At 32.1% G+C, this 72089-nt stretch overlaps 2 protein-coding genes across 6 annotated transcripts; one reads left to right on the forward strand and one right to left on the reverse strand.

The window, feature by feature from the left end:
- The first annotated feature begins 2831 nt into the window (after positions 1–2831).
- Positions 2832–13916, forward strand: LOC129221858 (membrane progestin receptor gamma-like). 3 transcript variants are annotated; one of them, XM_054856208.1, is made up of 3 exons: positions 2832–3001; positions 3771–3831; positions 7852–13916. In XM_054856208.1, the coding sequence occupies exons 1-3, from the start codon at positions 2938–2940 to the stop codon at positions 8870–8872; spliced, it is 1146 nt and encodes a 381-aa protein (XP_054712183.1). In that variant the 5' UTR covers positions 2832–2937; the 3' UTR covers positions 8873–13916. The 3 variants fall into 3 exon arrangements, with proteins under 3 accessions (XP_054712183.1, XP_054712184.1, XP_054712185.1); XM_054856209.1 differs by having other exon boundaries at positions 2874–3100; XM_054856210.1 differs by lacking the exon at positions 2832–3001 and adding an exon at positions 3500–3552.
- Positions 13917–15304: 1388 nt separating this feature from the next.
- On the reverse strand, positions 15305–44864 carry LOC129223411 (calcyclin-binding protein-like). Of its 3 annotated transcripts, none has more exons than XM_054858007.1 (7): positions 44728–44864; positions 44277–44478; positions 36713–36809; positions 30083–30182; positions 24469–24563; positions 19297–19454; positions 15305–15724 (listed from the first exon to the last, which is right to left on the reverse strand). In XM_054858007.1, the coding sequence occupies exons 1-6, from the start codon at positions 44737–44739 to the stop codon at positions 19301–19303; spliced, it is 660 nt and encodes a 219-aa protein (XP_054713982.1). In that variant the 5' UTR covers positions 44740–44864; the 3' UTR covers positions 15305–15724; positions 19297–19300. The 3 variants fall into 3 exon arrangements, with proteins under 3 accessions (XP_054713982.1, XP_054713981.1, XP_054713980.1); XM_054858006.1 differs by having other exon boundaries at positions 15305–17007; XM_054858005.1 differs by having other exon boundaries at positions 15305–17294.
- Positions 44865–72089: the final 27225 nt, after the last annotated feature.

A 72089-nucleotide genomic window follows, 5' to 3' on the forward strand; every position in this document is an offset into this window, starting at 1 on the left:
TTATTTATTTATGCCTTTGAAATTCTGAAATAACTGAATGCATCTATAAAATAACTTTTAAAAAAATCCCTAACCGTAAAGTCTGCATTGAATTTGATGCTCTTCTCAAGTTGAAAAATGCGTAAAAAAAAAAAAATTGTGCGGGTAAAATTTTGAAATATTGATAATTTCCTAGATGGCTTAACTCAAGGTCTTTTTTCTTTTGGAATTCAAATATTAGTTTTAGCCAGGTATTTGTGTAAAAGGAAAAATAAACAAAATTCTTAACGCTGTTAAAAACACAGAGCATTAATTATTATTTTTTTTACAAGCGCAGTATAAAACATAAGTAGATCGTTACACTCACTTTCTGCAAAGACAATTATTACGGAACAATCTCGACTTGCGCTGCTCGTTGCCTAGGTGATAACCTTGGCCTAAAAAAAAGTGGCACTTTTTTTTTCTCTTTGCCATGCAGAAAACTCTTTATTCGTAAATGTGTAGTGATGTCATCGAATAAGTAGAAATGCAACTTCTGGAGAAGATATTTGAAGAAACAAGACTTACACAAAATATCAGAATTTTTCATCAACAATATAATAAAAATGATGCAGTGTCGGATATAGGGGAGAAAGCCGGAGCCTTTGCACTGGGTGACAACTTCTGGAGGGCGACAAATTCATCCTATTCTGTGTTTTTCTCGTTGAAATTCAATACAAATGTTGGAAAAAAGTACGCAAAGGTGGCAGTTTAAGATTTGTCCCGGTTTGGGAAAATCGTAGATCCGGCGCTAGTGCCGAACTTTAAAAAAAAAATCGAGATAACCTGTACAAAGGGTAGGAAAAATTCTCCTCTGCGTTGGTGAAAAAGATAGTACTAGTAGTCCTAGTAGGTTCTGCTGTACATTATCATTTAGAGAACAAAATCAATGAGAGCCTACCTAGCATCTGAACTTCAAATGCGTTTTTCTTGAGAAATTAAAAAAAAAGGCCACTTACATCCCTTTGCTTTCGCAGCCATGTGCTTATGCCCAAGTTCAAGTTTATTTCATAAACTAGAAAGTCGCCCATCAAGGTATGACAGTTGGAAATTGCTTCTACATTTGAACGAAGCCATTGTCTGTTTGGTGATATTTTGATAGTTGAAATTGTAACCCTCACTCCAGTGGATTAACCCTACCCTAAACTCCAGTAGGTAGTATACATTGTTGACCATTTTTTCGTTTCTTCATTCCTCTGAAATGAGTCTTACCAATAAAACAGTTAAGTTACCGGATAGAGTTCAGCCTTGTCACGATAAAGCCTTTCCTTGCATGTTAAACATTCCCAAAACATAATATCAAATTATCATGCCGTGGCGCGAGTTTCAACGCGTTACTCGATCATTGGCTATTAAATATATATGAGGATTATCGAATACAAATAATTTATGAATTATATATTTTGATGTTATTGAAACATCGAAATTTTGATATTCGCCAAAACAAGTTATTGTTTAATTTAAATTTTTTTAACACCGCAAATTTCAATATTTTACTCAAAGGGTTAATATATAACCCTTCAAGGGTATTCAAAAACGTTAAAAAAAAGTTTAGAGAAGCACATATATTTAAATATTATTTATTAAGTTACTTTCTCTGTGATAATGCTAGCCGATTCCACTTTTTAATTGTTGCCACAACCAATGAAAAATAATAGTATTATTAAATTGGTTATGTTAATAAAGTTAGAAACTAATTTCGAGGCTAAAATTAAACAAGCATAGATTTTTATTTTGAGCATTTGAAACTTTTCAAATAATTCATTTTTTCGAAGCTTTCTTTCATTCAAGTCATCGGTTCAAAAGCGTTGTTAATAGTTTTTGTTTTTTACTATATACTTGTTCAACATTGTTTTTAAATTCGAGCATACAAACCAGTAATATTTTGAGCGGTAAATATGAGGTAGTTTCTCTGTCTTTAGGCATATTACCTTTATATTAAAACGAAAGTGAATATCTTTTCTTTTTTATTTTCATTTATTTATTATTCGTTTTACATTATTTTTTAGAAGAAGGATAAGTAACAGGTGAATATGTTTTAAATTTCAAAACATTAACCTTAAATAAACTTCAAAACGAAAAAGGTAAAAACGAAGGCTTAAAAATGTTTTTTTTTTCAATCTAAATACTATTTCTTTTAGCTAGTTTACACAAAAAAGTATGAAAAAAATAAGTATATATGATTTCTCGATAACAACACTTCAAGCAAAAAATGCATTTAATCTTAATATCTTTGTACATTAATTGTAAAGTAGTCAATAAGATTTAATTTCAAATTTGAGAGAAGAAATAGGAGGTATACAGCTTTGTACGAATAGCAATTTCTTTTCTGCCTATATTTCTTCTCTCAATTTTTAATTTAAATTTTATTAGCAGCTTTAGAATTAACCTAAAAAAGATGTTAAGATTAACTAATTTTTGAGCGTTGTTATTAAGAAATCATATATAGTAAAAAAGACGTATTTTATTTCATACTTCTTAGTGTGGATCAAGTTTATGGAAATGGATTTTAAAAAAAATATATATATTTACAATTTATTCACCAGTTTAGTCTCAAACGAGCTCGTCTAAAATTTTTGTTAGGGGAATGAATTATTTTTACTATGGCGTGCAGAAAGAAAAATCAAAAATATTTATTTAGAGTTTTGAAAAACGAGCACGAAAAAGATCATGAATGAAGCTCTCACGGGTTTTTCAATCCAGCAATAGATGGCGCTAAGGTCCATAAATATTAGCGGAGTGTGGGGGAAGGAATGTTTGGTTGAGCACGGAGCAAGCACATGCTCCGTTCATCAGCCTAGAAACAAGAGAAAGAGAGGAAGGATCCGAGGGCGAAATGCGGTGGAATTGGGTAGGGTTTAAGTTGGCGTTGTGAAGTTTTTTTTTTCTTCGTCAACGGGAAGAAAGACATATTCGAAAATGGATAGCAAAATTTCAATCCGAGTGAAAAAACTCATTCCAGCAGTCTTGGGAGCTTGGATTTGTAAGTGTTGAAGCAAGTATTAGCGGACCTCCCTTGTGTCTGTCCCCAAGTTTTTTGTGTGTGAATGCCAATGTAAATAAATCCAATGTGCTCTACAAGGTACTCCCATTTACATATTTCCTTGTAGTGTATACATAAGTTCTTTTGTTTTGTTTATCGTGTGTAGTGTTTTAATTTTCTCAGCCAATATGATATTTACTATGAAAATGTATTGTTTTGATTTTAAATATATAGTAGCGATTTAATTAAATGCAACATCTGGAGCACTTTTTTTTTTTTGCTTCAATCAGTTCAGTGTTTCATATGAATGATTTGAAGAAGAAAATCCGTCTGGAAATTCACGTGCAAGTCTAGTCTAGTCATTCTTGCAGACGAGTGGTTAGGAAACGTTAAGGAAACAATGTCCTTGCGCAATGTTTTCAAAATAACTTGCCCATGCGGAATACGATCAATGGGCGAGTCACTTCGGCTGTTCAGAAGTATGGATGACAACGGCGCGTTACGTTTTCTGTGTGGAGAAGGGATTTTAAAGACCCCACACAGCTTTGGCTGTAATTTTTATTCCCTATATCTTGATTTTTTTTAAATGAAAATTTGCTTTGTAATTTGATGAAATTTTTATAATTAAAAATATTAAGTTTTAGGATTTATTTTAAAGAAAACATCATAAAAATGAAATTTTGTTAAATGTCAGAGTGATAGTTATAAAAATGACTTTTGTGTGCATTATTAGTTTTTAATGCTTTTTGTATCTGATTTTTATTTTCAGATGTCCAAACAAAGTTTAATTTGTTTATATCAAAACTATGTTTAAATCCTGAAGCTAGAAAGTAAGTTTCTCTAGAGTTTTTGTTTACATTTTTATCAAAACATATTATTGCTCTGATACACTTTACAAATCATAAAAGGTTGTGATTTATAAAATTTGAACAAAAAATGAGTAAAAATGTTTCAATGTTATCTTATTGTGTTAACAAATAGCTGAATAAATTTTTATTTAGAAATGTTTATGAAATAATTATATTTTCAAAAGTTCTGAAAATTGCATTTTTATAGAAAAGTCCATACAAATATTAAACATTTGGTGATAAATTTTTCTCTAATTTATGAGTGAATATGTGTGTGCATAAAGTTTAGTTATTTTTACATTTTGTTAAGTCATTGTTCTCTACCTTATGCGTTAATTTTTTTACTATGTCGAAAATCAATGATGATTTTTTTTCATTATTAATTTTCCACAGTTAATTTATAAAAAATAAATAGTGTTTTTTTTGCATTTAGCCAGAAAGAAATATTTAAAGCTAAAGCTAGTTTATAGTTATTTTAAGTATTGAAAACTAAAAAAAGAGGAAAAATATCTGCTTTTTTTATGCTGTGAAAAATTTAATATGCATACATACAATACATATATTATTTTCATCATAATAGTCATTCTCTATTCAAAAACCTCTAAATTAAATCTTATGAAATGCAAATTGGCTATAGTGTTGTTCTATTGAGATATTGTAACTTTATATTTATAGTGCTGACAAGGTTAATTGATTGATGCTATAAATTTTACATCACTTTTTAAGGACCTTTAAATATAGTTAAAAAATTGTAAAGTGAAAGATTGCTTGCAAAAACTAGAATACATTTATATTTGAAAAAGGTTTGTAACACTTTAAGGTTCATTTTAGCATTTTCTTTTTTGAAGTTCTCTTGGGTATTTTTAAACTATTATAAATTTTAGCTGAAATATTAAATAATGGGTCAATTAAGGTACCTTTCACAAAAGTGTTCACAAAAAAAACCTTAATTTTGTGTCTAAATTTGTTCATATCATTTTATTTTTGTTTATCAATTGATTGTATTATCTGATACCTTCTCTGATTTGTGGCTATTGAGTTATTCAATTTTTTTTAAAAAACAAATGGAACTTTTCACACAATGATGGAAACACAGGAAAAAAAATGATAACAAATTCTGTACCTCAGAGCCAGAACAATGTTAGTCACATAATCACAACTTTAGAGGAGAGAGGAAAAACTTTTGACTGGCGCATGCAAAAGATTAGATACACGCTCTTTTAACACTGGTAAAGAATTATATTTTTTTAGAATCACTTTCAAATGCCTCGATACAGAATAGGATTCTACATACTAATTAACTGATAATCACCATATCTGAACTTACGTCAGTCTGGTTCAGAGGTAAAGAATTGTAGAAACATGTTTTAGGATTAAAACGAAATCCTTTTCAATGCAAAAGATATATAGATACTTTTGTAAATATCCTTTCTGTACCTTCTAGAAAAAAATCTGTTTACCCACTCAAAGGAAAATTTGTTGATTTAAATTGCAGGGTTTGTTGATTTAAATCAGGAATTAAAATCATGATTTAAATCAAGTGATTTTTTTAAAAATCAATTGATTTGAATCAAGTAGTTTTTTAAACAAAATCATTGATGTTGTTCTAAATTTAACCATACTGCATAATGTAATATTAAATTCAACTAGCAAAACTAAAACTACATTGAGTCCTCTTTCTCTGTGTGTAAAAGATTTTCAGACTCTTGCAACATTGCTTTTACTCCAAAATTAGAACAAAATAAAAATTTGCAGTTTTTCTTATACACCTTGATTAATATAGTTGAGAAAAGTAATTGTTCAGCATATAACAGAACAAAATCACATCTTATCTAAACATTATAATGTGTTTACAAATCTTAAAAAAATTATTGCATGTTTAGAAGAGTTATCCTAATTTTAAGAGTAAGCTGAATGGATCCATTAGTTTGGATTGCTTTATTATCAATGTTTTTTCCTTCATTCCAATTGATTTCATTTTAGAAATTATTTTGGCTCTAAGCTGATTAATTAACATGGAAAACCGCCAAAGAATTTTGCTTCCAAAAAGTATGAAAATTATGATTCTGGGAAATAGTGGTACAACTGTTTCCAAGAATTATAGTTGGAGGATTGGTGGTTGTAGCTGGAGAGAGGGGAAACTTTAAATTCAGTTTTAATCATTCATTTGTATTAAAACTGACCTACTTATACCTAAAATTAAAAAACAGCTATTGCCATCAAATGAAGATAGCTATTTGTTTTTTTATCTATACCTTTTAACAAATAAATACCTTTTTGTGCTTGAAAATTAAATGAATCAATTAACCAACGTTTTGCTTTCCTCGGATGACTTTTCATCTAAAAGCTCACACTTCTTTGCATTGAAAAAGGTGTTCCTTGTAACACCAAAACACATGTCTGCAGTAATTTGAAATTTTTGTGCATCAAAACATTGGTTAATTAATTCATTTAACTCCTTAGAATTATTTGAAATAGATAATTTTAAGGAGTTAAAAGTATCAAGTGCATTAAAAAAGAAATTAAGACTCTGTTTATCTATACATATAATAAAATAAGATTGTGTGTGTGTGTGGCGCGCATCCCGGGAAAACGGTAAGGCCTAGAAAGATGAAATTTTGTATACAGTTGTAGTTTTTGCTGAAGTTGTGCACCTCGGGCTTCGATTTTTGATATTTTAATTAGAAAAAAAGTTATTTAATGTTTTAAGCGTTTTTTTGCACTTTTTACCTCACAGACCCCGAACCAATCGCACCACACAAATATTTTTTGTACTATAGTGTAGGAAATTTAATTTTAAATAGGATGAATGAAAAAATTTTGAAGATAGAGGAATTTTTGTATTTTTTTCTGGGTTTAGTTTTTTTTTTGAAACCCATCCTGCAAAAAGTGTTGAGCCCTCAATTCCAAAATTTTAGTTGGTAATAGTAAAAACATTCCGCCCCCTTCAGAAGAAAAAAGTTTTTAAAAATACGCAAAAGTCTTTTTATTACAATTTTTTAAATGCAAAAGACGACGCGACCTGTAAGCATTGCCGGCCGAGTTCCGCACTTCCTAATCACGTGACCTAACTGAAATCGTTTGCTTTCTCTTCACTTTTTTTTTCAACGTTCAAAGATTTCATATCTTGATTTTCCCAACTTTTTTTTTTCTGGACGTTTTGCTATATTTATGGGTACTTAGAGCCTTTTTTTTGCGTGCAATTTTAAGTAAATAAATAAAGCCTGCGGTATTTTGCATGATTTTTGTAGGGATTGGTGGTTAGGTTTGGTAGATAGAGAGATGATATTGAGCAAAAAATGTTTTTTTTCTTATTTTTTTACATAGAAAAGGATTTTTAATTACTATCAGAGGTAGATATGCATGGATCGTATAGATAGAGAGAAAGAGGGCCTATATATGGACAAATATAGAGGTGGATACAGTAGATGGACAGTAAGAAATAGAGGAATTTCAACGGGGGATCAATGATCCCCCCCCCCCACACACAAACACACACCATGACTTTGAAAAAACAATGCTTTCACATAAAAGTGGAAGTGCTTTTTGTTATTTTCCGACAAAATTTGCATGAAGAGTCCCTTTGTGCCTCCCCCCCCTTTAAAATATTACAAAGGACATAACGGGAGATAGATCTAGAAAATACTTTATTCAACACAAAATTTATTTAAGCAGCCGCCGAAGAAGCCAACATTAGCGTAAAAAGCGAATGATAATATTGATATAGAGAAAAACATTGATTAATACCGTCGCTAAATTGTCTAATCAGCCGCCGAATGCGGTAACCCTGGCACAAAAAGGCGAATTGAGTAAAAAGGCGGACCAGCTGGTCGCCGCAGGCGGCTAGTTATGATATATTTATCACAAAAGAAGTAAAATAGTTCATGGTCTTAGTTTTTAAAAAATTATTTTTTTTTTCATTTCGTTTCTAATGCTCTGATACCTGTTAACTGAATGAAATTGCTTGTTTGTGTGATACTGACATCAATATTTTTTCGGTAGTTTTGTATTTCTCCAAACTTATCGTCAGAAAATGAGTCATATACTTCGAGCAACACCTGATATATCCTTATTTAAAGATGATGAAATACCTCCTCACTTACGAGAAGTTGCCATTCTCACAGGTTACCGTTCTCCTTCTAGTTCTGTAAAAGATTGTGCTCTAAGTGTGTTTGTAGCATCAAATGAAACACTAAACTTTTGGACACATTTTATTCCTACTTTTTATTTTATATACCAACTACTGACGTTTTGGGATATTTTAAAAGTCATCACAGACCCATACTACTGGCCATTTGTGATTTACATGTTTACAATATGTTTGTATCCTTTAATAAGTGCTTTAGCCCACACATTCTGCAGCACATCAGACATGGCTCGCCATGTGTGGTTTTTCCTCGACTACGGAGGTCTGAGCTTATACGGGTATGGAGCTGGAATTCTGATCAAGGCCTATGCTTTTCCTGAAGAACTACAAGACAGCATCTTTGGCATGTTTTTTATGGAAGTTTTGGTGTTTTTATGTATTACATGCTCAACATCAGCATGCTTCTCCCGCTTCCTGACAAGTTTATTTTGGATTAAGATATTCCGCCTCGGAGCATTTGCTTTGCCATGGGTGTGGGACAGCATACCTGTAATATATCGATTATCTCATAGCAAGGATCTACTTCCGGAAGCATCGGAGCACTACAGCTTGCAGTTTTTCTTCTCATTTTGCATTGGATTTTTTTATGCCTCTCATCTGCCTGAAAGACTTGCTCCTGGTAAGTTTGACTTTTTGGGCAACAGTCATCAATTGCTTCACATTTCAGGTATTTTAGCTACTCACCATCAAATGAGTGCTGCAATCATAGACATGAGTACAAGACGAGAGTTCATGCAATCTAAATATCCACTGCCTGAGTACTGGTCAGTTCATGTGTTTTTATTAGTACTTTTTAGTATATCAGTGACTATTGTAATTTTTATTCTGTGGGCAAGACATTATGAAAAAGCCCAAGAAGCGAAAAGACAAACTTAGTACTTTTCAATATTTTGTATTAAAAAACAATTGTAAATACATACAACACAGGGTTGCTGCTGAGTCTCATTCAACATATATTTTTTATGCTTCTACAATGACACAAGCGTATTATAAACCTGAGCTCTTTTAGGCAAAATGGTGTCCAAAATTTAAAATAGTTGTCGAATGTTTTTAACTTCATGAAAATATATATTGTACAAAGCATGTGATAAACTCTTCAAAATAATACAATAAATATTAAATTAAATGGGTAAATCATTAATTTGTTACAGTTTTAAGACTATTTGTAAGATTTTATCCATATGTAATTATTTTAATACTTCATTTATATCAATTAAAATTTTAATAAATATTAGGTAATGTTAGTAATATAGAATTTTAAAAGTGCCAAGTAGAAAATGAGTGCATCCAGTTGTAAAAGCAGTTTTTGGTATCCTGGAAAGAACTAAACATTGTTCTGGAAACACTTATTTTATATTTGATCTTTGATATACTCCCTACCAAAGTAAACTGATTACTTCCCTTTAATCATTTTTAGTACAATAACCCTCTTGTATTGCTTGGTTCTGTTGTGAGCCCCCTCCCCCTTTCTTTAATTTCCTTTTCACCACTTTACTTTCAAAATTTAGTTTTATTGGAATGAGTTGGAACATACAAAGTTAGCTGTGCATAAGATCAGACTGGCTGAACTACGGGCAACAATCCTCATATATATTATAGCCAAAATCACTGATCAAATAGTGCTCTGACGCCAACAACAATGAAACTTACGCCAAAACATGCGTGACTGCATTTTTTTCATTGTTGAATTACCAAAAATTCAGTAAGTTATTTATAATTTAATATATTTTGGCAATGCTTGACATGCAAGGGAAATGCTTTATTTTGACAAAGCTGAACTAGATCCCCAACTTAACTGTTTTACTGGTTTAGAATAGTGAAAAAATGAAGAAGTGGTTAATCCACTGGAGCCAGGGTTAAAATAACAACTATCAAAATATCAAACAGAAAATTGCTTTGTTCTAATCTAGAAGAATTTTTCACCCATCATTCCTTGACAGGTGATTTTCAAGTTATTAAATTAGAAAGGAAGAATTAAGTAGAAAGTTATTTAGGACCCAAGTTTACCTGTCCGGCAGAATATATGGGCTTCAACTTTTCAATTTTGGGGGATGATGGGTTAGCATGTCACTGGCAACCCCAAACATAACTAAATCTCTGTATATTCATGTATTTCACTGCAACATTATCAAGAACTTTTGTAGGGCCTGTTTTAAAACTAAAAACTGATCCTTTACCAAATTACTCAAAATACAGCATAATTTATCAGAAACAAATACTCAGATTTAATGTACAAATTTAGTTGTTATTTCCATGCAAGGAATTTTATAATTAGTAATAAAAATCCATAAAATAACAAATACATATGCAAGATAACACATGTTAAAAATACATATATTTTAAAAATCAAAATTGAGAAGGAAAAATGTGTATTTGTATTCCTTTACTCTTAGGGTATTGAACTTTTTGGTATGGAATTTTACATCTAGGTTCGAAAACTAGGGAATCAAAATGGAATACTTGGTTGCAACGTTAAACTAATGACCAATTATTTCTAATTATGATTATTAGGCTATTAAAATTTTTCCCCAACTTCATTTATATATATTCAAAGAATATTCAATATAGAAACATATACGCATGTGTGTATAAATTTCTGTAATTTGTATATATGTTATATATTTATGCACCTATTTTTTAATATATATTTCAGTACAAAGCAGTTTAAAATTATGTTGTGTTTTTATAAAATTTTGTTTGTTAATTCTGTATGTGTTTAATTTTCTTCGTTCAACAATTGTTATTTACTGTTACTTGTTGTTACAGCATTTGTTAAAATTATAGATAAAGATTTGTATCAATTTCAAACAAACTGGTGAAAGAGCTTTACCTGAAAAAAAGTAATATTATATCCTTGATTTTTTTTTTTTTGGTTTAAGGTTATAAGAGATTATATTTGAAGCACTTAATGTAAAATATATATATATATCTTATGAGTGAATGTAGTTAATTTGCTTTAACTATGTAACTACAATAAATTTTACTTAAAGCTATTTGTAAACCTTGATTATGTGCAGGAATATTTTTCCTTTCAAATTAACTATGAATCTAAAAGTCAAGAACTTTAGAAAAAGTAGTATAGTCTTGCTTTTTATTGGAAATTCCAAAATTTTAATAATTTACTTTGACCTAAAATGACTTATTTGCTGTTTTCCAATAAACATTCATGTATTTTCTTACTATATTATGTTTGTATTTTAGTGTTACTGAATGTTTTATAACTTTTTAAAATAAAAATGGAAGCATACTTGTTTTGTCAACATAGATGCTCAAAAAAGAAAACTTCCAAATATTGTGAAAAATTGTTATTAGTGAACTTATTTTCACTAATAACAGAAAAACAAATTACTAACATTTTTTTTTATCACAACAGATGTAGTTCGTTAACATTTTTTTAAAAGTAATATCTTTTTTAAATTGAAATAATATAAATAGAAAATGTTTTATCTGTTTAGGTCTTTTGTTGAAAGTAAATAAATGCATGTCTGCTTAACATCCTATATTTATCTTCATTTCGGACAATTATTAATTTAAATGAATAAAAATAAAGTAAAACATACCAAAAGCAATTTAATAAAATAAATGACTAATTTGTTTAATTTTTATCTGCAAAATTCTGTATATAATGATAATTTCTTTCCTGATATATGATATGGTAACCATAGGTAGATAATATAGACGTGCACGCTGTGCAAGAATACATCTGCTACAATGCAGGTACATTTGCCTTAGATATGTGCATTGCCGGATATTAAACATTGATTATTTTCAAAATAGGTAGACAAAGTAATGAAAAAGTTCACCTTTTGCTGCCATGGATACATGATTGAAAGCAAAGGCATTGTATAAATAAAAATTTTGCCTATTAACTGTTTATTTTTTTTCATAGCCGCAAATAGTTTTAGAGTGCAGTTATTACATATTTTTATCTTACTATGATGGTAACTGATAATAATGGTAAATTATGTTATGGATAAGGAATCACACTTTAACCCACACAAATACAAACCCAAATTGTTTAAATTATTATTACAAATTAGTTTATTCAAGTCTCACCAGCACCTTAATAAATAATTTTATGAAATTTGAAACTGAGATTTCTTGTCGACCTTGATTTTTATGCACATACAGTAAACGTGAGCTGAAATTTTATTGATTGAGCACAGTAGATTTTGCACAGTAACTATTGAAAATGCCTAATATTTGAAGTCTTAGAGTTACAATTTCAGAATAATGTTGAAATCCATTTTTTTTTCTTCTGTTTTTGGAAAAACTCAATGCAAGTTATAAGCTGATAACACGGTTCCCACAAACAAACACACATCCCAAAATATAACTTTTTTCTTTTTAAATTTTTTTCACATTAAGAAATTATAACTTTTAATTCAGTGGCTGATAAAAAAAATTCATGGTGCTTGCATTTTTATATTGTTTTGCATATTCGTTAGATGTAATGACTGCATGCAAGAAAGTAAAGGATACAATGTATAATTATATTACTTTCCAAAACAGTAAAAATGTCAGTTTTCTGCAAGTTTACTCGAAATGTCGTTCATATTTGAACAGATACCTCATTTTGCATAGCCCTTAATTTCATGAGTATTTTGAAATCAATGCCATGCTTATTTTTTCCTGATCTCTTACAAACTACTTATGTTTGTAATGCAAGTATCAGTATTTTTAAAACAGAAGTTTCCATGAAAAGTAAGTCCTGTTAAAGAATTTTATAAGTTACATTTAATTTTTGGTATCAATTCCTCCCATTTCAGAAAAATTTTAACGGCATATTAAAACCCAGGGATTTTTCATCCGCTGGTCTGGTGGAAGGGCTTCAGTCTGTGAAAAACTTGGACTAGTTCTCATATTATTTCCTGAAGGTTAGAAACACTGGAGTGCACTTTCATTTATAATCTGTTACATCTTGCTTTTCTATTTAGTGAAATGGTTTTAGCTATTTTTTACCACATTCTAATTTTTTAAAGGGTTTTTTCCCCCCTTACAGATAATTCAAGTAATTGTTTGTCCTTTTAAATATTGTAATTAAGTGATGATAAATGTTACTCATGACTCATTTTTGTAAGAAAACAATCCTGATCTGCAGAGGATGCAGATCAGGATTGTTTTCTGCTGATGCCAAAAAGAAAAAAGTAAGCTGAGAAATATTAACCAACTTATGCTTACCTATGCTTAATTTTTATTATTTAACCTTTTACTTAATGATCTTAACTATATTTATTTTTCGCCATTTTTTTTGGCAGAAAAAACTGTAGGAATGAAATGAAAAATGAAATAAAATAATAAAGTTAAATATAAGTTTTGTTTCTGGAACACGAGGAAATGATAATGTAAAAATGCTATTTAATCTCCCCTAAGTTTTTCTTAGAATTTTTAGAGATTCAAAATTAAAGACATAGTAGATAAATGGGAATAGTTATAAAGGTTTAAATCTTGATTGTTAAGTATAAGGAACATTGAAAAAGCAGTTCATTTTTTGAGAGATGTTTTAAAACATGTTTGTTACAGCAATTACTTCCTACGCAGGAAACCATTTTGTAATAAAAGTAATTTGGAATATGCATGTGCTTGCTAGTATGTATATATGTTTAATACTCAAAAGAATTTTAAAGTGTTTAAAAGAAAATAGATTAGCAGTTTATCAGTAACTATAAAATTGTGCCATATGAGCGAATGTCTTGCATTACCATAATTTGTTACCTTTCATATCATATTTTGAATTGTATTACATTTTTGATGTTTGATTAAAATTTTAACACAACTCCTTGGTAGGTTGTTTCTTTTCCCCGATTTTGACTTGTGTTACATATACAATTAAATCTAGTTTTAGAGAAGTACATTACGACGAAAATTTCATTTTAGAAAATAATCCTAAACTTAAATTACATGTAAAGGGTGTCCCAAAATTTGAATTTGCCGCCATTTTTGGAGTAAATTGTAGGCAACCCTGAAGATAGAACAATGTGGGAGAGTTTTGGGTTGAAAAATGAAGCGTAATATGATACGTGCTTTCATTACTGAACAATGTTTCAATAATAATGTAAGTTGAGGCTAGTAAAGCAGTAAAACTTACTGTTGCTTGATATCGCAACATGCCATATTTCTTTCTGCCGGAATTGGATGCTATTGAATGTAGCCAATATGTAGTTTTAACAAGACAGTGCCATACAGCCAGTAGGGATGTGCCGACAAAAGCTCTCTTTTGGAGCAATGTTGGGAGCAGGAAAATTGCAATTTTGGAGCAGCTTGCTGCATCAAAAATTTAAATTTTGCATCATTTTGGAACAACTATGTATATTTCATGCACAGAAACATGTGTGACATGATAAAACAATAAAAAGGAGATAAAGGATGCAACGCCATAACTTCAACTACTAACTGATGCTCTATTGGTTACATTTATTATTATTTATTTGTCTTAATATTTTAAACAGAAGACAAGTCATGTCCTGCTCTACATTTTCCTTACACTGGTTTAAATTTAGTTCACATATTTACTTAGCTCATCACATCACTAATTTTGTGCACATTTAAATTAGTGCTTTGATACCTATTTTTTAAAATTTGTTTGCTTTACGTACACATGTAAACGACATAAGATATCTTAATATATATATTTCTTCGGTGCAGACGTTTGTAGTCATAAATATGATAGATTTTAATCAATTTTTTTGTGTGTAATTAAGTTGATCCGAGAATGGTTTAGAGTCGCTATAGATCGAACCGGAAACATTTTTGTTAATTATTTATGTCTCTCAAATGATTAATATTTATTTTAAGCTATTCTTAGGAGAAAACTGAAATAAACTTATAATATTTATTGTATATTTTTATCCTTTGAGTATGGCTGAAGGAACAAACCATACAATCATAAAGATCTTTCAAGTACCCGAGAAAAAAGTTGATAAAACAACTGCTCAGTGGGCATTAGATAAATCAAGTTGTAATAAATATACGCATTCTAACACCAAGCACAGCTTAAAACATTTTCTATTTACTTATTTTTTTCAACAAAACGGTTCAAGAACTAGTTTATTAAAATTTTTCAATTTTTGAACGGGTCCTCTAGTATATACATAAAGCTCAAAAACACATTCAAATAGGTTAAAAAAAGAATGGTTCAATTTAAGAATTTTACCTTAACAAGTTATGAGTTTAAAAGAGCTTTTAATTAACATTTTTTTCTCTTTTTTGTTCCTTCTTTTGGCATGCGTAAGTTATTGACATACATTTGACCGGATATATATTTTTGGCATATATGTTATACACTAATTCTGAAGATCAAACCAAGGCAACATTAAAACCTTTTATTTTTAACCGTTTGATATTTACTTACAAAATTATGAAATTAAATTGAAACAAAAATGGTTTTGAGAAATGTCATAAGAAAAAGAATTTTAAAATACATGTAGAATAAATAAATAAATAAGACAGGCTAAGAATACAGAAAAAAATGCCTGAATCTGAGAACTTAAAATGTCTGCATATTCATTACCGGAGCATTACAATTAGTACAGATTTTTGCTATCTTATGTGTCTCCAACCAAAATTAGAGATCAATTTTCTGTCCTAAAATCTTAAGAAACCCAAAATTAAAAACTGGAGAACAATATTAATTTTTACAGATGGTATTAGCTTAAATTAATTTGGATGCAACTAGATTGACAATTTCGAGTGGGTGTGGCAAGAAGACAAATTACAAGTCCTCTTCTTCTAAAAACAAAAGATAAAAATGGTTGAAAATAATGGTCAACACAAAATTTTTCAATTCAAAGGAACAGAATCACATAATAAATTAAAACGATCAAGTTTTTCAAAAGTAAGTACAATCGCATTTTAAAATGCGCAAAAAATCGGAACTAAGTTAAAAAATTGTAAAAGCAAGCTCTAAGTGCATAAGCTTGGATGATAATCTGCAAATTCTGGCCAATATGCTCAAGAAACTGCTACATTACATGCAAAATCGTACTTTTGGCACAGGTTTGTCTGATTTTGGCGCAGAAAAGTTCATTTAGCGGTCTTCTGTAGCAGTTTGGCGCAGGATCGGAGATTGGCGCAGCTGGCACATCCCTGAGTGAAACAGTTAAATTACTGCATGAGACATTTGCTAGTCGTGTACTCTCTCGTTTTGATGATCAAAATAGGCACTTAAAAATTCCTTTTAAGGAATTTTTTGAAATCAAAGGTCTATGTCAACAAGCCCACAGTCTATCATATAGTATTTATTTTTAGAGAAGGATTTAACATTGTCACAATTTGAAATATGTTGACAGATTAATGCATCTATTTAAAAACTGAAATGCATTACTATTAAATAAAATATAATTTTAGAACAAATTACTTAAAGATGTCCATTAGTCACATATTCATCTTCGTATACATAAAGAACATCACCATAGTTATAAGTTCCTTTATATAGCTTCATTTTAACAGGAGAGAACTCTCCTGCTACTTAGCACACAAAAGGTCACTTGGGGGTGCCTGTATGACCCCATCTATTTGTTTGATTAATGATATTTATACTTGACAATGAACTTTTGTTAGAATTTTCAATTTGTAAAAAATATATTTTTACAAATACAAAATCATTTAGGAGACTTTAAAATTAATTCCAGAACATTTTTCAAGAAATACATAGTGTTCCTCAAAATAAGAAAACCCTAAAAAGAATGCATACACATTAAATTTCACATGCATTTGTCAGACATAATCAGAATTAACCTTGATGGTAAATATTTTACATTTAACTCAAGAGTTTTGGGTTTTTTGGATTTAGCCGCAGTTAAATTTGGCCTGAAATTGCATTTTTTCTTTTAGAGAATGAATGTGGTTTTTCAACAAATGAAAACTATTAACAGGTGCTTTAGAAAGAAAACATTTAGAAAGTAAGCTACTCATGTTCGGACTCAAATCAGTTGAATTGCACCATCGCAAATAGAAGATTTCAAGTGACTGTGGTAACTCAGGACCTGTTGGCGAGTTCTCCTGGGTTGAACCTTAAGTTTTTAAATAAAATTACAAATTAAATATGATGTAATTTAACTTTCAATAGAATACATCGCTAATAAGCGTTTCATTGATATTGTTGATTGAATTCTCGTTTCAAGGGCTCAATCCACATAAATTTCAAAATTAAACATAAATTTCTATTATTATTTATCAGTACAATTTTGAATTTAAGAGTAATAATAGTAAAATGAAATTCGCAACATAAGTTGTTTCAGGCCAAATCACAGCTCATGATTCAGCCAGGTCTGAGCTTCGGTGGAATGGCGGGTTCCATCTATAGAAATGACCATTAGCAAAAGAGTTTATAAACACTTAACTTTTTCATTTAAGAAATTTTATTAATCAAACAATTACAAAAAGGAAAAAAAAATATATATATATGCAATAACATTTTAAATGAAATACTGTTATTTGCATTAACAAATGTACTTTTAAAATGAAACTATTATACATATTTATATTGTTTCAGTTGCCTTTAAGAGCAGGATATTTATTTCCTGTAAAGACAATTTAGTTCTCTGCTTATGTAAATTTAAAATATAGAAGTACTATTTAACTTGTATACTTGAAATCAACAATAAACCAGATTCAGGTTCAACAAATGTTCATTGAGATTTTCAAATTTAAATTTTTTTTCCTAGCATATAATTTATTTTATAATCATATCTTAATATATAAAAATCTTCTGTGCATACGTTTGTCACCATAAGGCTTTTGAACGGCTGGAACGATTTTAATCAAATTTTTTGTATGTAACTACGTTGTGGCAAGCATGGTTTCGAAGCGCGATGGATCGAATCGGAAACGTTTTTGTTAATTAATTCAAAGATGGGATGGCAAATCTCCCAAATGATTAATATTTATTTTAACCTATTGTTGAGCAAAAACTGAAATAAATATTTAACCCGTTGCCAAAGGACAATAAGAAAGCCAGCTCTGCTTTTTACTTGAAAATTCATACTGTGATGTGTCAACTGAGAATATGTAAAACGTAGAGAGTGAAGCCTTCACTTCTTGAAAGCAACGATTTTAGCTCCAGTGATATATTTTAAAGTACTGCAAGGTTCACGCAAAACGTGTATTCTGTCATCGTAGTTGAAACATGTGACTGGATTCGTGCTTTAGGTTTTCCTAACCAAATGATCAGAAAGTACCGTACCTAGCAACATTTGTTTCTCGGCTGAAATCCATCTGAGTTTTGGCACCAATGTCAATTATACTTTAAAGATTATCTAACTAATCAGTACATTATTAAAGGAAAAGATGATGGAATTTAAAGATGAAACAAATTTTATTTTCTTCCAGATAAATATTAAAGTTCTGTACACAAAAGATCAGTGCAGTAGAAGATCTTTATCTTTGGTGAAAAGAACAAATTAGACAATATAGGAAGTTTTAAAAGTTTTCGTTCAAAAGATCGGACCGATAATCGGTCGGAGTTGGCTTCGCTCACTGATCGGCTGGATTACAGTAACGTGGTGGCTTGGCGACTTTGGCTATAAACAATAGAGTTGCGTGATCATTTGTTTGCATTTTAAAGCTACTGTTAATGCAATTTATTGTATTTTTTGTTTATTTGGCGAAATATTTCAAATTGCAAAGAACTGTTTTTCGTATTTAAAGAGATTTTAGTTGAAGAATGTTTATTTTACATCGGGAGGGGGAGGGATGAGTGATTTTTGCTTATTCAGACAGCTGTTTTTACCTTTATCATTTTTCTAAACGATATCCTTTCGATTGTTTTATTCTTTTTCATATGGGGATGTTGCAGCGGGATTTCCCATTTGTTCTAGATGGGTAGTTAGATTTTTACACTTAATATCTGAGGACGCTTTTTATCTTTTAAGTATGGCTGAAGGAACAAACCATCAAGTACGAAAGAAAAAATAGTTAATAAAAGAACTGCTCAGTGGATGTTAGATATATCAAGTTGTAATAAATATATGAATTCTGACACCATAGCAGCTTAAAACATTTTTTTTAACTTCTTTTTTTCAACAGAACGGTTCAAACAGTTTAAAGTTTATTGAAGTTTTTTAACTTTTCAATTTATAAAGTTTGAGCAGAACAACGTCTGTCGGGTCCTCTAGTTTTTAAATAAAATATACAGAGAATATTGCTAATAAACAAAAGAACTTCATATTATTTGAAAATTATAAAACATGTGAATGTTCTCACGTGAATTGATGACTTGGAGAAGAAACTATGCACTTAACTATTTATGTTTGTCCAAGAGCAGTTAATATAATGCAAAAAAATGAACATATATTATTTACATTTTCACATTGGTATATCATCTGTTTGTTTATCTCTGGCTTCAGTCCAAGCTTTTGCTATAGTTCGCTTCATTTCATCATCACCGTCTTCATACATCTGTTTCATTAAAGTCATAAGGCTTTGGCTTGGATCTTCATCTTTGTCCACTTTTGGTGACCTTATAGGAAAATGGGATATGAATTAAGATTCAAATATAAAACTTTACATACAGTAAATTATAATTCATGCATATACATTAAAAAAAAAAGGAAGTATGACCCTTATGCTCAATGTTAAAGCTGATTTTATATCTTACTAGCTGTACCCGACGTGGGTTGCTACGCCAACAAAAAAATACATCATTATACTGGTACAAAAAATACATCATTTTACTGATTTTCTTGACAATCGGTTGAACGGGGCAGAAGTTGCTACTCTGCAGTGCCACCTGGTGGCGAGTGGCTTCAATGAGCATATTATGCACCTTCTCCATGGAAAAATATATATATAGCAATTTTCATAATAATCGGTCAAGGTATCAAGTGAAGCCGCGACTATACTCAAATTTTGTACTCACACAGTTTGCAAGATCAATCAATCGCTAAAAATGTCAAATAGAAAAAGTTTTAAATCCCCCCGTTGCATGAAAAGCCATAAAACAATAAAAAAAGAATTTATTTGTTCAAACTCTAGAAAAATGACAACAGCTAACTTCTTATCAATGAGATCTTTCAAGCGAATTAATTTCTGCAGCCGACAATTTTATTCGTATTTATCCAATGGATTGTGACTTAAATTGGAATAAAAAAGGAATTATCGATCAGATTTTTTTCGAACTGATCGATAAACATTCCCAGTACCAAAAATAACAAACGATGAAAGTTTCAGCCAAATCTGCCGGGTAGTTTTTGAGTTCATGGATGACATACAAACATTCATTTTTATATTTATAAAGAGTCTAGAGAGTAACATCAAAGAAGAAAGACTAGGGAGTAAAAAAAAAAAAAAATAGCACATAGCCCCTGGCAATCATTTGAATTTTGACACATTTAAATTATGTTTTTTACAAACACAAATTGCGATACTTGTTAGGTTTCTGGTTTCTATAAATGAAAATGGTGAAGAAATTTACACCTGTCATATTATGACTGGTGATATCATTACAAAAAAAAAAAAAGGTAATTAGGATGCAGTAATAAAGATATAGTTATCACAGAGCTAGATACATCACCGCAGAGTTGCACGTTGTCCGATAATCTTAACACTAGAAAGACGGAGGGGCCTGTGTAGCCCCTCGCGTAGTTTGTTGTTTAATAACTCGGATAATATTTAACGGAACTTAATGGAATTTTCTGACTTTTCATTATATGACACTATTTGAATGCTTGTATAATCATTTAATCATTCGCCTCATAGTACTGTTAATATTTATCCTTATACCTAGAAAGATGGGAGGGGCCACAGTGGCCCCTAACCATTTTGACAATTAAAAAATTTATTTTTTTCCTTTCTCCTAATTGTTGTAGCATAAAAAAAAGCCATTCACTCTAGTTTAACCTGTGACTTCCTCTTTATGCAGCCGATTGGATATCCAAATGCTATAAACAGTACCGACTGCTTACCATCCTTACGGTGGCCATTGCTCATAGAAAGGAAAACTAATTCAACCTTTTGCCCAGTATAGAGAGAAAAACTAAAAATAATTAAGCACTAAGTTTTTATTTAGTCATGAAAGAAGGTGTATCAGGCATGTGGACTCCCTCAGGAAGAATTTTTAAAAGAATTCACTCCAGAAATGGGTAGGGGCCACACTGGCCCCTTCAGTCTTTCTAGGTATACAGAAAATGTCAGTCGTTTTAGTGTTAAAAGTTCATACTCTTTACTTCTAATTCGTTTTAAATTGATATTGATATTATTTATTTAGATTATAAAAGTTATTACCAGATAGTATTAATACCTGCGCTTTCGGTGGATGTATTTGCTGATGTGCGGATACATTTGCTGCGGGTACGCGCCTCGCGATAATCGTTCAAATTCTTACTCTTCACTTTTAATTTGTTGTAAACTGATATTAATTTGTAAAAATTATTAATAGATAGTATCTGCGCAAGCACAAAAGGTGCATATATTTGATGCTAGCAGATTTAGATAAAATGAAAAGCTCTTTGCGGACACAAATCCTAACTGGAAAATTTTCTGCAAATAATTATTTTGCCTAACTCACCCTTGAATAAAAAATTAAATTTATATTCAAATATGAAAGAGACAAAAAAAATGCTTTAAATCATTTAATTTGTTTTACAATAACATATAGTTTGCTTATTTTTCACCAACTGAAGAAAACTGCCAAAAACATTATTTGTTTTACACATGTGCTTTAAAAGGCTTTTGGAGAAAGGCTTTCACAGAAATAAACTCTGGGATTTTCTTAAAAATTTCCTTAAAATGAATTTTAAAAAAATAATTAAAATCAACATTAGCAGTTTGAAAAAAAATAAAATTCTACAGAGTCAAAAATTTTTTACGAACCCCGTTCGTGCATTCGTCTATATTATGCAAGACTGCTGCTGTGCGGATACATTCGTTGCGAGCATGCGCATTTTGCGATAATCATTCAAGTTCTCCTTCTTTACTTCTAATTTGTTTAAAATTAATATTGGTAATGTAAAATGTAGTAATCTTAGCTAGATAATATAGATGGACGCAGATACATTCGCTGCTGTAAGAAAATATTTGGTGCAGATATGCGCATCTCGCGATAATCACGAGTAATGTTCTAGTTCCCCACCTGTGCTTTTTTCCTTCTGTTAAAAAAATTACTAAAATGTGAATCTTCCCTTCGTTTTTCCTATTCATCAAGTGGTGATAACAGAGCAATTCTTTTCATGTGGCTTAGTTTTTTCCCCTCTTATTTTTGGCGCACATATCAAATCACAAAAGCACCTATGGCTTTAAAGCTTATCATATGGGGTCAGTAAGTTCACACTTGCCGTATTTTTGGAAGTTTGAATTTTGTGTGTTTTTTGAAGCTTTGTTATTTAAGTTCATTTGCAAGGTGTGTAAAGCATTTACCGCTAACTGAAGTTCGGATGCTTGAGTTTAGCCTTGCATTGAACTGAATAAAGAGAATTTTACACCACAAAAAATTTTCATTCCCAACCAACAAAATAGCAAAGACTTTTTACCAGATTGGCAAAGCTATCGTGCATTATTGGATTTTTTTTTTTTTTTTTTGCATTTTACAAGGTTAAAACAGCAAAAATAACTTTTTTTTTTGCCTAAAAATGAATTATTCAAAAAAAAAAAGTGCACAAAATATTGATTTTATCAACAAAATTCTGAAAACACTGACAAAAACCAACTGTGTTGAATAATACCGGCTGCTACTGACCAGTTTTATGCCATATGTAATAACATAAGTCAAGGTACTGAATATCATGTGCACTGTCATTCCCTTCTGCAGTACAAATTAATATAATAAATAATTGCTAAGTGTCACAGGGGGATTTAATTGGGATAAATAAATTCATTCAAAATAATATCGGCTGCTACTGACCAGTTTTATGCCATATGTAATAAGATAAGTCAAGGTACTGAATATCAAATGCACTGTCATTCCCTCCTGCATTTCAGATTAATATAATAAATAATTGCCAAGTGTCACAGGGGAGATTTAATTAGGATAAATAAAAAAGCAAATTTATGAGACATGTGAATCCAGTGCAATTAACTCCCAGCCATTCCCAGAGTAGAGTGGCATAGTAACTGCAGTTTACTCAGACTTTGTTATTGATACTCAAAGGAATTGTTACTCAGAGTGTTGTTGATTGCGCAGAAAGATGTCTATACAGTGGAGTCCCAACTAGCGCGAGGGATGCGTTCCAAGACTCCTTGCGTAAGTTGAAATTTCGCATTGTGGAAAATTGTATGCATACAAATTTTTTAAAGTGCACCAAATACTTTTAGGCACTTATAAACACCCCTCAAACTGCTCTAAAGCATTCCTTAACCATTACAGTTTCTTCCATAAAGAACTAAACTTTTACTGCATTTAAAAAATACAGACCTGTTATTCAACATGAAATACTTAAGATGCACAAAATGAATGATCAATGGGAATAAAAGATATAAAATAAAACAACAGGGTACCCACTGCATGCAGTAAAATTAAAATGATGCACAAAATAGTACTGTACAGTAGATACAGTAGCAATATTTAAGAGTTAAAAAATGAGGATACTAGTGATGATTTATGTTCCAAGATCAGATCGTTATTCCTATCTATTTTTAAATAAGCTTCACTTTTTAATTAACACATTTCAATTTGTGGCTACATCTCCTCTACCTGTCTTTTTTATCTTGATTAAGATCTCTACCAGATGTTATTAATCTACAATGCAAGAGCACGCGTAGCTTCCATTTTCATAATTTTTACTTTGCTAGACTGCTCTGCAAGCTTCAATATTGAAACTGTTCTAAACTTTTACGGACATCTTGTTGTTTTGACTTTTAATTGTACATATGGAAGAATCACTCATACTTATTGTCACGCTACCTTCGACGTTTTGTAATTGTTTAAAGCATATTGAGAATCTTAGCCTTTAAATTTTTTTATCAGAAACTTTCTTTTTCTTCACATTTTCAAACTTTAAATGAAGGTGGCACTATTATGGTTATTTGATGCACTAGACTAGTTTGGAGTGGGTACTTTGGCTGTCAGTGATGCTCAAAGGGACGTAATAACATTCACGAAATCAATATTTAGTAGCCAATAACAAAGCTGATACTTCCTTCTAAAAAATACATGTTGTGGGCGAAAAATTTGCGTTAGCTCTAAAATTTGTTACTTGTGAAAAATTCCGAGGTTATAGCCATTTAGAGTAAGTCGGATCGCATTGTAGTGGGAGTCGACTGTATATCTGCTCTATATAGATATCTTTCCTATAGATATCTTAATAGGAAAGATATCTACAGGAAATAGATATCTTTCCTATTTGATCATGAAGCTGTAACTGAAATACTAAACAACTTGGCAACCAAAAAGAGTAGATAGTACATTTCAATTTGAACATAGTCCCCAGGACTTGTTTAAGAAAAATGTTACAACATCTTATTTTAACTGGGGGGAAAAAAGGAACATTAAAGGAAACTGAACCCGACAGTATGAGGCATTATTTGTATAAAATACTTACTTAGGTTCTTTGGCCTTCTTTTCAGATTCAGTTACATAACCCCAGTGCTGGGCAGTTACTTTTCTCAAATACAGAACAACCATATCTGTCTTAACCTGTAAATACATTTAAATTCTTAGGTAAGGTGTTTAACTGCATTAAGAAATTACTCATGAAATTTAAAAACTTCAATAAATATTTTTGAAACTTAACTGGGAGGAAAAAAAAAACAAAGAAATATGGTACACATGACCAAGAACACACAGTGGCCCGGCCAATTGAGGGATTTCGAGATTAAAACCCCCCTTCGAACACAGCCCACCCTGTCACATTCATTTTCCTACCACAAACAAAGTAGAAAATCGTGCTTAAAATTTTCTAAATAAAAATAGCTAATGAAATGGGATGCAATCACAAATTGCTTTCCAATTCTAATAAATATTTTCATAGGCCCCCTTACAAGTATAAAAAGTCTAAAATAGTTTTAATAAATCGCAAAAAGGGATCATAGTACTCGGCCCATTCAGCATTGCAAATTTTTTTTAGTGAAACCAGGTGTTTTGAATTTTTTCGGGGACTAAATTCCTTTCTGATGCACTTTGGAAGAGCTCTATCTGAGTTAAAGGAAATAAATTCTGGGGACATAAACATCCCAAGCCTGTGTTCTATATAAGATATACTCTGTCCCAGTCCCAAGCTAAAAATTAAACTGGTAACATGAAATATTTTACTTTCGGGTCATTCCATAGTGACTAATCTAACATTTGCACCCGATTTTTAAACTCTTTTTACTTAAAACCGGGAGTAAAATTTTTTTTGGTTTAATATGCTGATTTAAAATGTCCAAGGTGACTATTTTACATTCCTAACAAGATATTGAAGCCAAATAATCACTGTTAGGTATTTTTTCACCAAAAAAAGGCATTGTGACTAACGTAACTGTTTTGCAACCCTGAGAAACAATGCTTATGTTACAAGACAATTTTTTCTGAAAGTTACACAGGCATTTAAAATTCGCTGATATATTTTTGAAAGGTAAACATTCTATTTCAAAAAATGTACTACAGATTTATTACAGCTGAATCTCTTTTGCCCCAGAAAGGTACTTTTACGAAAAACTGTGTGCGACTAACGTAACAATCGAATAACCAGCAATTCGCACATATAAAAAACTTTTTGTAATTAATCTCTTGCTCTTATATTACTTTTACACATTTTAGGAACTTTTTTATGTTGCATTATGGTTCTTTACTTTTTGTCTAACTTAGTATAAGAAATTCAGTGGAATCATTCAGTTCAATTAACTCAATTTAAATGTGCCCCCCCCCCCCCTCCCAAAAAAAAAACTACTTGAACTAACTGAATAACATCATTTTTCAAATAATTAAATCCTTAATATCTTTCTTCAAAAAATAAACTTTATACAAGTTGATTGATAGTTTCACCAAATTCTAGTATTCTGCCAGTATACTAGTTACCGTCATAAGAAACTCCGTTGCACTTTTCAAATGACTTATCTTTCTTTAAGGTTTACTGATTCAAACGAATAGTGTTATACATCCTGAATTAAAATGTAGTATTGAAAAAAAAATCCAAACATTTTTGCAGAATGCATTTTAATTCCAGATATCCCCGCAAATGTCAAAATTTCTAAATGATCATCCATGTATTTTCTGTAATATGCTGCTGCAGCGTTTACTGTCACTATATAATGTAACATCTTCAAATGTTTTCCAACAAGCTACCATTACTTCATTTTATTAATAAGTGGAGATATTTTTTAAAAAATAGAAACATTCTCCTTTGTTAAGATTGTCTTATTATTTTCTTAATTTTTTAGTTTGGATTCTTGTATTGAATGCATATTCAGCAGAGTACTTATCTTATTTTCTTACCCTTTTTTTTTTTTTGAAAAATAATAGCTCTCCTTTAAATTGGAAGGATTTCTTTTTAAGACCTTTAAAAAAGCCTTTTTTAAAGTAGGTAAACAGAAGGCCTACATTGTAACATTACTGGTATTTTTCACCCTTAATATTTTTAACCAATGTAGAATGTCTTTTTACTCAAAATGGCTCATGAAAATGTATATTAAACCATATTTCCATTTCTAAGAAAAAAAATTAAATTCATATCACAAGAACAGGAAGCCTGCTACACCAGATTTTCTTGATACAAAATTAACAAAATGTAAAATTAACAATTTTTTTTAGAGTTCATTCATTTAAACTTTTTTTTTCAATAAAATAACAGCGGACAATTTAGAAATGACTTAAATCAAACTCCTTAAATTTAATGTATTAAATAAAAACAAATAGTTTTTAACTATACAATAATCTCAAGCAAGGCAACAAGCATAATCGTGCATTAAGTACATATTCAATGTTGGAATGTTTCCAAAAATTAAATTATTTCACTATCTAAATATAGAAAAAAATTACCTAATTTAATGTAATATATCTTAAAATGGCTTTCAGCTGTCCAAAATGTTAAAATATTCACAAGATGCAAAAGGATTAGAAACAAGTGAGGTATGCTTTCGATGTCGGCATGTTTACAAAAAATAAATACAATTTATTACTTATTAAAATAAATGGCATCGAAGGAATACAATGCCATTTAAAATTGCTGTTGAGATTAAAGTCAAAGCAATGACAGTCAAAATAGTGCGATCAGGAGGAAAAAAGGGAAATTGAATGAAAACAAAGGAGAAAAATACGAGTTGAGTCTTGAAAAAGAGGGGAAAAAAGGAGAACTGCAACCAAGCTCTGAAAGTTGAAAGTAATAATTGTTTAATTTGAAAATCGGGAAATTGATACATCTTGAATGACTTATAGAGAAAGACTACGTCATCCGAAACTAAAAGCAGGAATAAAACTAATCAAGGTCCCAAAAGCCTGAAAAGTTCTGCATGCATAGCTGGCAACCAGCCAGAGAAAAAAATAAGAATACAACATGTAGACAAAAGAGTACCACTCGTCTCAATGAAGACTTTTGGTCAAGCCCTTTTTAATACTAGCTGCGTTGGCCGGCTTTGCCCGGTCTATTTTAAAATCAAAAATTGTGTCAAGTGACGTATATTCAACAATCAGGCATAAATAAAAGAAAAAAAACATCATGCAAAATTTCAACTCCAAACAATGACGACTGATATTAAAATACTTTTAAGAAATTAAAATAAAATGAGAAAGATGGATTTAAAAAGCGTCACTATGGAAACACAAAATAAAATAAGTTTCAGAGTTGAAAATGAGAAAGATAGAAATAATGGATTCAAAAAGCGTTACTGTGGAAACGCAAAATAAAATGGTTAAAAACTTGAATAGAGGACAGATTTTTGAACTTCATTTAATTCGCTTGTAACTTTTTTTCTAATGGAGATAGAGAATTAAACTTCCGACCATAGGTCGAGTTAGATCTGAAGTAAAAAGGGTAGCTCTTTTCAATGGTGTCAAAACGAAAACTGTAGGACAATTCCTTCACTTTTTATTGATGGATTTAATGAAGAAAGTATTGCCTAAATTTCAGCTAAGCCTAAACAAATTCGAGCTAAAAACGTAAATAACTCCTGCCGCAATTAAGTTAGAGCGTTGGAACAAATTGCGTAGAACGCGGAAAATTCTACCCTTTCCAACGATATGTAATATTACTAATTGCAAGTAATTTTTTACCCCCATATTCGGGAATTTATGTGAAAATTGGGCCTAAATTGGAATAAAAAAAGAACTATTCATCGAATATTTTTCGAACTGGTCTGCAAACCTTCTCAGAACTTAAAGGAACAAATTGTGAAAATTTCAGCGAAATCGGCCGGGTAGTTCTCGAGTTTTGCGAGTTCAAACAAACAGACGCTTTTTGGACACTTCATTTGATACTATGTAGAGATTAAAATAGGAAAAGCAATAAACAGCCTAACGAAAACAGAATATATGAAGTGAAGAACATTTCTTTCTTTTTAAGGTGCAAAAAAACTTCAGCATGTAGATTGAAAAGGTATAATGGCACAAAAAAAATGCTTGAAAGGGTTTTAAAAGTGACCAAATAGAATGAGTGCAGTTCAAGGGTAATTCGGGTATAAAAATAACACATTTTGAATTTTTAAATCCTGTAAAATAATTTTTTCTCTTTTTTTCTTGTTTCAGCTTCCCATTGTAACTTTCTAGAATAGTTTTCAATACATTCCAAGTTAGATTCATTTGTGTAAAAATGGCTAACATAAGCTTTACTATTCCCAAATTACCCTTCGAATAGAGAAATTCAGGTGTAGAGCAAAGCAGTTTTAATAACCATCTTACTTCATTTTATCAAGTAGGTATAATTGAAATTATGAGATAGAATAGTTTTTATGAGCATTAAGGTAACTTTAAGGCAGAAGATGACGTAAAAATCGCGCAAAATGACAACCTTTTATTGACAATAAGTTTGCGACATTTAGAAAAATTTGAAACCTTCTGTAGTAATCAGGAACAGGAAACATCAGAAATCTTTCATATTAATTTATTTGAAGTAATCACAGTCTGGGAAAATATAATTATCTTGCTCAAATAATGTAAAGGTAAAATATTAGGGTAAATGTAAAATATAATTACCTTTTCACTTGCTTAAAAATATGATACTATATGGATTTTGAGTATCCAGAGCAGTTATTTGCTTGCCTTACTCTTTGAATTTTTTTTTTTTTTGGATGGCTGAGAAATGTCATTAGCTATATTTTTATGCTTCTAAATAGTGTCTTGGCAGTTCTCTAAAAATGTCTTGGCAGTTTTAGTGGGTCTTTGTTTAGTGGTTTTTGTTGACATTGCTATTCTTAGAAAAGAACAATTTTAGTGTTACCAACACATTTTTAGAACATACACAAATGCCTATCTTTGTTGGTCTGAAATTATTACTTTTCACTCTAATAAAATCATGTATCCCCAAATTACTCCGTTATTGAGAATCATTAAGTGAAAACTATTAGAAATAAATGTTTCAATTCAATGACAAGAATAAATATATGTAATGTACCAGGTTAGTTAGCTGCACTATTCAGAACTAGTTGGCTTGCATTGCCATCTTCAGAAAACTACATTTATTTTTTGTCCATTTGAATAGAAATATTACAAACATTCTCAGTATAAACTCCTGGGCAACAATATTTATTACTGAATTTTTTTATGGTATGAAATTATTAGTTTTCAATTCATTGAATAAAATATAACTTATACTCAAATTAGACCGACAGAAACTTTTTTCCCTCAAAAAGGAGTTTATGGAAGAACCATTCATTGAACAAAAAATCTGTGGCAGTACCACTAAATGGTGGTACACTTGCCATGCACAGACCCCTGAACAATATCAGTCTGGTGCAAATACATTTAGCACTTTAAAGATTTACATTTACAAAAGCTTTATGCACCTCATATCCTAAAAATGTTGCACCTTTTTTTTTAATTCCAGGCCTAATAAACTAACAAAAATGTATTACGTGATTTTTTATTTCAAATATAGTACATTTACTCTTAGTACAGATAAAAGACACAATCAAAATCTTATTTTTATATAGCCCAACAGTCCCCCTATTTCAAGAAGGGAAGTTTAGCTTTATTTTCTCAGCAATTTCATATAGTTACTAATTTACAGATAAATGTGTACTTACTTTCGAATAACTCTCACTGGGAAGTATATCATTCAATAAATTCTTAATTTGAAAGACATTGTTTTTGCCTTCAGGAGCAAGAGCTTGCAACTCGACTGATCTACAAGAAGAAATGAGATTAAATACTGAACTAAAGATGGGAACATTCAGAAAAAAAAAGTTAATTTTGGGAGAAACTAAAGGCAGAAAGTAAAGAGGTGTGGTGTTGTGGAGAAAACTTAATTTTGGGGAAAAAGCTTCCCATTCACCGTCCTCCCCCTTCAAAAGGGAGTTATTTCCACTCAGGGACAGAATTGGAAAATTTATGATAATTTTTCTGTTCGTTTTTTTTTTTTTTTGGCACAGAATAATGTACTCAGAAAATTATAATGTTTATATTTGAATGCTTTTTATGTTTAACAAGCATTCATTTCTAGTACCCCACATGAAAATACTAACTTTGACAAGATTATTTAATTTCCCTATACACCCAAGTATTATTTGCTGCTTAACTCCTCAAAATATATGTATACACAAGGCAGAACTAGTATATAGGGAAACCCTGATTTTACATTGTCCTTTTCATATGTTATCTCGTTTCCGACGTCATTTTCTGTTTATTAGTGAAAATTGCCATGCACTAATATTCTCAAAAATTTCCGGGTTTTGCATTGCATTTTTTCAGAAAATCCATTAAATTTGTTTTTCAAAAAACAGAACAAAACCATGTTCTCTCAAAAACAAATATTTTTTAGGCCTTTCTTTTTAAGAAAAATTTGTTTTAGGTGTTTAAAGCTGTTATGAAATTCGTTTTGTTCTGTTTTCAGGGTGTCTGTCCAAGATTTTTCACAGGGACCGTTTTTTGTGAAAAATCAGATAATTTTGTGAAAAATGAATTAATTTTGAGAAAAATCAAATAATTTTGCAAAAAAAATAATAAAATTTTTTTTAAACAAAATTTTAGAATTTAGAGATGGCACAAACTGTATCATTTAAACTTAAAGTTGAGTGTTTCCCTCTTCTATACAGAGAATATCATTCTGGAGTGTTTTTTTAGTAATTGGTGGGGGGGGGGGGGCAAAATCACTCTTAATTATCAATATTTATCTACCATTCCACATTGTGTCAAATTATACTAAAAATATTTCTGTATAGTATTTAAAATAATTGTAACAAAAAAAATCAGACAAGGGTTCAGCATTTAACTTTTTGAGCCAAGACACTCTTAAAAAACACAGAATTTCATTTAAAACTTATATAAATTCCATGATTTTAACAAAAATAAAAAGATATTTTTTTGTTTACCTCTTAAAGCATACTAAACATAAAAAATTCAAAAAGTCGGATTCCCATAGCGGATGCAAAGAGATCGTAATTCTCAAAGTGAAGGCATCAAAAGTATAAAAATGGCTTGTACAAGAAATATTTTTCATAAAATTATTTTAAACTTGCATTTTAGAGACCTATGATAAACATATCATTAATATCTGTGGACAAGTGATGTGCCGGATCGTTAAAAAAGTAGATCCGCGGATACGGATCTCAAAATTTTTTTTACCCAATTCCACTATCCAAGTGTAAAATTTGTTACGGAAGGTATTCCCGTCAGAGTAATGGCAGTTTCTTCAAAAAATGTCAACTGCGGCAAAAATATAATCAATAGTATTCAAAGAAATTTCCGTTAAAATTGAGGGAGAGTTGGAAGGAATGGGCTAGCGCTGCATTAATGCTTAGATGGAATGTGAAAAATTATTTCTACCTTGCTCAGTATATGTAGGATACAGGAACAAGAGTGTAAAGCTGCTTAGTCTCACTTTTTTGGAAGGATGCTGAGGAAAACAAAAATGAAGAATAACAGATACCCCAAATCAATAACAAAAACTAATATTAAATTAAAAATTAAAAAACGAAAACATGTCCCCGAGAGCCGACCTCATATCAAGATGAATTTCTCTGGTCAGATTACACATTTGTTGACAAATATGAACTGACAGCAGGTAAAAATTTTAATTCATTGAGCTTTTTCTCCTTATCTTCCGACTATGAAATCGCTCAATCATGCGTATAAAGGCTTAGAATTGCATTTAAAATTTACTTAACAAGATTATAGCTCCTACTGTATATCAGTTGGAAGTTTCAAATAAATATATAATGCAGAAAACTTCGTTCTTTCAATTAGGGCCAACATTTCTATCGTACGAGTAAATTTTTACTACCCTAATTGTGAAAAACGTTAAGTCTGTTTTTAATTAATATCTCCGGTAATTAAAGTTCTACAAAAATGAGGCCAAGCTAAGAACACTTTTGTTCAAGTTGCCTTTTGAACGAAAAATGAACTATCAAAATCGGTTTATCTGTTTAGGAACTACGATGGCACAAAAAGACACACTGATACACACTTTTAAAACTTACTTCCCCTTCCTTTTTGCAACGGAAGGGGGGGGGGGAAGAAATTGGCTTCTGAAATAATACCTTAAAATTTAAATAGGGAATAAAACCTAATTTAAATGGAATTTAAGAGTTTTATTCAAATATTTAAAAATTTTTAGAATAGAAATGATCCATTTAAGATCCGCCAAAAAAGTAACGGATACGGATCTTTATTTTCCCTCGGATATCTGGAACATCACTACTGTGGACACAGTTGAAGCCAAAAAAAAAGTTAAACCATTGATTCAGCATTTTAATTTTTGACTCATAAAAGAAAATGGAATTTTGCTTTAATAAAACTTGAAATGAGAGTACTAACAAAAATAAAGAGACTTTTCGTTTATTTCCATCCTAATAAAGCAAAGTTAGCTTGAAAAAAGAAAAAAGATTGCATTTTTCAAAATGTAGACATCTAAAGGGAAAAAAAAGGTAATTAAAAGAGCTTATTTAAAGTTAATCAAGCTTGTTAGCATCAAAAAATCAAACCTATATAATTTCCTCCCAAAATAACAGTTAAACATCGCACCTCACCGTAAAAACGCAAATATTGACAAGCTGGTAAAATGAGAATATTTTTTAATCAAGTCATTATTAAGGTTCAATCGCAGACAGATACCTTAAGTGGTGATAAATTTGAAGTTAGTAACCCTATCTGAAGCGATTATATTTTTTTCTCCACCTTTACTATGCCCTTGAAGTTCTAAGTTCATTTCGCTGATATATATTATTATTGTTTATTAAATCATGAGTGGGGACAAAAGTGCTTACCAACGCCTTTTCAGAAAAGTTTACAACACTGCTGCTAATTAGCTGTGATAAAACAAACAAAATTATTTAAATCCAAACTTATTTTCAGCCAGCTTAATTTCTTTCCAAGAAACAAACAGGCATTATATTTATTTAACAGGAGCAATTATTTATCTCTTGCAGGAGCATCACAAGAGTGCTCTTTTTTTTTTTTTTTAAATTAGCAGCTTTTGTATAAGCTGATTCCTCTAATTTGACTTCAAAAAAGGTTCCAAATACTATTGGTTTTATACATGGAAATATGCCTTATTTTGCTTTCAGATTTGCTCTTTCAATAAACAATTGGTGAAAGATCCGAGCTTGTTTATCAGATTTTTGTGAAGGGTCCGTTTTGGTTGATCCGGATTTTGTGAAAGGTCCATTAATGGACCCACGTACTGGCCAGACCCCTGGTTTTATTGATTTTTTTCTGCCCGGTTGTAAGTCGAAAGGGTTTCTTCCAATCTTCTGATCACTGGGTTGTTTCTTTGAAACAAAAACCATTTTTACTTCAAAATAAAAGCAATTAATTTCTTTCTGAGGCATGGTATTTAAATTTTTGTCTATTTTTTTCAAAGAAATAAAATTTGTTGTTATTTAGAAAGTGGAGATTTAGCTCAGTATAGCTTTTACATTCCACAGATTTTAAATTCTCTTGCATTATTTGACCATACTTGGTACATGTTTTATCACTAATCTCACGGAACACGTAAAATTGGGGTCCACTGTATGAATATTATTAATTAGTTGAAATTTTGAAAATTATAATATATTTTCATTGAATGTATGTGTACACACATATAAATGCTTCTAATGCAAAAATTTTAAAAAAAAATCAGTTAAAAACCTCACAATTTACAAAAAAATAAAAGATAGAAAAAGACAATTTCTGTCAAAAAATATTTACAAAAATTACATCTAATTGAAAACTAGCCGCAAGCGGCTAGATGCACAGCTTGCATTTTATGCTATTCACCTTTTTATGGAAAATTTCCGGCCCTGGCAGCCTCTATCTACAATCGAACCTGTCCATCTCGAAACCCTGTCTATCACAAAATTTAATTTCCCTGCATTTTCAGCCAAAATTCAATGTATTTTCTATGTTTATCTCGAAAAAAAATATCCCGAATACCTCTATATCTGGAATTCCAACAATGCTGACATTTTTGAATTCAAAGCCCAGTAATCTTCAAAACAACAAACAACTTTCCTTAAATACGTAGCACTGTCCTCAAGGGCAGAGAGGGCAGTGCAAAAAAAGGGAGAAATACGCCCAGGTATTATTTTTTCCAGGAAGCAGAGCAGAGGGTAGAGAATGGGACAATGAGGAGAGGGCTGGGCTTGACAGATTTGACATGTGGGGCGACTTTTTCAAGTTTGTGGTTAAAGGTCAATCAAATTAAAACCTGTTTCACTATCTGGTTTAGGTACTGTTCCAAGAGTGATCTTGAAATTGGGATTAGAAACACCAAGATGATAGGCGAGAAAAGCTAAAGATTTTTTCAAATGATGAAAAAGTGAAAATTCTAGAATTTTTGGATGGCAATCCATTAATGAAGAAAAATGAAACTGCTGCCAAAGTTAAGTACGTATAGGGAAAGATGGGTGTTCAGCCATTGCCAATCAAGAGGATAGTTGAATCTAAAAAAAAATCAGGCACTGAAAAACAATAAAAGACTACTTTGCTTGCAAAAGTTACGCTTAAAATTTCATTACTGTCAAAATGATTCCTTAAACTTGCCATTAAGTGCTTAGTATAAAATAGTAGAATAAATACCTAACAAAACTAATACGGAAGAATTTTAATCTTTCGTATGTATAGATTTTGGTATAAAATTCAAATTTTCATCATCAGATTCCAAAATTTCAATAAGTTTTTCAAAACCTCTTTATCTCTAATTTTTTCTCCTTCCCGTGAAATTCAAGATAAGCAGGTTCGACTGTACTTATATGATCTTTCTCTAAATTTTCTTATCCACCTCTTTATTTTAACCTAGCCTCTCATTCCCTTACAAAAACAAAAATCACTGAAAGAACCACAAGTTTTATTTAATTAAATAGCACACACACACAAAAAAAAGCTCTCTTCAACATTCCCTGTAATGTGCAAAAAGTAGCATTTGCAAAAGAAAAAAATCTCATGATTGAATTAAATGCCCACAAATGCAGTCCACTCTCAATAACTAAGTCCCAAGGGACCGGGTAAAACGTTCAAGTTATTGGTAGTTCGAGTTATAGGAAGTTTCCAAAACAGTCCCAAGAGTTTGGGACCCAATGAAAACTTTAAGATTAAAGAATATTCGATAAGATTCAAGTTATGGAGATCTGGCTGTATGTAACTTAAAATAAACAGCAAAATGTCCAAAGGGGGGTTGGGGGAAAAGTAAAATCATTAAATTGAAAATAAGGTAAAGAAAAAGCACACACTGCAGTTAACTCATGTTGCCATAAAAATATACAAGTAAGAGTTAAAAAAAAGCAACTTTGTAGCGATTAAGAATAGATTCCTCAATATGAAATTGAAATCCAGATTGCAATGTCATATTGAAAAATTAATTTCCTACATTTTAGTATAAAAAATTTCTTTGTGGTGCAATCGGTTTGCGGTCTGTAGGGTAAAAAGTACTAAAAACAGCTAAAAATCCCATAAAACATTAAATAACTTCTATCGTGCCTCAATACATTTTTCTATTTCACAGCTCCTGTTTAATATTGATTTCTCTTAGATCCAGCTATAGTGAACCCAGGATGTAACAATATCTAGAAATAGCGAACCTTTTTAATGGTTTCAACTAAAGCTGTATATCGTTCATGAATCTTCAAACGCTTGTAACGATGAATCTGATATAACAATTCAAAAATTTCTAAAATTTTCAATTTTTCAAAGCACTTGTCCCAGTTATGTACTCACCAATTTTTAAACAAGTCAACGTTTTCTGCAGTAGTTATCCCTTTCTCACCAGAATAACCTGATCCGAACCACATCCTTCAGCAATTGTTCTTTTGAAAAAATTGTGAACTTTGCTGATAAGGACAAGAGTGGCAAACCATTTTTTTTTTGTCATTTTTCTTCTCTAGGTGTGTTTTAATCCTAATATTTTACTTTTTTGTATGCTAATCATTATTAGAAATATTGGGTAAAGAAGATTCTTTATAGGAATCTTATCAAGTGTGAACTTTTTTTTTTGATAAATAGGATTTAGCAAATCAGCTGAGTTAAACGGTAATTATAAAGCTCTTTGTTTTATGCAGTTTGATGAAATTATTTATTTTGAAAAAATTAAAACTTAGTTTATAGTAAAAAACAAAATGTATCTCATCAATAAGCTCTGATAATAATCCTCACTAAAGGACTAAATGTACAAACTCCATGTACCAAGAAAATTTTAAGATCTCCGAATAATGCTTAACAGAAAAGACATACAGATACCTTACCTAGTAGAAAAACTTGACGTTACATTCTCTGTTGGAAATGTATGTACAGCTGGTATAGTCAGGTAGATCTTCAAATATTTATCCGACTGGTCCCAAGCTGTGAGAATTAATAAAGAATTTAATTTAAAATAATCATAAAAAATTCATTGGTAATAAATATTTAATACCTATACAAGTTACTAGAAAATGACAAGCAAGCTTCTTCATGGAATAAATCTAAAGCCCAATGCTTTAATGTTTTTAAAGCTCAAAACTTCATATTAACCTTTAGGCTACGGCAACTATACAATTATCTTTTCCCTCTCCCTACGGCTCAAAGCTTTCTTAGTTCCTTAGTGCCAGATGTCCTTATCTATGAGCTAAAATGCGGAGGTAAATAGCGTTCAACTGAGACCAAAGCCATTGTAAATACAATGTAGAATACCTTAGATTCAAGGGAGGCAACTTTGCTTTTCAGCTTGGCTATTCAGAAAAATGATGACACTAATACGTGTGTCCAAGAAAGAATCCACAATAATAGCGAACAATTCCTTGCTTTGCTTTTCTGAGCAGGTGCAAGCGGAATATGCTTGAACACCGTATTCATTTACATAAAGAACGTTAGCGCTTATCTATCTTTTAGAGCATGCAAGGCACCCTTTTTTGTATATGAAGCTGGCGTTTCAAAGTCAATCACTGTCGAGTGAGATAATATGGAGAGACAGCCTACAAATCCCCTGATATCCCCATTCACTCTTTCTTCTAATTGTGGTTGAAATACCTCTAGTAATTGTTGAAGGATTAAGTTCCGCTCCCTTCACAATGCACAAGAAAAATATCTGGGCACATTTGTTTTAGATTCCAAGTCTTTCCTCTTTTCGACATTTCCTATTTATGTACTATCTTTATAATACATTTTCACTACTCAGTACGTTGTTATTTGTGAGTAAGAGAAGATAAGTAAAAAAAAATACACATGAGTAAACAGAAAACAAAACTCTTTCTTCCATTTTTTACTGGCATAAACAGTTCCAAATGTAAGAATTAATTAACAGAAAAAAAAATAAACAGACATTAGACTCTCATTGAAAACTGAGTAAGATATATCAGGTGCTCTTATAAATCTTTTCACTTAACCTCTTTTTTTTGCGCAAGGAAGAAAGAGGAGCAACCGACTTTGACTTAAAAATTAACATTTTAAGCCCCTTAAATACAAACAGGGAGAAAACTGAATGCACAAATTTATACTATATTAACTGCTTTATAAGGTCATAACGTTTAAGAATTCCCAAGTTGAACCATAAAATTAAAAAATTCAGCGAAAAAAAAATCCTCGTAAACGTGCCCCGGTGTACCATACTTATTTTGTTTCATTCAGCATATCCTTAGTCCTTTTGACTTTCTACTGAAATAATATTCGCTATAGACAAAATATCAAGGAAATACCTTTATATTTTCTAAAATATCAAAATTAAGTTTTTATGCTTTTCACTCAATAAGTGATCAATTAGATTTTGAGGCGTAGTGAAGGGGGGAGGGGGGGGTAAAAACACCCCTCGGAGCCCTTGATTTTAACATTCTTGCCATCCATAGTGCAATAACTTTTACATATGAAAAGGCTCGTTTTGAACAGAAAATCCCCTCCAGAAGATAATTCTGGCTGTGCTAGTGACTCTTTTTATATATATAAAAATAAAAAAAAAATGAGCATTTAGTCTAACTTTCAATTTTCAAACCAAAAGATTCACGACACAGATTCTTACTTGAACCTCTCTTTCAAATTTATTGATTTTAGAATGTTTTCCATGTTTTGTTGAAACGGTATTACAAATAATTTTCAGTTAAAATGTAAATAAAGAAATAAATGAAACGTGGCAAATCGCAAATTGATAAGTTGTTTCTTATTCAGCATGATATTCATTGTCGAAAAGTTAGCAAAATAAGATATGCTTTTCAAGAGTTTAATTATTTTTATAAAACCATAACAAAAGAAATATTTTGGAGAATGTTTCTTGCGCTCTGCTCCCTAAATATCTACACTGCTTAAACTAAATAGGTGTTTTGTACACAGTAAAATATGCTGTTATTAATTATAGGAAGCCTTACTATTGGGTTATTAAACAGAAAAAGGCTATCAAAAATTTTTCTTTCCTTCAAGTATTTTACTTCTGCTTAACTTTCTCCTCTCTTTTTCGAAACTTCGCCACACATTCCTTCACAGGGAACAAAACTATGCCAAACGCCTCTGATTGACAGACCCCCAAAAGGGGTGTAGTGCGTTTCATTCATTTTCTCCCTGCGTAGGCGTGTGTGAAAGGATTATCAACTGCGGGAAGTAACTGGAGGGGGAAGGGAAGGACTGGTACAGACGTTGTACCACAGCCGTAGGAAGAGAGCACTTTTTGTCGGTACAGCATATGTACCGCCGTTGGCTAAAGGTTAATACAAAGGCTTCTTTCGATCCTACTGAAAAACAGGCCTACAAAACTTCTGCAACATCAGCCTTTTTTTCATTTGTTAAATTTTGCACAATGGTAAACACTTTACTCACTTAAGAAACCAGTCTACTCATGAGAAATCTTTCCAACAGAAAATGATTAATGCTTTTAGAGAAATTCCCAACTATTTGGATTTTTTAAAAAATTACTTCTCTCAAAGCAGAATACTACTGAATTTGCAATGTACGCCGCAGAACAGTTGCCTAAGCTGCAGAACAATTCTGTTCAAATGTGAGAGGAAAAACTCAAGACAAATTTTCTGCAGAAATTCTAAAAACTTCTGTGAAATTTCTACAGAAACTGCAGATTTTTTGCAAACATCTTCCAACTAAAGACAGAATTTTACACAAAATATGCAAAATCCTTTAAATTAGAAGAAAATCTAAAATTCTCGGAAATAATGATAATTTGGCGGAAAGCTCGTGAAAATTTTTGAATTTGATAAGGCATCTGCAGGAACGTTATATTTACCTTGAACTTAAAGAAATCTGCAAAATTTGTGCAAAATACTATCTTGAGTTAGAGGATATTTTTAGAAAATCGGCTGTTTCTGCCAAGATTTCATAATCTAAATCCGAAAAGGTTCCGATTTTTCAAACGTTTTTAGTTCTTTTTGTTATTTTTCCAAATCGATCATCCACTACAATCTCCTCCATAAATGTATGTTTTGAAATCATGCCAACTTTGAAACACGTCCATCGCCGAAAATTGCATGTCTTGTATGAGATTTCAATCCTTTTGCGACCTGAAAATAATTCAATTATTTAGAGATTTTTGAAGTGTTTTATTATATGCTACCCTAACTTGAGCATATAATTATTATTATAGTAATTTATTTATTAACATTATTTTAATTTCTCCTTCATGCTATGTAAAATTAACCAAAAAAACTTGGTCTGACACCTAGGTTCAGATTTTTACACAATTTTGTACATTTCCTCTTTCTACACATTTGAGAAAGCATTTAATATATTTTTGAAGAATATCAATCGGTTTAGGTTTCATAGAAACACATAGCAACAGGGAAGCTTTAAAAAGCCTCGGTAAGAAACTATTTTGATTTGTGCTCCCAGTTTTTGGAAAAGGTCACGTTGGTTGCTTGTGTATACAATGCTTGAAGTACTTGCATAACAATTTTTGTGAAATGAATTTATGATGTAGAATATCATCAAGTACTCTGCTTTGAGGCTTACTTCATAGCCCAGTGGCAAAAAGTTTTGTAGCTATCTGCGACAAGCTTTAAGAACATTTGCAAACATGCATTGTCTATTGAACAGGGATCAGTCCAGGATTTTTCACAGGGTCTATTTTTTTTTTGAAAAATCAGTTCATTTTGTGAAAATTGAAATAATTTTGTGTGTGTGTGGGGGGGGGGGGGGGGAACGTTAAAATAAAATTTTAATATGGGCGTTTGTGATTTTTTTTCTTTTTCCGTTAATAATATCAATTTCAGTTAAATAATTGAAACAAAAAAAAAATCAAGCAGTGGTTGAGCATTTAACTCTTTGAAACTCTTAAAAATCTCAGAATTTCGAAAAAAAACTAAATTTTGCGATTTTAATAAAAGGAGAATTTATTTCTTTACCTCTTAAGAAAGCATACTAAACATCAGAAATTCAAAAAATCCGATTCTCAAAGCGGATGCAAACAGATTGCAATTTTAAAAGTGGGACTCCAAAAGTATAAAATCGGCTCATAAAATAATATTTTAAAAATTATTTTAGAATTGCAGTTAGCTTGAAAAAAAAAAAGAGCAAAAGTTCGATTCTCATATCGATGCAATCAGATTGCATTTTTCAAAATGAAAGCATTATAAGTATAAAAACGATATTTAAAAAGTTTCTTAAAGTAAAATAATATTAGAAGATATTTTTAAAGCTGGTAACTTTATTTAAAGTGATCACATTTCAATTTACTGATACATACTTTTTTTAAAAAAGTCATTAGCAGAAAAAAAAAAAAAACTTTACACTGCATTTTCAGAGAACTTTATAACAGCACTGCTAACGATAAATAAAACAAAGCAAAAATATTCACTATGTTATAGTTATTATCGCATTCATCATAGAAATGTGCCGACTTTTTTTCTTGTACTAAGAAATATGCCTTAGAAAAATATGTGTAATTTTGATTTCAGATTTGCTTTTTCAGAACAATCACCTGTGCAATCATTCTCTCCACGCATCAGGAGCTCATGCAAATAAATGTCCAACAGTTGCAAACAACTTATAAAATGAAGGACAAGTATGGTTCTCTTTCATAATACTGTCAAATCTTGCTAACTCGAAATAGAAGGGAAGTCACAAAAAATTCAAGTTATTGAAAATCTTTACAAAAATTACCAATTACAAAAATCATTTCATTGAATATAAGTATACTATATCACTCATTAACAAAAGCGAATACAACATAAGAACTTATCATGCTTTTCCAGATGGGAAATAGCATTGAATGTCTTTGAGCCCATATCAGGTCTCTATTCAATGAACGCCCGCATCACATACATGGCACTTTTTGCTTCAATTAAAGGTGATCTTTTTTGGATGGATAAGTTCTTCCATCTCATCATTTCCCTCTTTTAAAAGTGGTCTACACTCATACACTATGTCTTTGAACGATAAATGTCCATACACATAATCTTTATTGTCAAAGTCTCGAAATGTTTTTACAAGATCTAGCTGCAGAGCTTTGGACACTAAACTCTTTTCCTCGTCAACTGTTTCCTCAATTTCCTCAGTAGATGCTTTATGGAAACCTGTCTTTCTAAAGCAGTTTGCTATTGTTCTTTGCTCACTGCAATTCTAAGCTTTATCAACCATTCTCATTGCCTGCAACACATTAATAGAAGGGTTGTTTCTTTCGTCAATCTCAGCAATGCATTTTTTTATGACTTGATGACATATTTCAGTTTGAAGTTTTGGATGATATCCTGATCTAACGGCTGTAGTTTTGAAACGGTATTGGGTGGAAGGAACTCCAGTTTTACAGATTTTAATTTTGTCGTAATTGAGCTTGGATAGGCTGTACAGTTGTCAACAAATAGGACAATCTTGCAGTTTTGACTAGACATTTTACAGTCTATATTTTTCAGCCATTTTTCAAATTCGGCTATGATTTTGTTTTAGCTTCATAATCCACAAGAAATGATTTAATGCCAGCGAAACATCTTGGCTTTTTTGATTTTCCTATCATTACTGGCTTTATTTTTTCTGATCCTTCCCTGTTGGTACACAGTAATAAAGTTATTCTTTTCTTGCTTCTCTTTCTGCCATGAAAAGCTTCCACTTTCACAGCCATTGCTTTGTCCATCGTCATTGAATACATCTTTGTCGTCATACTCTTTTAGAATTGAAGACTGTGATCCCTTCCATACTTTGCCGACTTTGACTTAAACTGCCACCTTCTCCACAAATTTTGTAAGAAATGATGTTTCTTTTCTTGAAATTTTCAAATCAACCACTGCTTGCTTGAAATCTGTAAAGTCGAGTTGCTTCCCAAAATCTTCTCACAATATGTTTTCACCGAGTGGAATGCTGGCGGCACTGGGTAATCCATTTTATCAAGCATTTTTCTGCTTCCTGATATTCTGTAGACTTTTTTTTTTTTTCGACCTCCTTGATTATCAAAGTGTTTAAGAATAGTCTCTTTAATTTTGGGAATGATTGACAGTGTGCTGCTTGGAATGCCAAACTCCTTTGCAATATCAATCTTTTTCTTTCCCCCTTTTCAACCGCATCAATCACCTTATTTTTCTCTGCAATAGATAGTGTAGTGTATTTTTGTTTTGTAGCCATATTTCGATGAAAAATAAGCCTGAATTTTTCACAGCACTATTAAGTAAAATAAGAAGACTAAAACTAGAACAAGAAAAGGTTTGTGTTTGGGGAATTGGTCATTCAGTTTGAGAGAACGTTTTTTTTCTAGAAAACCTACCATTGCTGGCAGAAAACAGCAGCAGAAACATGCCTCACCTATCTCATACCTCTGATGAACACCAACTGTGAAAATCACTAACAAAAGAGAGCGCCAGACAGGGCCGGATTTAGGGGAGGGCAGGCGGGGCTACTGCCTCGGGGTCCCCACATTGAAATTTTTACAAAATATCCTAACTTTTACGAGTCGAAAGTATTGAATATTTTCGAAAATATGATCTTTTCAAATCCTGATTGGGGGCTTCCCCTACTTCGTTGCCTCGGGAGCCTCCACACTTCCAAATCCCGCCCTGGAGCAAGAGGACATGTTTTTTTTCTTTAGAGTGTGTAAATGGGGGTGAAACAGCATAGCTGTTTAAAAACTTTGAGATCTGAGGGATTGAAATTTTTTAAAATGAATGGGAAAAAATTCGAGTTATCGAGAAGAAGGGAAAAATACTTCGAGTTAAATTGTATTAAAAACGCAATAAAGGTGGAGGGATTTTTTTTTTTTTTTTGAGATATCGAAAAATTTGAGTTATTGAGAGTTGACTGTAGCTTAAAAAGATCCATTTTATACCTCTTATTATTTTTCATTTTAGAGTTTATGCTAAGATATGCATTAGGTATAGGTACTCCAGTGACATAGCAAGGAACTTTTTGTGTGTGTGGGGGGGGGGAGGCATATGAAATTTATGGAAATTAAAGGCCAAAAAGCAATTTTATGCCACAAGACCTCCCGTATTCCCCTCCCCCTGGCTACGCCACTGTGGTATTCAACATTAAAAAACATGAGAAATATTAGAATATAATAAATCAATTAGAGTCTGAAATAATTTAAAACCACACATATGCACATCATTATGAAGCCTAAAAATTTGCAAAGTATCAAAATTAAAAATAATAGTGCTATAAATAAAACCAAAAAATTTCTTAACAAATCCTGTTCCATAATTGAAGCACATTAATTTCGTTTCTTAAACAATCAGCAACAACATCTTCAATATTACAGAAATAATGAAGAACAAGGATCCATATAAATGCTGAAAATTCGTATAACCTAATGTGAATAACATTGAAACAAAATTATAAGGGAAAAAACTTTTCACGAAGCTTTGTCTTATTCGCTGAACCATATGCGGAATTAATATTTGTACATAAAATCAATCTACTTACCGTAATTAGTCATTTTCGCAGTATACGATGATGGTTTTAAAGGAACAGAACTGCGTTGTTCAGGACTTTTATTAGATGCTGCCTTTTCTTCCGCTTCGGCGAGCTTCATTAATTTATCACCTTCAACGGTGAGAATCCTTCGTACATTTTCACTGTTTGTTAATTGAGACAGCCGAGCCAATTCCTCAGCATCTTTCCGTAACTAAAAGAAATATTGATAATAAATAAATGAAAAATGTACAACAGAGTTTTTTAACAAATCGCAACGTTAAATTATGAAAAAAATGTAGTCTAATTCTCTAATAATAAATTTATTTTCAAAAGCAACACGCATGTTTCAATTTAAAAGCTATAGTCGAGTACGAAAACAAAGAAATTCAGATAGCAAAGAAAAATTTAACTTTGAAGCTATTCAAAAGTTACATGTGAGAAAAGAAATCGAAGAACATACACTAAGAGACATGATGACAAATAAAATATGAAAAAGCCCTGTAATATACTGTTCTTCTAGGAATATCTGCTAAAAACGTGAAGCACACAGCAAGGGAAAATGAACACAAATGAAATGATGATCACAGAACCAGAGGAGTTGCTGCCACCACTAGAACAATTCGTACTTTCTCGAAAAATCTTTGTTTGATTTACTTCACTTCAATCATATTCAGTATCGTCTAAACCACGGAGTCAATTCTTCCTCCTTGTTCTAAATGAAAGCCTTCTACTTTTTTTCTCCTCTCCCCTCTTTTCGTTCCGCCCAGCGGAGACGCGATATTCACTATCAGTACCCCTAGCTCTTTCTAAAGATCACTTATGACTTGGACCTCGGGTAAAAGGGTTTCGACTCTGCACGCCCGCTACAAATAAAGTGCTGCTGCTGCTGCTGCTGCGATGAAAACATGGATGGTTGATTTGAAGACATCACGGTGAGAGTCCATAGTTATATCAGTTTTCATTAACCGGTAGCTGCGCGACTCACTAAGCTTGCGTTCGACGAACCTCACCGGTCGAGCGATGAGTAATCGATTGCTAACCGCAGCGTTCTTGAAAGCTACCGGTTAACTGGTTGCTTCTAGAGATAGGGACTCTAGTTGCTTCTGATGTTGCAGCTTGCGTTCGACGAACCTCACTGGTCGACCGATGAGTAATCGATTGCTAACCGCAGCGTTCTTGAAAGCTACCGGTTAACTGGTTGCTTCTAGAGATAGGGACTCTAGTTGCTTCTGATGTTGCAGCTTGCGTTCGACGATCCTCAGCGGTTGACCGATGACTAACCGGTTGCTAACCGCAGCATTCTTGAGAGCCAACGGTTAACCGGTTGCTTCCGATGCCGTTTAATGAGCCTCACCGGTTGATATGCCGGTCGACCGCAACTTTAGCTGGTTGATTGGTTGATGGAACCACGTGACATTTTTGACCAATTATATGTTTTTCACCTGCGTGTTATTCGTCTGCGTCATGTCTGAAGTGATCACAGTGATCAACCGAAAGCGTTTGATGAAGGAATGGTTCGTGAACAACCGTTTAGTAAACGCTGACGTCATTGCTGTCACGTAATTAACTTACCGGTCGCTACCGGACGTGCTCGTCGAACGTAAGCTAATTAATCGCGTTCGGAAACGCTGCGATGGTTTTCTGGCGGTCGATTTGGGACTCTAGTAACAAATTGTCGCACAGCCGTCTGGAAGCGGTTAGCGAGATCAGAAATGTGTCTGAGCATATAGGGACTCTAAGTGCACCGTACTCTAGTGCGGTGATGGGCCAATCCGGCCGTGTTTCATGTTTTCATCGTAACTATAGTGCCTAGAAAGAGTAGTGTGCCGATCGACGGGGAAAAGTCAGGTCAGATCTGAAGAAAAACCAGATGGCGCTGCGCTCGAGGTGTACGTTATGCTCCTCAATCAGACTCGTTTTAAATCAGCAATTGCATGCTCATTTCGCAGTTTAAAAGCCCCGTTTTTCGGATTGAATTCATTTCTGCGCAAAAAGGGCCGTGGTAGCCTGATTGGTAAGGCATTGGACTCGGGGCCGGAGGGCCTCGGGTTCGATCCTTGCTGGTCGAAGACCCACCGTCGTCATTAAAGGGGACTGGGCGACGTTAAATATGCTCGTGGTCTCAATGTCCTCCAAGTGAAACGATACCTCTGGGGGTGCTAGCACCAGGTAGCTATTAGCCCTTGGACTAGTTCTAAATTCTCATTAACTGCTCGATCCGGTGATGGTGCTGCCATCTATCGGTATATAAAATAATGGAGGCAAGGCACTCAGTATGCAGACCTCGACATAAATGCAGTTGAAGTCAGTTGTGACTCTGAATCGAATCGAATCGGATTCTGCGCAAAAGACAAATTCTGTAATAAGTGCTATTTGTTACATGGGTGTTCATTTATTTTTTGAAGAATATAAAATTACCTTATGCTAATTTATCTTCAATGAAAATAGTAGACTATAAAGAGCCATTCATTAAATATGTAAGGGTCCCGAGGGGGAGGGGGTTGGAAAAGCCTCTACGTACCTTTTGGGAGGGGGGGGGGGGTCAAGCTCATTCTTACGTAATATTTTCCAAGTTGGTATTTCACATTAGAAATTGCGCGGTCAACAAGTGATTTGGCAGAGATTATGTTCCATTTGCGTATGGAAGGTAAGAAACATGTTAGGATAAGATGTTTTTACTTTCTTCTATATATTAGATATAGAAGAAAGTATTGGATTCGTGCAAATTTTCGAATTTTGACGGATTCGAAAGTTTTGAGGTGTGCTGAGTCCATTTCGACTATTTTTGGAAAATGTCTGTCTGTCTGTGTGTATGTGTGTGTATGTGTGTCACGTCTGTGTGTGACCAGTTTTTTGTGGCCGCTCTACAGTAAAACTACCGCATGAAATCGAACGAAACTTGGTACACATATGTGCCCCTATGTGAACTTGTGCTCATTGGTTTTTGGCGCGAATTCCTCCAAGGGGGGTGGAGCAATGGGACGTTTTTTGAGTTACGTGTGATTGCTATTCCTCAGGAAGTAACTGGCGGAATCAAACAAAATTTGGTCCATATGTTGCCAGTAACAGGAACAGGTGCTGATTCAATTATGGTGTCAATAACTCAAACGGGGGTTGAGCTATAGAACGTTTTTTGTCGTCAATTGTGACTGCTGTATCTCAAGAAATAATAACGGAATGAAAGAAAAATTTATCGGCAAGTAGCCCTTAGTGGGTATAAAAGCTGATTTTATTTTGGTGTCAACAGCTAAAAAGGGGGGTAGCGCAATCGCCCGTTCTTTTTTTCCATTGTGAGTGCCCTATCTCAAAAAGTAATGCTACGTTCTGGTTGAAATTTGGAATATATGTGAATCCATATGTAAGCAGGCTTTGGTTCAATTTTGGCGCCAATCGCGCCAAGAGGTGCTGATTTATTTTTATTATCATTATTTTTTAGCGAATAAAAATAGCTTTATTAGTGCAACAATTCGCAACTCCAACGAACTATAGGGGGCACTGAAGTCACTGTCTAATGGCGGAATTGAAAACTACAACAAACGCACATGGTAACGAAGAAAATGCTAAAAGTGTTGTGATTTTTGTTCGTACGTATGATTTTTTCGCTTTATTCTTTTAAAATTAATTTTCAAAGTCTTGTGGATATTCTGGCCCACGTAGAAAGAAATGAGAATTCAAGAAGCATTACTAAACGTCAAAGATTCATGCAAACTACGTAGTTCGTAGTTCTAAGCAGCTATTTCCACGATGTTGAATTCGATATTTATCAATTCTTGATAAAACTAAATAATAATTGTGGCCTGACAAGAATAACAATTAATGCTAGAAAATTCAATGTGACATTACAAATTGTTATCGAAAGAAGATGATACTTTTTTGCCTTGCTTGGCTAGCGCTTATTTTTTTTTCCATTTGTAGTTGAGTTATTTCTCTCGAATTCCCGAATCGGTTCATTTAAAAATTTTCTGTTTAGATTTTTCTAATTTCTGAGTTACGATTTAATTGTGTCATGTTATGCAAATCATCAACAAAATTCTCACGGATATATGGTGGTAGTTTTCTTTTCAGTTGATTGACAGTTATTTCCTTTCACTTATCGAATTCTGTAATCTTACTACCATTTTATTCCACTCATGATAAAAATTAAAAATGGTTTAACTAAAAACGCGAAACCTCGCCAAGGCTACTTTGCTCGCACAATACTAAAAATTAATAACCCTAAACAAATTTGGCGAAACCTTTCAGCTGAGAATAAAAGGAATAAAGTAAATTCTTTCTCGGTTATTCATTTTGTTCTACGATAATATATTCAAGAAAATATTTTGCATACTGTCCATTCCAACTAAATGCTGCTGTAAAATATGGTAAGTTTAATTAATTTAAGATTAAAAAAAACCCCATATTCTTACAAATTCATACAAAACAATAAAAAATTTTACCTGGTATAACGTTATCCAATTTTGTTAATCCAGAGTTTTCTTGTTTACGCTTCCACCATTTAATACTTTTGAGAAGCTTAGAAGCTTTCGAAATTATTTTGAGAAGCTCGAGAATACTACTAAGGGACGAATTAATTTCTGTTGTTGAAGGCGTTCTTAGACATGTTGAATGCGTTACTCAGAACAAACTGACCGCGTTTACGTCAACAGACACACGTGATGCGCAACGTGGCAATGTTTTAGGTGCAGACGCAGTTTTATAAATCACCGCAAGGTAGCGTATTCGAGCGCTGGAGTTCCGAATAAGAAAGATAAATCGTAATAGATTATCGTCTGCCTATTTCTCGTGATTTTAATTCGCAACTCCAACGAACTATAGGGGGCACTGAAGTCACTGTCTAATGGCGGAATTGAAAACTAAAACAAACTCACATGGTAACGAAGAAAATGCTAAATGTATTGTGATTTTTGTTCGTACGTATGATTTTTTCGCTTTATTCTTTTTAAATTAATTTTGAAAGTCTTGTGGATATTCTGGCCCACGTAGAAAGAAATGAGAATTCAAGAAGCATTACTAAACGTCAAAGATTAATGCAAACTTCGTAGTTCTAAGCAGCTATTTCCACGATGTTGAATTCGATATTTATCAATTCTTGATAAAACTAAATAATAATTGTGGCCTAACAAGAATAACAATTAATGCTAGAAAATTCAATGTGACATTACAAATTGTTATCGAAAGAAGATGATACTTTTTTGCCTTGCTTGGCTAGCGCTTATTTCTTTTTTCCATTTGTAGTTGAGTTATTTCTCTCGAACTCCCAAATCGGTTCATTTAAAAATTTTCTGTTTCGATTTTTCTAATTTCTGAGTTACGATTTAATTGTGTCATGTTATGCAAATCATCAACAAAATTCTCACGGATATATGGTGATAGTTTTCTTTTCAGTTGATTGACCTTTATTTCCTTCCACTTACCGAATTCTGTAATCTTACTACCATTTTATTCCACTCATGATAAAAATTGAAAATGGTTTAACTAAAAACGTGAAATCTCGCCAAGGCTGCTTTGCTCGCACTATACTAAAACTATACTAACCCTAACAAATTTGGCGAAACCTTTCAGCTGAGAATAAAAGGAATAAAGTAAATTCTTTCTCGGTTATTCATTTTGTTCTACGATACAAGAAAATATTTTGCATACTGTCCATTCCAACTAAATGCGGCTGTAAAATATGGTAAGTTTAATTAATTTAAGATTTAAAAAAAAACCATATTCTTACAAATTCATACAAAACAATAAAATTTTTTACCTTGTATAACGTTATCCAAGTTTGTTAATCCAGTATTTTCGCTTCCACCAATTATTAAGGAAATAATGAAAACTAACATTATTTTGAGAAGCTCGAGAATACTACTAACTGACGAATTAATTTCTGTAGCTGAAAGCAAACTAAGACACATCGATTGCGTTAATAAATACTCAGAACAAACTGCATGTGTTTACGTCAACAGACACACGTGGAACGCTTCATTTGCAGTTTTGTAAATCACCGCAAGGTAGCGTATTCGAGCGCTGGAGTTCCGAATTGTATGGAAATGATCGGAAATATTATTTTAATGCATAGACTAATAATAAGAGTAGACCGAGCTTTCCCAGACTTGCTGATGAAAAAATTGGTTCATGGATACATCATGTGACTGGTGGAAGGCTTGGCGAAAACTTTGGCGGCATGGTCGCCAAATGGCAACATTATCTATATTTTGGCACTCGACATGTATTTTGAGACGTCATGTGTTTTCATTATAATTTCCTTCCAGGTGCAGAGATTGAACTTTTTTCTTGTAGTTATGCATTATTTTGGCATTAGTAATTAGTTTTTGATCACAGTTTTCAGTAACTTTTATTTCATTTGGAACTGCTACGTCAGCGTTGGCGTAAACGTAATGGCGTAAATGCTTTGCGTTAACGCAAAAATGTACGAATCGGTATCTTAAATCAACGCAATTGAAATTGTAGGTAAAAATCTTACCTTTTGCCGATTCTTTTTGGGCGATTGCATCTTTAATTGCTTAGAGAGAAATTGAAATTGACTAAAGAAAATGCACAGTACTATCTAAACGAAAAACTCACTATATTAACAAAATACTCACAACTTAGAATAAAAAATTTACAAATCGGACTCCATAAAAGATCATTCTTCCGTGTTCCATCAATTCAATTTATTTTATTTCTCGCGGTCGTAGATCGTCTGCTACGATCAACGTCCGCTGTTGCTAAGATATCCACCAGTCACATGGTTTGGTTTATGACATAGACTAATAATAAGAATAGACCGAGCTACGGCAACCCTTTTGCTGCTCATAAACTAAACCATGTGACTGGTGGATATCCTAGCAACAGCGGGCGTTGATCATAGCAGACGATCTACGCCCGCGAGAAATAACATAAATAGAATTGATGGAACACGGAAGAATGGTCTTTCATGGAGTACGATTTGTAAATTTGTTATTCTTATTTGTAAATATTTTGTTAATATAGTGAGTTTTTCGTTTAGAGAGAATTGTGCATTTTTTTAAAGTCAATTTCAATAACTCTCTAAGCAATTAAAGATGCAAGCGACGAAAAAAAATCGGCAAACGGTAAGATTTTTATCTACAATTTCAATTTAAGATACCGATTAGTACATTTTTGCGTTAAAGCAAAACGTTTACGTCATTACGTTCACGCCAACGCTGACGTAGTAGTTCCGAATGAAATAAAAGTTACTGAAAACTGTGATCAAAAACTAATTACTAATGTCAAAATAATGCATAACTAAAAGAAAAACAGTTCAATCTCTGCACCTGGAAAAAAATTATAAAGAAAACACATTACGTCTTAAAATGCATGTCGAGTGTCAAACTATAGATAATGTTGCCATCTAGCAACCATGCTGCCAAAGTTTTCGCCTAGCCTTCCACCAGTCACATGATGTATCCATGAACCAATTTTTTCATCAGCAAGTCTGGGAAAGCTCGGTCTACTCTTATTATTAGTCTATGGTTTATGAGCAGCAAAAGGGTTGCCATAGCTCGGTCTATTCTTATTATTAGTCTATGTTTTAATGATTTAAATTTTTTAACTGTTGCCATCTTATGTTTGTTAACAAATAAAATATTTGTAATTAATTCAAGCAAGGCTTTTAAAATAACTTTCAATTTTCGCTCTTTGCTTTGCTTTTGCAATTCGGAACTCCAGCGCTCGAATACGCTACCTTGCGGTGATTTACAAAACTGCAAATGAAACTAAAACATTGCCACGTTGCGTTCCACGTGTGTCTGTTGACGTAAACACAGGCAGTTTGTTCTGAGTATTTATTAACGCAATCGATGTGTCTTAGTTTGCTTTCAGCTACAGAAATCAATTCGTCCCTTAGTAGTATTCTCGAGCTTCTCAAAATAATGTTAGTTTTCATTATTTCCTTAATAATTGGTGAAAGCGAAAATTCTGGATTAACAAACTTGAATAACGTTATACAAGGTAAAAATTTTTATTGTTTTGTATGAATTTGTAAGAATATGAGGTTTTTTTTAATCTTAAATTAATTAAACTTACCATATTTTACAGCAGCATTTAGTTGGAATGGACAGTATGCAAAATATTTTCTTGAACATAATACTATCGTAGAACAAAATGAATAACCGAGAAAGAATTTACTTTATTCCTTTTATTCTCAGCTGAAAGGTTTCGCCAAATTTGTTTAGGGTTATAGTTTCAGTATAGTGCGAGCAAAGTAGCCTTGGCGAGATTTCGCGTTTTTAGTTAAACCATTTTTAATTTTTATCATGAGTGGAATAAAATGGTAGTAAGATTACAGAATTCGATAAGTGAAAAGAAATAATGGTCAATCAACTGAAAAGAAAACTACCACCATATATCCGTGAGAATTTTGTTGATGATTTGCATAACATGACACAATTAAATCGTAACTCAGAAATTAGAAAAATCGAAACAGAAAATTTTTAAATTAACCGATTCGGGAATTCGAGAGAAATAACTCAGCTACAAATGGAAAACAATAATCGTTAGCCAAGCAAGGCAAAAAAATATCATCTTCTTTCGATAACAATTTGTAATGTCATATTGAATTTTCTAGCATTAATTGTTATTCTTGTCAGGCCACAATTATTATTTAGTTTTATCAAGAATTGATAAATATCGAATTCAACATCGTGGAAATAGCTGCTTAGAACTACGAACTACGTAGTTTGCATTAATCTTTGACGTTTAGTAATGCTTCTTGAATTCTCATTTCTTTCTACGTGGGCCAGAATATCCACAAGACTTTGAAAATTAATTTAAAAAGAATAAAGCGAAAAAATCATACGTACGAACAAAAATCACAACACTTTTAGCATTTTCTTCGTTACCATGTGCGTTTGTTTTAGTTTTTAAGTTCGCCATTAGACAGTGACTTCAGTGCCCCCTATAGTTCGTTGGAGTTGCGAAATTCGGAACTCCAGCGCTCTAATACGCTACCTTGCGGTGATTTACAAAACTGCAAATGAAACTAAAACATTGCCACGTTGCGTTCCACGTGTGTCTGTTGACGTAAACACAGGCAGTTTGTTCTGAGTATTTATTAACGCACTCGATGTGTCTTAGTTTGCTTTCAGCTACAGAAATTAATTCGTCCCTTAGTAGTATTCTCGAGCTTCTCAAAATAATGTTAGTTTTCATTATTTTCTTAATAATTGGTGAAAGCAAAAATTCTGGATTAACAAACTTGGATAACGTCATACAAGGTAAAAATTTTTATTGTTTTGTATGAATTTGTAAGAATATGGGGGTTTTTTTAATCTTAAATTAGTTAAACTTACCATATTTTACAGCAGCATTTAGTTGGAATGGACAGTATGCAAAATATTTTCTTGAATATATTATCGTAGAACAAAATGAATAACCGAGAAAGAATTTACTTTATTCCTTTTATTCTCAGCTGAAAGGTTTCGCCAAATTTTTTTAGGGTTATTGTTTTAGTATAGTGCGAGCAAAGTAGCCTTGGCGAGATTTCGCGTTTTTAGTTAAACCATTTTTAATTTTTATCATGAGTGGAATAAAATGGTAGTAAGATTACAGAATTCGATAAGTGAAAGGAAATAATGGTCAATCAACTGAAAAGAAAACTACCACCATATATCCGTGAGAATTTTGTTGATGATTTGCATAACATGACACAATTAAATCGTAACTCAGAAATTAGAAAAATCGAAACAGAAAATTTTTAAATGAGCCGATTCGGGAATTCGAGAGAAATAACTCAGCTACAAATGGAAAAAAAATAAGCGCTAGCCAAGCAAGGCAAAAAAGTATCATCTTCTTTCGATAACACTTTGTAATGTCACATTGAATTTTCTAGCATTAATTGTTATTCTTGTCAGGCTACAATTATTATTTAGTTTTATCAAGAATTGATATATATCGAATTCAACATCGTGGAAATAGCTTCTTAGAACTACGAACTACGTAGTTTGCATTAATCTTTGACGTTTAGTAATGCTTCTTGAATTCTCATTTCTTTCTACGTGGGCCAGAATATCCACAAGACTTTGAAAATTAATTTAAAAAGAATAAAGCGAAAAAATCATACGTACGAACAAAAATCACAACACTTTTAGCATTTTCTTCGTTACCATGTGCGTTTGTTTTAGTTTTCAATTCCACCATTAGACAGTGACTTCAGTGCCCCCTACAGTTCGTTGGAGTTGCGAATAAAAAAATGTCGAAAAAACATTCAGTTTAGATTCTAACTTTTCAGTAACTATTTCTTTACGCAAAAAGTTAAATTTAATAATGTGAATTTAATAACGATTCCAGTGATGTAACGATTCCAAGATTTGTTATTTTATCATTTTGAAAAATGAAATGGAATCTTACGTAAGAATAGGGGGGGGGGGTGAAAAATCTTACGTACCCATACATGGGGGGGAAGAAGATCAAAAATTGCCAAAATCATCCTTATGTAATTAATGAACGGCTCCTAAGTATTCAATAACTGCGCGTCTCTTATTTCTCTACTAATAATAAAGCTGAAAGTCTCTCTGTCCGGATTTCTGTCGGGATCTCTGTGACGCGGACAGAGCCTAGACCGTTCGGCCGATTTTCATGAAATTTGATACAAAGTTAGTTTGTAGCATGGGGGTGTGCACCTCGAAGCGATTTTAAATTCGATTTTGTTCTTTTTTTATTTCAATTTTAAGAACAGTTTCCGGAGCAAAATTAGTAAATTACGAAATTATAATGACGAGGAACCGTAACGTGGGAAGAGCGAATGAACATAGCCAATTGGCGAGAAATTCATCATCCATTATTTGCAAATATACAAGCTAATCAAATGACCTTTTAATTTTCTCCTCTGGGCAAAGTCCTGCGGGTACCGCTATTTTCAAAATAAAACTGCTTCGAAATTCTTCAGCTAATTAAAATTTTCAGGGCTTCTCAGTCTGAGTCGAAGAGTCGGAGTCGCTTGAAAACCTACCGACTCCGACCAGTATTTTTTTAAATTTTCAAGGACTTTCCTTACATTAAAAAAAATAATAGGGTCACTTGCTCCGATCACATATAACATAGTAATTTCCAAATAACTGCAATTGGCCAACAGCTGGCTTGATTATTTGTTGAATTTTCGGTAATACTTATCAACGTCAAACTGCTAGTTTGCTTATTTTCATAACGTTCTTTAGAACCTGTCAGCAAACGGTTTTGTTGTCGATAATTATCGAAATAGAAGTGTTTTTGAATTTGACGTTATCATGTCAAAAAAAAAAAAGTATTTATGTATTTTTATCTTTTATCTCTTATGTAAAATAGCGAAAGAAATGTATGCTTAAAAACTAAAAACAAATGGGGAACCTCCTCGTCCCTCTCCTTTGTCTAACATTGCTTATGCTAGCTTTAAAATGTTCTTTTAAAAGGAAGCGCAGCTTCTGAATCTCCCCACCCTTAATCAGGAAACAACATGACAGTACTACAATTAAAAAATATAAATAAGTAGCGATCAAAAGAACATTGTGATACATGTTTTTGGACGCAAAAAATATTTTCCCGTTGTGGATATATGAGATTTTAAAGCCTATGGGAATTAAAAAAAAAAAAAAAAACGAGTCTCGTTGTTACAAATTTAGCGAGTTTCGATGGGGACAGACATCTTTCTCACGCTCTGTAGATATGGATGTCCTGCCACATGCAGACGAGGAAATCGTCTGTGAGAAATTCATACCTTCAATCCCTCGCCAAGTGTTTAAATTTGCCACTTTTCTTAAAATTGCGGGAGACTTAAATACCTTTTATCTCGATAACGGGGGACGATAACAAAAATAATTATCAATTTCCTACAGGATTTTAAAAGGCTAAAATTAAAAAAAAAAATTAACATAACTTACATGCTCGTTGATTTCGTTTGTCCGAAAGTCGAATGGTCGGTCGCTAACAGTTACCAGGCGTAGCGTTGCTGGAGATTTCCAACCTATTCTCCAGACCTATAAACTGTAGAGGTGGTGCTACCATATACCGTGCCCAAGTCGGGCTCTTTATAATTTAGGGGCCTCATTGACTCATGAGTCGCTCCATTCTGCTTTAAACTAATGCTGGCTACATGAATGGGGCTTGAGTCTCCCAATGGCATTAAACAATGCCACAACAACAAACTGCGCCCTAAGCCATCTCGATTGATAATAGATGCCTTAAAATATAAGTATCAAATTTTCAGTCAATTGTGTAAAATTTTGTTTTGAAAACATCCTTGTCTTTGTGTCTACTTCAATAATGATCTTTTTATCGTCAGTATTATTTTCCACATAATTTTCATTATATACAAAACTACAATATTTGGAGATTTTTTAAATTTCATACAAACCCAATATTCGTTAGGCAAATTAATATGAACAATTTCATTTATTATAGATTGATACGTGGTTATTTCAGTTTCATCTGCAGAGAAAGATCAAGTTATATTTTTTTTCAAACAGGGAACATTTTTCTTAACTGCATGATTCCTGATGGACCTTTTCTTTGGTAATTTTTTAGTAAAATATGTTGGCAGACTTGGGAAAATTGTCGGAATTGCCTCATCTTTCAAAAAAGTTTTCCCCCGAGGAATCAAAACTTCCTCACCATTTATAATATGCTTAAAATGCGTTTCAATACAGGGGCGTAGCTAAGGGGGGGTTTTGGGGACAACCCCCCCCGAAACGTTAGTCTCAAAAAAAAAAAAAGAGAAAAAGAAGAGGGAAGAAAAAGAAAAAAAAAAAAAAAAGAAAAAAAATCAAAATGACTTTTTTCTGAGTAACAAAGGTCAAAAGTTCACTTCGTTTCCCCCCCCCCCCCAATGCCATTGACAATTTGTTCCATGTGTGACCCTCAAGCATAAAGACGCCTCCCTCTGCTGAGAAAATTTTTTGATAATTGAGTGAAATTTGACACTTTGCTTTAGAAATGAGATTGATTTGTTAAATCCATGTATATGCAGCCTTTCTTTGTCATAGATTCTGCAAATTGTTAAATATGTTTAATTTTATGAGCCGCGCAGTGGGAATATTGCAAACAGTCGAATCTATATATTTCGAATTTCACACTAAAGAAAAAATCGAGATAAAGAGGTTTTGAAATACGGGGGCTTTAAGAAACTTATAGAAATTTGAAATATGATGGTGAAAATTTGAAATCGATACTAAAGACAATATGGGCTCTTGATTAAAATTCCTCTTTATTAGTTTTGTTACGTATTTATTCTATTATTACATTATTAAGTGCTTTATTGCGAGTTTAAGGAATCATTTTGACAGTAAAAGAAACTTTGAGCATATCTTTTTCAAGAAAAAGTCTTTCATTGCTTTTTAGTCTCTGATTTTTTTTTTTTTTGAATCATTATTTATCCTTTTGAGGTTAGCAATTGCTGAAAATCTAACTTGGCCAGTATTCTACGATTTTTCTTTTTTCATCACTTGAAAAAAAACTTATACTTTTTTTTTCACTCTTATCATTTCGGTTTTCTAAGGAATCACAATTTTAAGAAAGAGAGCAACCAAAGAACAGTACTAATCCAGATAGATAACAGAGCGAAATGCTTTTAACTTGAATGACCTTTGACCATGAACTTGAAATGTTCATCTTGCATGTCAAACCTGTGAATTTCACCTCTTTACTTTTCTTCCAAGAAAGCGCACGAAACGACTGTCCTTGGGTTAATCTTCCTGGAAAGCCTATTCGTCGAACGCATTTCTCCCTTTTTTCCACTGCCTTCTCAGCTCTTGAAGACAATTCCTCTGTTTCTGAGTTAAAGAAAATATTTTTGTTTGCTGCTTTAAAGATCATTGGGCTTCGAATCCGAAAATGACAGATAGCATAACTGGAGTGGAATTCGAGACGATAGAGGTTTTTGTTGGTCTGGTCTCGTGTGTGACATAGGTCATAGTCAAAACGACCTTTGCTAACCAGAGTATCCACTGCAATCACATTGATTTTTCAGCCAGTATTTACTGCGTATTCTTTTGGAAACGTACAGTCTGTTTGAAATAGTACATTCTAAGTGAAAGTTGTTGCATAATGAAGCGAGCAAAACCGATAACAAGCTTTTTTAATCCCAAAGAAAAAATTAAAATGACGAAAAGGATTGCTCTAAAAAGAGAAAGTTAACGTCGTCTGAAGAAAACGTACAGTCTGCAAAGCAGCATTAGTCCCATCGGACCCTACTGAAGGTAATTTTATTTTAATTCAAAAGAAAAACTGCATTGCATTACATGAATAAAATGTTTAAAAACGAAATGAATCTAGATTATTTCTATTAGCTTGGTTCGGATTAAAAAGTAGAAAATAAAAAAGACTTCTGTTTATAATACCCGAAAATTGCTGTTACTCTCTCAAATAGATATTTATGTAAATTCTAAAGCAGCTAATAAAATTAAAAATAAAGACTTGAGAGGAGAACAGATGGTATGCATTTGAGCGAATAACTTTCTACCGCCTATATTTCTTCCCTAACTTTTTTTATTCAAATTTTATTAACTGCTTTAGAATTAGCATAAATGTAAATACATAAAAAGCAACATATAAATATAACGATATGAAAAGCAATTTCATTTTTTGCGGGTTATAATTCAAGAAGTCTTTTTATTTTTATTTTATTTCATACTTTTATTGCAAACCAAGTTAGTAAAAATAGTCTGTCAAACATCCAGTTTACAGACGGAAATGGAAGTATCTATCAGCTTTCAGGGATGCCAGCTTTTGTAGATCTAAATTAAGCAGTCACTCTGAAATGAACGGAACATGCTCATCAGATGTTTGATTTCCCCCTGATTTGGATTGACTGGTTTTGGCAAGACGTTGCTAGAAAATTTCACTTTAAATTAAATGGAGGGAAAAGAAAAAAAAGTTGAATTTTCCATAACATTAAAAAAATAAAAAATTCTTTGCTTTTGTTTTGTTTGACACAAGTATCGGAATTGGGGCACCCCATTCCAAAGTATGTAAGATTCACCTCCCTCTTATTTTTTTAATACTAAAAAAAATTTACACACACACACACACACACACACACACACACACACACACACACACACACACACACACACACACACACACACACACACACACATATATATATATATATATATATATATATATATATATATATATATATATATATATATATATATATATATATATATATATATATATATATATATATATATATAAGAAGAAAGCCCCCCTTCCCCCGAAAGTCGGGTCTAGCTACGCCTCTGTTTCAATAAAATGTTTTTCGAAATGCAGAGCACAAATTGAGCAATATTTATCAAAAACTTTATCTAATCTGGGAATTAACGAGTTCCACTTTAGTTTTTCTTCATCTGCTGGAGCTTTAAAAAGCGTAACTTTTTCCTTGCATGTTTTGTACCCACTTTTGCACCCTGGTACTAAACAAGATGAAGCTTTATTTCTTCCAATGTTCAACTTTGATGCCTCCATTAAAAGCCTTAAACTCTATTTCATGAAATATTCACGAAATAAAGGTAAAAAAGAGAAACGCGGAACTAAATTGTAACAAAATCCCGCGTCTACTAATGTAAACATCGCGAAATTGAACGTACATCTCGACCACACTGCCATCTAGCGGTTTTCATACAATTTGTCTTCAAGAATCGTGGGGAAAAAAGCGCCGATCGGCACACTACTCTTTCTAGGCACTATAATCGTAACGCACTAGACTTTCCCAATATGAAAATTACGCTTTGAGTGGAGCGTTGTTTGCTGCTGAAATAGACAGCCGTGTGCAGGTAAACGGCAGTATCTGCAGAAATGAATTTTCGGGATATTTGAAGATTTTGCACCATAAAGATAACGTAAAATAGATGACAAAAATGCAAAAAAAAAAAAAAAAAAAGAAAAAAAAAAAAAAGAAAACGGAAACCGGAAACACAGCTGTTCTACCAGGCTTCCTAAAGAAAATTCCAGATACGTCATAACACACCGGACTAACCACTGTTAACCGCGGTCGATAGATTGCTTTATGCGAAAATATCCAGGGACTCTACTGGTGCGTATACAAGTCACTTTTTCAGTTTGCTCAAGTCTCAAGGAATCAATATAGCTTTACAATGCAGAAACTTTATTGCAAGTAAAAGAAAAATAACAGTGTTAAATCGCACAAATTACTGAAAGCAGCAGACATGCTTCGGAGTTTCAAGGACACCCTTTTTCAATGCAGAAAAGTAAGGTTTTGGATTTAAAGTCAAAAGGATTACAATACAACTAGTGCGAAACATTCGCGCTCGACAGCAGAAATTCAGGATGTCAGATTTTTAAGTGTAATGGGGTTGTTTCCTTTATTTAAAAGTAGTACTTTTTGTCACTGAAATTGAAAGAATAAGCAAAAAAAAAAAAAAAAAAGCACAGACTTAGAAAATACTTTCATTTTCCCAACCGTTACTTTTTTATTTTTTTTTTAAATGTCCGATTTTTCAAACAAGGCTTGGTCTTGATGACGTCACAAATGATGCTCTTTGGCGCATTTTTCTATCACGTTTCCACGTTATGAAAATCAAGAAGCGAATTAAAATTGCGCTCTATGCTTGCCATCAACCATATCGTTGCCAATACACGTGAGTAAAGATGCGAATTAAATATTTTGCTCTGTGAATGGCATTTCATCATTTGTGATTTCATCGGCAGAAGCATAAACAATAAAAGCGCACCGATTTAAGTAATTTTTAAAAATATTCAACGTAAACAAATTATTTAAAAAATGGTCAGATCCTATGTTTTTAAGCATGCTCTTTCAGAAAAAAAATACTTTAAAAATTTTGGAAACGTCTCCATCTTCGAATAACGTACCAATTGCGTCTTGCTTACTTATTCTTCACAGATAACGGTGAAAAAATCTTTAAAATGATCTTAGCTATGAAGTTTGATGAAGCAATATGAAAATTATGGCCCCCCCCAAAAAAAAAGCTCCCTTGACAAATAATACGAGTACATAAAATGTTGCTATTTATCTTGTTAAAATAAACGTTTTCTTCTCTGTTCTCTGTTTATATTGCAATACTAGCAGTACCCGCACAGCGATGACCGTGATAAAAATTTAAAGGAAGTCCGTCGGATGAAATGAAATGCCCCCCCCCCTCCGATGTGAAACGATCATTTTTCTTTAACTAAAATGAGTACACACCTTTTCAAAAAAACCAATTAAAGTTTCTTTGGACTTGAAAACGATTCGCCAAACTATTAAATTAGATTTTTAGTTGCTTTAAAACTCTTTAGCGAGTGAGGCGGTTTGTTCTACACAGCGGTTCCCAGCCTTTTTTCCCTTGCGAACCCCTTCCAAAATCCGAAGAAGTTGGCGAACCCCTCGAGTAGTAAGTAATAAGTTAGCAAGCAAACATACATCCACGCCCACACGCACGTAATAAATTTTGGAAGATTTTAGAGCAATTACGATTGCTTATTGCTTTCATTTGACTGTTTTTGGCGTCCTATCATTTTATTTTCCCACCGCCATCCTCCGCGCCATCACCGTCGACCGGCTCCTCACGATGCTGCTCCTATAGCGAAAGCCGTCTCCAGGTTGCATCCATGTCCTATACACACGCGCATACATACATAACTACACACACATACATACACCTACACACATACACAAACACATACACACACACAAATACATACAGACACCTACACATGTACACACACACAACTATCCACACATTCATACCTGCACACAGACACAAACACATATGCCTACACACAAATACATACCCCACGCACACACACACACACATTCATGCACACAACTACCCACACACTTATGCCAGCACACAGACACAAACACACATGCCTACACACACATAACCCCTACACACAAACACACATACCCCCCACACACAAACACACACGCCTACATACACACACTCGTGATTGCGAAAAACATAATTTGAATTCAAGAGGTCAAAATTCAAATTTTTTTTTTTTTTTTTTTTCAGTTTGATGTTGCTCAATATAGTTTATAACAAGACAAAAAACCTAAAACATTGCTACAAACTAAAATGATATCTAGAAAATGACTGCAAAACTAATTCTTTATTGAGCATCAGTCAACTTTAAAAACATATATCCTCAACGTTTGGCTCAAATACCTGACATTTTAGTCATACATTAGATCAGCGTTTCCCGACCGGTGGTTCCCCAAGGGGTGGAACCCTTGGGGTTCCGCGAAAAAAATATTGTAATGGCGGAATTTTAACATGTTTGTTTGGGATGAAGTCTCAAGCTAAAGCATTTTTTGCTCATCACTTATTCATTTGTCTCTTACACATTCGGTACTTTTTGGAAAGAAATGTTAGCACACCCTGACATTCTATTTTGTACATTTAAAGAATTAAATTTGTCAGTACAAGGCACGGATATTTACCGTCTTCGTTGAGCATGATACAATAGAGCTCGTACCCAAAAAATTCAACTTTTGAACGCAATCTATTCAGATGAAAACACGTGAATGCTTCAGTTTTCTCGTTTTATTGGAAAATTCGACTGATGGAACTGATTGAACATGATATGGAGTATATGAGAATGCTTGAAAAATCTTTACTTAATTCTTTATGTTTAGTTTCTTTATCATTTGAGTGCGATGAAGAGCTATCGCGCTTCTCTTGTTCTTCGCCAAAAATGTGAGTGACACAATAAGTGTAATGGCGCTGCTGTTTGTTGCTATAGTGAGGTACATCGTAAAATTGTTTACGAAATTAAAAAATGAAAATTTGAGCTCTGTAAAAAAACGAGCTCATGAAATCTGCGCAGAAAAACTCTCTTGAAAAAAGTGAACATAAAAAATATTTTTGATGGTAAAGTTTACCGTTTATGCAATAACTAGCAAAAATACCCTGGGTCAATAATAATTGTGAGAAACAATCGCTACTTTCATTCGTTTTCTGTTTTAAATGAAAGAACTCAAAACACCCCTCTTTGATGTGATTCAAAATCGATCTTCTTCTTTACCCATAAATGTAAAATAGCAATAAGTATAAAGAAGGAAATAGTATTCAGTTATATCTAACATGTTCATCTCTAACATATTGCATTGGTTTTTGTCGCGATTTTGGGGACTGACCAATAAACGGCACGACCTTGAGGGTCACGGATTTGGACAAAATTCTAAATACAAGTCAATTCTCACACAAGGTATGAGCCCAGGTAAAGCGGTTTGACTGCATAGATGAAAGCTGCTTGACATTTATTACTTGGTTTACAAGGAGTTCGCGAAACTCACACAGATTTTGAAAGGGGTTCGCAAGGCAAAAAAGATTGGGAACCGCTGCATTAGATTCATCAGTTTATTTGCTTCTGTATTTGTCTCTGTATTAGAGATGGGCAGTGTCGTTCTTTTTAATGATCCGTTCATCAGAGGATCGTTCATTCTTTTGATCCGTTCATTCCGTTCAATCAACTGGTTCATTTGAATGACTTCGTTAATTCAAAACGGTTGCAGGTGATCTATCTGCACGATATACTCACGTAGATTCGAAATCTTTCTCTAGATCAGTAATATTCTTTGAAGAAAAAATTACTGAAATCATCTGAAAGTAAGAAAAAGAAAATTTGCCTATGAGAAATGAATCAAAAATTTTGTATTCAGGTTTAGATGTATAAACCAATTATAGTTTATTTTGGAACATATTTCACAGTTGCCGAATGGTAAAATATGTCTTCCATTTCAAAAATCGCAGATTCCATTTCAGCAAGTCACAAAATTTAGTTATTAAATTTTAGTGCATATGAAAAAATAAATAAACTGTTTGTGACATCAGAAAATTTGCAAAATTGAACTTACGTGAAATAGTGCACTAATTCTAAATAGAAATATCATATCTCCAAGCGTAGTATGGTCACAGGTGAAAACAAAACAAAAAATAATTTTGAATGTGTATTTTAGGTAACATTTTAAAAAATGTAAATCACGAAATAAATAAAAGAGAGAACGACAAAAAAAAAAAAAAAAAAAAAAGAAAGAAAGAAAAAAGACATAACGTAAAACATGTAAAACAGAAATATTTTTTTTTTCCAGCCACAGCAATTTTTTCGGATGGGCGAAAAAAGGAAATTTTTGATAAGCGACTTCTAATAGCAAAAAAAAGTTGTGTATTGCCATCCTAAACCTGGGAAAAATAATTAAAAAAATTAACATTCCTATCTTCAGATCGCGCATTGGCAGCAAAGTTTGAATAAAAGGTAAAAAATGGTCAATTTTCAAATATTTTTACAAAAATCCAAATGTTCAAAAATTTTGTTCTAATCCCGTTTAAATGCTTCCTTTTAATAGTCTTTTAATATATCTTTGAAAATATTTGCATTCCTTTACAGTTTTTAGTCCGCGCATAAGCCGCAAAGTTGCGTGAAATTAACCAAAAATCGACGTTTTTAGCTTATTTTGTATATTGCAGCATTTCTTCTTTTAAATCCCAGTTTTATATATTTTTTACAGTAAATGTGCACTATACAGCTCTTTTCTGGTACTGCAATTAAATTATGTTGCATTAACAACCCAGAACTCGCCCCAATTTGGTGGTTGCACTTAGTGTTTCATCAGCAGTTCCCAAGAAGAATGGTTATTGACAAGACTCATACATTTGTAAAGTAACTTACAATAATAATAACTATTTGGTTTTGAACAAGTTTCTAAGTTTCGATCAACGCTTGAAGTTGGTATTGTGACTCAATTTTTGCATTGAGGATCGCGAGCATAAAAGTTTTCACATTAATTCATATCTAGTCTCATCTCAGAAAACACCCTACCTACCGACTCACTAACCAGTTTAATAACCCATTCCACAGTCGGAGTGTAAAAAAGGAACATTTACTGATTTACGGGTAAAGCATCAACTGTTTTTGCAAAATTAAATATTATTAACTTAGAAAGAACTCGGTCGAAAGAAATTGAAGTTTTGGACACTGACTTAAAAAGCGAGCAAAAGTATTTGATGGATATTGCTGTTGCAGTACAGAAAGCAAAATGTGACTTGGATCTTGCTCTCTCCCCAAAACTAAGACGTTTTAGTCATTAGCTTTCGTTAACATGTTCTAACGAAGTGCTGGAGCTGTATAATATACAAACAAAACTACTAGTGGAATGAAGGCGCTCGTAAATAATATCTGAAAAAATTATGCTTCTATGGTTTGATATAATTAAAATTTCAAAGAAAAGAACCAGCTTCCGTGAAACATGGACCGATACACTTATTTAAAGTTACAAAATCTACAAGTCAAATGTGCGATAATCTTCCAAGCATCGTGAATCCGGTGATTCAATGAAATGCTTACTTTGTTATTTTTGAGAAATTGTTATTGATCATCACTGTTATAACCAGGGGTTCCAGACGAGTGAATATATTCCCTTTAAGGTGAAAGCATGGTACCATAAGGCGCGATACTGGCCAGGAAATATAGCAGAGGAGCCAAAAGAACATGCAATCACAGAAAGACTTGCTGCGCATGCGCTTTTGTCTTAGACATGCATTCAACCACTTCAATATGGTGGACAAATGGTGGTTGCATCTATGTGTCTTTCACATTGAATGAAGTACACTATTGGATTAAAACACAACTTTTCTACGATTAATTATCCGAAATAACAAGTAAGTACAGCTTTTGATCACTTTGTAGCTTTTAGGGCTTTCGAACATAGTTAAAAGTATTTAAAAGTGCATTTACTGCTTTTCAGTTACCGTTAAACTGTCGTTTAGGTTCAGTTTATTGTTACTGTCGTGAAATTTCCATTATTCAAAACGCTACCGAAAATATCTATCATTATTTTCTTGAGTACTCGATAAGCAGCATTTAATCACCAAAATAACCAGCTAAAATTATCAATAATCAACAAGTGAGGACCAGAACAAAAATGATTCTTGTGCTTCGTCGGATATAACAGACTTAGCATGCGAAAACGTAAAGAGCAAAAGAAAAAAATATTTCTCCGTCTGGCTTTTTTTTTTCCCTTTTTCATTCAAGTGTTTGAATCATTTCCTGTTAGCGGTCAATGTCTCGATAGCGTTAGAAGTTTCTTTTAATTTTTAAAATTATGGAAAAACTTCTTGTGCATTTTATTTTGTTACTCTTGATTAACGTTTATGAAACGATTTTGTTTTTTCGTAACTGTAATATCCCAGATTATTTTTGGCTCTTCGTGTAAATAATTCATAAGTACCTCTATACTTCATTTTCGACACCAGATCAGGTTTTAGTAAATGTATAATTTCTCACATTATTTAAATAATTACTCGTCTTAAAATTATAACATATTTGTGACAGCTCTTTGATACCAAGTAAAGGGTAGGTATTTAACTTTTAACGTAACGATATTAACTTTCAACGTTACTTTGTAAAAAAAAAAACTCATCAGAACGCCGAATTTTTTTCACACGTTTTTAACGGCCCCCGAGTTATTATTATTTATTTTATGAATGTTTAAGAAAACGATTAAGATTTCATTGGTCCGAAGAGTTTTTCATTTGCTTTTACCGGCCCGTGGGTCAAAAGAGACCCACACCAGAAACACTGAGTTAGAGCACTATCAGATAAATTAAAGCAATGAGCATTTCTTAACTACAGTGGCTCCCAAAAGTGTTCGTACACCTTGACATTTTGTAGGAAAACCAAAATAACGCAAAACTAAATTCGAATATGAAGTCCAATTTTTTTTCACACCATTCTTATGCCATTCTGAATAAAACCCAGTATTTTTTTCAAAATATTGCAAGATTTTATTTTTGAAATTTGTCAAAAAACGAAGAGAAAGAGAAAAAATGAGCCACAAAAGTCATCGTACACTGAAATATTTTCGAATAAATTCATGATTAAAATTATCGCATGTCGTTTTCTTATTATTTGTGCATTGTGTTGGCTCTGTAAAGTCATTTCGCTTTATTTTTTGGTTTATTTATTACCAAATAGTCTGCTTATTATTTTTAAATGACTGGTATTCGTAAAAAAACAATAAACACCATTTGAAATTTGAATTTTTTCCTTACAGTAGCGGTAAATTGGCTTGAAATGTCTCTAAATTAGTTAATTTATTCCATTCTATAGTAAAGTGCTTGATAAAATGCTTTAAAGAAAGGAATCGGATCGAAAACAAGGTAAGAAAAGGTCAACTGGCAAAGTTAACAATGCGTAATCGGAGGTTTACAGTTAAAAAAATTATGAAAAATACGCATTTGAGTGCTGAAAAAGTTTCTGCAGAATTGAATAAAACATTTTACGTTTCATTTTCACCTAAAATTGTTCGCAAAGTTCTCTGATATGCTGGAATATCTGGGACCGCTTCTCGCAGAAATTTTCTTCTTCGTGCGAAAAACAGTAAGCTTACGTTTTCCGTCGTAATATCAATGATAAATAAGCTCAAAACGTTATGGAACAACGTCTTACTTATAAATGAAAATAAATTCAACATTTTGGGTTAAATTGTTGTATAATTGTAAATAGAAGAAAAAATGAGGAGTTTAATCTTAGGAACTTAGTTGGATCAGTTAATCAGGACAGTGAAGGTGTTCTAGTGCGAGGGTGCATTACAGCATCAGGACTTGGAAATTTAATTTTTTGATGAAATAATGAATCATTCTGTTCATTTAAATATTTAAAAAAACAATTTTAAATTATTAGCCCAAAATTTGGTAATCAGAAGCAACTTTGTTTTTTATCAAGATAACGATAAGAAGCACGCGTTTGCGTTTGGTGCCTCAAAAATTGTCCTTAAGCTTAGAAATATCTCTTCAATCGCTAGATTTAAACTTAATGGGACATATTTAGAGATATCTAGTAGCTAGATTACGAAAATACACCATTGAAACGAAAAGCGAACTAGAAACAGCAAGGCTCAAAGTGCGGCTGAACACTTACTCAGAAATTGCACAAAAAAAGAAAGAAAAAACAATGAAATCTATTCTCAGACGTTTAAAAGCTGTTGTTGATACTGCATAATATTCTACTAAATAATAACTTTGTAAAAAGTTAGATTATTTACTAATTTTTTGACATTTTTTCAAAGTGTACGAAGATTTTTGTGAGATAAAATTTCCGGCAATTTTTGGTTTTCGATTTTTTAAAAATAATGTTTTAATGTTTTATTAAAAAATTTCATGTAGTGTTGTTAAGAATAGATCATATATCTTATAATAAAATACCTATTCCGAAATATTAATTCTAACCAATGGATAATGGCCTATATCATTGAAAGTCGTAGGTGTACGAACACTTTTGGGAGCCACTGTATGTTGAAAACTCTGAAACATGATCAAATGCTGTAATTACAAGTTTTAATCATTTCCACTACTGAGTTCAATGTGAAAAATGTCCAAAACGTAGAATATCATGAACCAAAAGAAAACTAATATATATATATATATATATATATATATATATAATATATATATATATACACTACTGTATTTAAAAACGGACACAATACGGGGAAGGAGGGAGGAGGATCTGCAGTAAAGGTGCCATTTCTCTCTCTGAAGGTTCCTTTTTTTTTCACCCCGGCTTCCTATTTTTTAAAAGGTGCCTGTTTTTCACCCTATTTAGTGGTGCCAATTCGGTTGGGTGCCAATGGTGAGCAAGCGTTTCTCCCCTGAAAGGTGCCGAATGCATCCTGTAGTTTTAACAGTGATGGCATTGCACTAAATGCCAAATATTAAAATAGTTGGATTGCAGTAGGGCAATACAATACAACGCAAAACATTACCAATTAAGAAACACATCAAAAGTTATAAGAGAATTTCTTCCATCAATATTAAGATTTGAAGATTCGAACTACAGCTGTTAGTTGACATGGTCAACGTGTTTACTTCCTACACTTCAGTGATGATGTGAAAAACAAGGATATTTTATCCTTTCTAGAAACTGTACATGATACATGTATTCTTAAGTATATATTCTTAAAATTCGCATATCACGCACGGGCAGTGGAATGGATTGTAGTGAATGTTGCTCAAGACAGCCTACAAAAATACGATGTAGAACTCAGGCTCAACGCATTGCTCGAGATGCGTTAAAAAAAAATAAATAAATAAATAAATAAAAGAAGAGAGAGAGAGAGAGAGATGAGTGAGAGGAGAGAGAGAGAGAGAGAGATGAGAGAGAGAGAGAGAGAGAGATGAGAGAGAGAGAGAGAGAGAGAGAGAATCTACTGAAGTTTTTAGTATTTAATGTTTTATTAAAGTCAAAAAATATAAAATACATATCTGAGTTTGTTTAACAAGGAATGTTTAAATCAGCAAGTATACCTGGTATCTGGGTCGGTACGTAAAGGTTATTGCATTAAATTTCTATCAAATATATGTAGGTCATTTCGTTTGATACATATTTAAGTTATATCTTTTTTAATAATAAACCAACATATATGCATAATGGCATTTATTTACATCTGTGTAAGAAAATAAAATTTTCATTTTATTTTTAAGTTATGTTTAATTTATTTATTTTAAATTTATGTTAAGTGTATCCACGGTATTTTATTTATGTTCAAACACAAAATATATTATTCACTTTGCAATAAATATACTTCGTAATAACGTATCTACTCCGTATTATGTCGAACCTGTAATTATTACTCATTCAATAGTATATTGTGCAGTTACTGCTTATTACCTGTCAAAAGTGTATGGAAGTTACTAGTGCGAAGAGCTGGTAGACGGCAGTATCTGCTTTGATAAAAATTTTGATTGCAAAATCAAAATGAAACAGACTACCCAAAAAATATTTCGATGTAAACATACGGAATAGCCTAAAATCAAATTTCAATATTTTATTGATGTTTGTGGGAAATAAAAAACGCGTTTTTTGAAGTATCTCAAAAAGTCATTTGTGTAGATGCTGCCGTTTACCTGCACACGGCAGAATAATCATGCATAATCAACGTATCTAAGCGTTTAAAGTTAAGTAAATACACCATAAAAATGTACAGAAATAGTAACAAGTTAAAAAAATACCTTATTCGAAAGCAATTGCGAAATAAATAAATAGGGTCATTCCATAGTGACGAACTAACATTCAAAGATTCTGTTTCGTTGCATAACATGAGTTTTAAACGTCTAATAATCACTAACTTGTGGTTTTGCAAAATTTTGTGAAAGAATATAACTTTTGTGTAATATTCATGCAATAACGCACAGTATAAAAAACAAATTGGTTTTTAAAATTAAATTACTATAGTGTGACGAACGTAACATTATTGCAACCTACGCTTTCCAACATGAAATTCAGCTCTCAATTTCTCTAAAGTTTAGGTAGATATTACTGTAAAAACAGTGCAATGAGTTATTTTCATTCCTTAACTTTATTTTTCTTGCATAATAATGCTCATTTTTCTTATAATGTAGCAGAAATGAATATTTCTTCAAAATATGACGTGTGACGAACGTAACTGAGAGGAAGGGAACTTTGAAGTTACGTTCGTCACGGTGAAGACTCGTTAAGTTTTACTAACGAGTTTTACTAAGTGACTAAAGATTAATTAATAAGTAAGCACTGATACTTTGTCTTAAAATTAACACTTCTTTAGACAAATTTTCAACATGGATTAAATAAATGCTTTTTTATTGGTTTTGCGCAAAATTTACTTTTTTCTCTTCTTTTTTGAAGTGTAATTTTTATGCAAGAATTTCTGACCCCAACCTTTTTGTGTGACGGAAATGACGTTGTTCGTTTTTAATTGTTGCCAAAAATAATGAAAAAAACATAGTATTTGTAAATTTATTTTTGTTAATAAAATTAACAATTTAATTTCAAGGCTTAAGTAAGCATATATTTATGGATTTTGGTCACTTTAAACGTTTCAAATAATGCAGGTTTTCTATTATTTCATTGATTTAAGTCAAGTCACCAGTTTAAGAGCGTAATCCATATTACTAAGGTTTAGACTTGAATTTAGTTTGTTCACTTTTATTACCATAATTAACTTCATTATTACTATTATTTTTTTTATTACTTTTGGCAACAATTAAAAAGTGGATTTGGAGTAATCTTTATTTCTCTCACTGCTTAATATATTTTCATCACTTAAATTTTCAATCGTGTTGTGAATATGTCTAAGCGCAGAAAGAACAAGAGCTTAGCCTGAGAGAAAACGTACGGGGGAAATGGCAGTTTAGAATGTGAAAAAGAAGAAAAGATAATAGTTTTACTTCTATTGTGGGTCTTTACAACACACTTTTAATTTTAAATGACTGACAAGCGGAACTTCTTTTTCCAGAAAACTATCAAGAAATGTAATATTCTTTACAAAAACAATATTAATTGTAAGGGTTATTTTTTTAAGAAGTCTTCTTTCAGGAACTTTTTGATTTTCATTTCTGTCACAGTAATTCCAATATTGTTATTATTATTTAGCAAGATAATATATAAAAGCCTATTTTTTCCTGGGACTACTTGGAAGACTTTTCGAATCTTTCCGTAAATCTGGCATGTTGAGAAAGTTGAAGTTGCATTGGTTTACAATTCTATAGAAAGCTAGCTTACTAGCTTCCCGCAATTGATTCTCGTCTCTTGACTTCTCATTTTTAATTCCCCAGTCTTCTGGATTTTTTAAATCAGTTTAATTAATTAATTAATTAATTTTTTGCCGTTATATTCGCATATGCTCTGCTGCTTTTTTCCCGACATTTTCTTTTTGTTTACCTGCCATTATTGCTCTGCTTTAACTCTTTTTTTAATCTACTGTTTTTTCCATAAAATACAACCAAAGAAAATTCCACAAATATATGTTAAAAAATCGAGTTAATTGTTGCGAAAGTTGAAAAATATTATGCAGTGACATTAATAAAAAAATTATTTCAAAATAAACATTTATTTATTTTGTATTGA

The sequence above is a fragment of the Uloborus diversus genome, chromosome 5 (assembly GCF_026930045.1).
Source record: "Uloborus diversus isolate 005 chromosome 5, Udiv.v.3.1, whole genome shotgun sequence".
Taxonomy (NCBI): domain Eukaryota; kingdom Metazoa; phylum Arthropoda; class Arachnida; order Araneae; family Uloboridae; genus Uloborus; species Uloborus diversus.

Coding starts and splice junctions, on each gene's coding strand:
- LOC129221858 (XM_054856208.1), top strand. CDS start 2,938: ATGGATAGCAAAATTTCAATCCGAGTGAAAAAACTCATTCCAGCAGTC. Junction 3,002..3,770: donor AGTCTTGGGAGCTTGGATTT/GTAAGTGTTGAA, acceptor TTTTATTTTCAG/ATGTCCAAACAAAGTTTAAT. Junction 3,832..7,851: donor TTAAATCCTGAAGCTAGAAA/GTAAGTTTCTCT, acceptor TTTTTTCGGTAG/TTTTGTATTTCTCCAAACTT.
- LOC129223411 (XM_054858007.1), bottom strand. Junction 36,810..44,276: donor TGCGAAAATGACTAATTACG/GTAAGTAGATTG, acceptor TAATTCTCACAG/CTTGGGACCAGTCGGATAAA. Junction 19,455..24,468: donor AAGAAGGCCAAAGAACCTAA/GTAAGTATTTTA, acceptor TTTTCCTATAAG/GTCACCAAAAGTGGACAAAG.